General features: G+C 39.1%; 1 protein-coding gene across 1 annotated transcript; it reads right to left on the bottom strand.

The window, feature by feature from the left end:
- Positions 1-15,475: 15,475 nt before the first annotated feature.
- LOC128743036 (trissin receptor) lies at positions 15,476-64,135 on the bottom strand. Its single transcript, XM_053839542.1, has 8 exons — positions 63,679-64,135; positions 62,227-62,371; positions 53,552-53,711; positions 34,758-34,955; positions 34,519-34,680; positions 33,955-34,169; positions 30,093-30,294; positions 15,476-15,523 (listed from the first exon to the last, which is right to left on the bottom strand). Exons 1-8 carry the CDS (start codon positions 64,133-64,135, stop codon positions 15,476-15,478), a joined length of 1,587 nt encoding a protein of 528 aa, XP_053695517.1.
- Between the last annotated feature and the right edge of the window lie 7,954 nt (positions 64,136-72,089).

The raw sequence follows: 72,089 nt of genomic DNA, 5'->3' as shown, positions 1-72,089 counted from the left end.
GATGGTTGATCGATTAGCTCCGCCAACCCGCTCGCCTGGGGACTTTTACCGATCAGGTGATTTTTTGGTCCACCACGGGTGCTATCCCCCGGGGATTGTCTCATACGCTTGGCGGACGCCTTACCGCTGTTGGTAGCGCTCTCCGTAGCTTTCTAAGCTGCATTGCGACACCCTGTCAACGGACAGGCATCCGTCTGTACTGACTTGGATGCCTTCACGGTACCCTTCTTCACCACTCCAGCACGCGCCACGAGGTCGTTGTGCGTTTTGGTCGCTGCACACAAGGTTCTCCGAAGCATGAGCAAACTCTGTTTCAGGTCCTTGGAGAAATTGCCGCGACCTGACGTGAACTCGATGATTATATCGAGCTGCTGTGACGCTGTTACCACCTTAGGTAGTGCGTCCCTATTGTTTCCTATCGCCCTGATTGAGCGTTTGACTATACATTGGGATATTGTTGCCAGCTAGGGTAACACGGTCCGCGCTCAAGTGAAAACACTTGCAAATTTCTTGGAAAATAAATAGCATATATGCTGAGCAACGGCAGCAACTTCCCCGTTGTATTCCATTGATGACAGAAGGCCAGATTCCTTACGTTGCGCTCGTTTACGTAGTTCCAGAAAGACTTCGGGTGATGCTTCAATCTTCGTTGAATACTGCTTTGATACCGGGAGAAGCGCTGGCGATTGACTCGCCTGTACAAATTGTTTATCCTCGCATAGTAAAGTAAAGTGAAAGGATGCGAAACTTCGTGAATCGTCTTAAACCTGCTTTTTTGTATGACTTAAGCCTGCGTAGCTCATTCGTGTGCCAAGAGGGATGAGAAGTACTGCGGAGACTTCTTTTCGGTACGTGTCGATCGTAGCATATATAATGGGTGAAGGTCTGCGCAGCAGTTTCAACGGGATCAAGTGTGTTTACCCAGTCAATATGAGACAACAAATCAATGGTGCTTTGTTGATCAGCTTTACGGAAGTTATATGAGATAGCAGCTGGGCATTCATTGAAATCCCGAAGGAGAACATCTTCAGTGCGGACGATTAGAGGAGGATGGTGTGGAACTCTATTGATTAACGAACATGGAGCCACTGAGACGGATTGGGACCACTATGGTCGGGTTTCCACGACTTATCTGGCAGATTGGAGTCACCCAATATGGCTTGTTAGACCAGCATTGTACCTCGAAGCTAATTGGGCGAACTGAGACATCACTCAAAATTGGACTTAAAAATGGAAATGATAAATCCGATGAAGCTACGAACAAATTTTACGACTGGCTCGAGTTAATCTACGGAAAGTGCCTAAAGCATAACGTGAAAATCATCATCGGAGATACAAGTACGCAGATCGGAGGGAGGAATTCTTCTATCCTGCGCAGATCTATAAGACATAACTCTCACCTATCGACACTGGCGTGCCCAGAAGTGAGGCACCAAATCCACAAAATATGTTAGGAATTAGAAAACTTCAAATATTTCAATGCAAATATACGAGTTTTTTTTCTAAGAAAAAACATACTGAACATATTACTACCAAAAATACTTATTTTCCAGAAATGATTTTAAATGGTAGTGTCCCATCTCTGGTCGCGCCAGTGCCGCCAGAGGAATGACCATCTGTCGCACCTTCATTCCACGTCAGAATATTCGAAAACACACCCGCAGGCATCCAAATGGAGACTCTATCTCTCAGATCGATCATGTCCTGATTAACGGTAAAACGGTAAACGGTAACGGTAAAAATCAGCAGATCAGCAGAGGAGATCAGCAGAAACAGGACAATAATTGTGGGCGATGAACAAACTGTGGAGCCACCAACACAGGAGAACGTTAAAAAGGCAATCAGTGAACTGAAAAACGGTAAGGCTGCTGGAAAAGATGATATCTTCGCTGAATTCCCAAAAGTGTGGAGCAAGCGGTTGTAAGAAGCAATCCGCCGGATCATTTTCAACATCTGGGAGGAAGAATGAATATCGGAGGAGTGGTTGGATGACCTGATGTGCCCTTTTTTTAAAAAATGGACATTGATTCGAGTGTAAAAGCTATCGACGTATTACATTGCTCAATTTCGTCTAAATGGTGCTCTCCCGTATCGCGTTATGGGGACTGAGATCGTTAGCGGAATCCTTCGTCGGTGAGTAACAAGCTAGTTTTCGTGAGGATCGCTCCACGACGGATCAGATGTTTACCCCGCAACAGCTACTAGCCGAGTTCTGGGAGTACAACTTGCAAAATCATCATCTGTTTGTGGACTTTAAAGCGGCGTACGATTAAGTCAAATGAAATAAGCTGTGGGAGATAATGTTATAGCAAGGTTTTCCGACGAAACTGGTTACGCTGATTCGGGTAACGCTGAATGGTTCTAAATTCTAAATCATGCGGGCGAGACTTCAGCTACTTTCGTGACGTTGGATGAACTGAAGTAAGGCGATGGAAGAGACGTTTGGGTCTTTTAAATGAGATGAGCAGCACCTACCATTACGACCGGAGCACATAAAATGGAGCACATGGTTGCTGGCAGGGAACGTGGGAGTCCAAATGGTGTTGGTGTCGAGGGGGAGCTGGATGGTACGCTCGTGACATGTGATAACGATGTAATCCGCGAAATAAAATGACGAATTGCAGCGAATTGGGTATTCAACGGATTGCGTAACCAGCAGAAGTCCCGTAGTTAGTAAAGGCATTCTACAGAATACTAATCCTTCCGATGTCCCTCTACAGATATAAATCATTTGGATGCTAAAGGAAACTGAGCTTTTGAGCTTAAAATTCTGCTATCAATAATTGGGAAAATGGAGTGTGGTGCAGACGCATGAACCACGAGCTGTCGAAAGTATACAAATATGCCGTTATAGTGAAGATAGTACAATGTGGCTGGCTGCGGTAGGCTGTGCTCGTGGCCGGAATGCCCGATGAAAAAGTAGCCAACACTATTGTCAGTAGAGAACCAGGAAGAGGTCTTAGACTTAGGGGCAGACCCCGCATCCGATGTATGTGTGTTGTCGAGGATGATGCACGTTCACACAATAGTTTAAATACACGGAATTGTGATATCATACATTTTTGGATACTTTAAAATTAATGAAAGTTCATCTTTCTTTACCAATGAGCATAAAAAAGGGGTCAGTTCCGGCGTAGTGGTTAGCATTCACGCTTCTCACGCCGAGGACCCGGGTTCAAACCCCAACCCCGCAGAAGTAACGAATGACCCTGGCTGTTAAAGGTACTATAATCTACCAAAAAGAAAGAAATTAGCATAAAGCCATGGTGTTTCTTATTTATTTATATATTTATTTATTCACTCTTTATCACTATAATTCTTGATTAGACAATCATTTGTAAAACTATAAGTTTTCTTAATCTTTATGCAAAGCCAATTATTTATCATCAACAAAAGAACAAGTTTCTGCAGGCTTAAGTTTTCTAATAGTGCACCTTGAATGCGTCATCTTTCATTTACGGCTGCTGCCATAAGTTACCAAGAGCAAGAAAGCGCTCACTTCTTGCCAACTACTTACCACCCTTTGCAGATTCGAAAAAAAACGTCGAATCGCGCTAGCTTAGACTTTGAAATCCTTGATCGTGCTGAACTTATGGCCCTTTGTTTAACTTCCTCGACCAGTCGGTCCGGCTAACATCGCAGTTTCGCGAACTTTGAAAACTTTAAGGCTCGCCAAAGCGCGGAATTTACGACAATTGTTTACTGCGCTGACCGTGGCAGACAGGAGGCAGAAGGTCTGGCGAATGATAAATGGTTGAAAGTTGCGGCAAATAAATTACAACTACAATTGGACGTACAATGGGACTGCCTGGCGCGCGGAACTGGATAGATGATGGCCCCAGCTGCGGTATAGTTTTGCACTATAATTAATGTATTTATCATTATTGGATAGCTAGTACAACTAGTAAATGAGTTCGGATATTCAGAATCAAAATAAATCGTTCTACTACTGCAATAATCTCTTGAGTAAAACTTTTTATTGGTCATGCAACAAATAAACCTTTTTACATGTACATAAAAATGGCATTTAAAATTTTTACCACGTTTTAAACTTGGGTAGATAAATTGATTATTTGCAATCGGATTTACACATGAAGCACTGGACAATGATTTAATTTACAACGCTTGGGCTTTTATAAATATCCAAGTTTTTACTACATTTTTGGCACCTTCAAACATAAATAATAACTTTTCCAATTTCTTTCACTTCTGTTTTAAGTACATTGCTATTATCTCGATTACCACGTGGGACACATCTAAAAATCTGGGTCATTTTTTTTTCGTTTGGAGCAATTACTGTTTCGGTTAATAAACAATTCTCTACTTCTCTATTAAAATCTGTGACATCTCAACTGTTTCGGCAATTATAAAGAACGACAATTTCATGTTTGCACCTTTACATCTCACCGCTTTATGCTCTCTTCTATCTAAAACTGATTATCTTATCATTGTTTCGTATCACAGTACGTTTTCCAAAGCGATGCGACTTTTTTCTTCTTCTATTGGTGTGAGTGTTTCGTTGAACGACACCATAAATTGCTGTGCTCCACATTTTATGCCGCAAATGTGTCAGAGTCAATAAGAGGAGCGATAAACGCCCACCATTTCGGCCCCATTAGGATAGCATGACGCGAAGCGCAGAACGATTTATATTGCCATTGTCATGTTTCTTTTGTCTTATATAATTATGCAGGACTTTCTCTTCCTGTGTTTTCGGTAGCTAGATACCTAACGTGGGAGGCAGTATTTAGGATTTTATGCGACATTTCATCAGTATGTTTGCAGCTTAACTGTAAGCACTTTTCAAGCCTATTAATTGACAATCACTGCTCCAACAGTAGAGTCTTACAGCTTTGTACTGATTATTTCTTGCTTTAAACTTTCTCGGGAGAGCAGAGTAATTCAAATGAAAATAGTTTAGGAGATTCATTTTACACCTGTTCATTATGGTCTGCTTAGCGGAAAACGATTTTATGACATAATATAGTATTAAAGGAAAACAAACATTCAGCAGGGATTTTTCGCGTTGCAATTGTCTAAGGAAAACAAGAACAGAGATGATAAGTTCTATTTTTGATACCCGTGCTCGTGTTAATCTATCACACCAAATAACTTAGAGTGTTATTTTCTTTTACCATCAATATTTTTTTGTAATTACACCGATAACAGGTAGAAAAGGAAAGAGACGTATTTGAAGTGTTTTGCTTGGAATAATTGTAAAAAAAATCCAGAGTATCTCAATCAAATTACCAAATTTCAGAAGAAATTACTTCCAAAAAAAATGAATCATATTCTTCATTTCCTTTAAGTGGAATAGTTGAAATTAATTTCCTAGTTTCCCCGGTTTCTTAGAAAATTTCCGCCTAACTCTCGTTGCAACTCTGACCTCTAATGGTTTCGAGGTTTGCACTTCTTTTTTACGGATACACTTTAGAGTGTAATGGATGGGCGCACACGAAGAGCAAACAGAACGGCCAACTAATTTTCAGCATAGTATGTGCTAACTACATGTTAATGCTGAGTAATAAATCAGTCAGCAGGGAGTTGGTTTAAGATGGTGGCTTGGATGATCGATGGTGTTACTTTTAAAAGTAAGCTTTAATTAGACAACTGAAACTTTCATGCTGATTAATTTGCAAGGTTGCTGGCTAATAATCGTGGTACGATGCTTTTTTATGGCCAACTAGAAAGAACAGTTTGTTAAAATTATTCTAGTTTTTGTGAAATAATATGGTTTGTTATTCTTGGCAGTTTCGTATAAAAGTTATACCAAACAATATAATGTATATAACATTTAGCAATCGGGGCGACGTAAAACTGAATATAAATTTTTTGCACGGAAATTCTCTGAATAGGCGGCAACAAGTGATTTCCACCCATAGCAGTTTCTTCAATTTCAATGCGTAATGGTGCTAATATTTTGTATGTGACAGGAACATACCATAGGTTCATTGCCTAACAATAACAATTTAAGTTGGTTGTAAGAAAATCGGTTGGTGAATAGCACCACGCAGCGTTTTATTCCGTAGATTGACGTTTCAGCGAAAATTGCCAATAAAAGCTATTGCCAAAGCAGTCATTTGCCTAGGAAAAAATTACTTGGTTTATGGCATTCAGTTGAGAAATGACATCGAAGTAGAATTTTGGGTTGTGACATAACTTACCAACAAAACAGTATCAATAAAATGCGCGATCTGTCAATAGGGATTTGTCGTGGCAAGAAGCGGTGGAAAATTATGGTGAAAATGTTACGCAATATTAGTCATAGTAATCGAAAAATCGTACTGGATGAAGCTCTGCCTTCCTCTATGGGGCTAGATGCTTCGAAAACTCGATGGAGTAGGATAGGCTCGGCCGTCAACGAGGCCGCAACCGCGGTGCTAGGTGTGGAAACCTCGAGTGCACGAAATGATTGGTTTGACGGGGAATGCCAACAAGCGATAGAGAGAAAAAAAAAGACCTTGGGAAAATTATCTGAGCATATCCACGAGAGAGAATTGGGCCAAGTATCGACGAGCGAGGAAAGAGTTGACCATGATCCTGAGAAGGAAAAAGCGCCAGAAGGAGGACAGAGATCGTGAGGAACTAGAACAACTATTCCGGGCTAATGACACGTGCAAGTTTTACGAGAAGGTGAACCAAACTCGCAAAGCCCACACACCAAATCCTGACATGTGTAGGGACGAGGGAGGGGATCGAATCACAAACGAGCGCGAGGTGGTCGACAGGTGGAAGCAGTTCTTTGATGAGCACCTCAACGGCGATATAGCAGCAGGATACGTAATGGAAGTTAACCTCGGGGTACCTACAAACAACAACAGCGTACCGGCTCCCGATCTCGAAGAGATCCGGCGAGAAATCGGTCTGCTGAAGAATAATAGAGCCGCTGGAAAGGACCGACTCCCGGCTGAACTCTATAAAAATGGCCAAAAACCGCTAGCAACGGCACTCCACTGGCTGATTTCAAGGATTTGGGAAAAAGAGAAACTACCGGAGGAGTGAATGGAAGGCGTAGTCTGTCCCATTTACAAAAAGGGCGACCGGCTAGACTGCTGTAACTACCGCGGTATTACGCTGGTCAACGCCGCCTACAAGGTGATCCCCCAGATTTTGTTGCGTCGTCTATCCCCAATAGCAAGAGATTTCGTAGGGCAGTATCAGGCGGGCTTTATGGGGCCCGTGCTACTACGAATCAAATTTTTACTCTCCGACAAATCCTTCAGAAATGTCGAGAGTACAACGTGCTCACGCTACATATTTTCGTGGATTTCAGAGCAGCATACGATACCGTTGAACGCGAACAGCTATGGCAGATAATGCACGAGTACGGTTTTCCGGACAACCAGACGCGGCTGATCAAAGCAACTCTGGAACGAGTGATGTGTTACGAGCGCGTTTCGGGGACACTCTCAAGTCCTTTCGAATCGCGCAGAGGGTTACGGCAAGGGGATGGACTGTCCTGTATGTTATTCAATATCGCTATTGAAGGTGTGATCCGGCGAGCGGGAATCGAAACGAGAGGAACAGCAGGAGTAGCCAACTCCTAGCCTTTGCAGACGACCTCGACATCATTACTAGAAACCGTGGGACGGCGGAGGCAATCTACGCCAGACTAAAAACGGAGGCTAGGAGGATAGGCTTACAAATTAATGCGTCGAAAACCAAATATATGGTAGGAAGAGGCTCCCAATAAAGTAACGTTTGCCTCCCACGGACAGTGACTATTGACGGCGATGAACTGGAAGTGGTTGATGAGTTCGTATATTTGGGATCTCTGGTCACCGTCGACAATGATACGAGTAAGGAGATCCAACGACGCTTTCAAGCTGGAAATCGAGCCTACTTTTCTGTCCGCAAGACGTTTCGATCCGTTTCATACGACGTTTCATACGCCGCCGCACAAAGCTGACGATGTACAAAACGCTAATAAGACCGGTAGTCCTCTACGGACTTGAAACGGTAACTTTGCTTACGGAAGACATACGTGCACTTGCCGTTTTTGAACGAAAGGTGTTGCGGACTATTTTTGGCGGAGTGCAAAAGGAAAGCGGAGAGTGACCGAGACGTATGAATCACAAGCTACAGGCACTGCTTGGAGAGATTCCTATCGTAGCTTGGCGAAAGTTGGAAGACTACGGTGGGCCGGCCACGTCGCAAGAATGCCGGACGACTGTGTAGTGAAATCCGTTCTCTTCAAGAACCCCACCGGCATCAGGAATAGAGGGGCTCAACGTGCACGATGGCTGGACCAGGATGAAGCCGACTTGCGTGTGTCGAGAAGCGCAACGAATTGACGACGAGTAGCCCAGGACCGAGTACAATGGAGAGGAATTCTTGATACGGCAAGAGCCACCCCGGCTCTCGGCTGAATAAGTAAGTAAGGGACATAACGCTGGTAAAGCCGCCTATAAAGTACTCTCCTATATCTTGTTACACCGTATGTCACTGATAGCACATGGTTTCGTAGGTTACCAGGCAGGCTTCATGGGTGTTCGGGTAACTACGGACCATATTTTTCGATCCGACATATCTTACAGAAATGCCGGGAGTACAATATGCCCACGAACCATATCTTTATTGTTTTTAAAGCCACATATGATACAGTCGATCGAGGCCACCTATATGGCAGATAATGCAAGAACACGGTTCTTCGCATAAATTGACGGGACTGACCAGAATTACATTGGATCGAGTTTGTGTTTCGTGCGTATCTCGGAGACACTCTCGAGTCCCTTCGAGATGCAGCGACTGTTCAGACAAGGTGACGGGTTATCGTGCATGCTGTTCAACATCGCTCTTGACGGGGTGATCCGACGAGTGGTATCGAAGCGAGAGGCACAATTTTTATCAAGGGTAGCTAACTCTTAGCTAGCAACTTTGCGACGAAGCTATGCTATGATCGCCACTGTACGTAACTGACAATGTACAAAACCCTTATAATAGTTATAATGGTTATAATCGGTAGTTCTTCACGGAGTTGAAGCCGGGATGCTGCTCACGGGGGACATATACGGGCCATTGCCGTGTTGGAGCTCGAGAAAGAGTTGCAGACAATATTTGGCGGAGTACAAACTGAAAGCGGAGAGTAGTGGAGGCGTATGAATCACGACTACAGGCACTGTATGGAGAGATTCCCATCGTTCATCTGACGAAAGTCGGTAGGCTACGATGTTTCAGACACGTCGTAAGGATGCCGGCCGACAATGCGATGAAAATAGTTCTCTTCAATAACTCCACCGGCACCAGGAACAAGGGTGCTCCACGTGCAGGATTGCGTTGATCAAGTTGAAAGTGATTAGCAAATTCTGAGACGACTGGGAAATTGGCGACGAGTGGTCCAAGATCGAGTTGAATGGAGACGCAATGCTTTTGTATTAAACTTATATCGAGGGCCCTCTAGGCCCCTCAAAGAGAAATTTCCTAGCTACGCTAATGCGTACTACAGGAAAAATAAATGAAGCATGTCATTGGATGGAGGCCCGCTTATGGCTGTGTATGCGTGTTGAGGATTAGGGCCAAATTCTTCAGCTACAGCCTGATCAATATGTACGCTCCGACGAACGACAAACCCGATTACATGACCGAGTTCTATGAGCTCATGAAAAGAAATATCTAGAAAACCCAGGACAGGACATAAAGATAGTTATAGGTTATAGGTTATAGGTTATAGGTTATAGTTATAGGGGATACAGATGCACAAGTTTGACGCTAAGAGTTATTTGGCTCTGTTGCTGGTAGAGAAAGCATCGATTCTATGACAAACGATAATGACCTAAGGCTAGCCAACTACGCTGTAGCCAGAGGAATGGCTATCTGTAGTCATAGATGCCATTTTTACAGATTTTTTCACACGCATAAATTTGGGACCCTATCATTTTCTCCGCAATATTTATTTTTTTAGTGTATTTTTTTCTGTAATATACATAGTTTATGAAGTACATACTTTAATTATCAGACACATAAGTAGAACCAGAACTCACAGGAACTGACATAATTGATGTGTCCCACATTTATGCGTGTGAAAAAATCTGTGATTCTGGCATCTATGTCTGTAGTATCTACCTATCTTGAACGGCGAAATATTCGGAAGCATATCTGAAAACATCTTAATGGAGTGCTCTCAGATCGACCACGTTCTGGTTTATGATCGGGGACCAAACGTCGATTCGGACCACTATACCAATGTATCCAAATCGACTCGAACGAGTTAGGATACGACTACGAAAATACGACCGAATGCGATCAACACTATAGTGCGAGAAGTGTTGAGTATTACTGCTGCTGTCACTTTATGTGAGTGCTTTAAGGCTAAATGCCAGCGAATGACAGACGAGAAGAATCGATCCAGTGCGCACATATTGACTCCCGGTAAGAATTATCGGACGGACGTCGTCCGACACAAGCGTAACTCTTGCTTGCGTCTGTCCGACGTCGCACGACAAATTCTTACTGAGCTGTGCCGCGCCAGAGCAGTGAGAGAGATAACAGGATTCACGGAAAGAAATTTGATACCGATGCCATGAATGAAATCATGAAATCATGAAATCATGAAATCATGAAATGTGCATTCCTGTCAAATCATGATTGAACTGCCATACCAGGCAGCACAAAATCATGAATAATTGTTCATGATTTTGCGTTGTGTTGTACTGCGAGAAGCTCGTGATATCATGATTATTATTCATGGTGTATTTTCATAAATCATAAGGTAGAAGCCTGGAATCATGAGTCATTTTGCTCGTTTTGGAGATCAAATTTCTATCCGTGTTCTACAGTATCTATAGTGCTGCCTAAAAGAGACTTCGTACGTCGTCTTGGTACTATCGTACGAAACACTAGAATCCCGTTCTTGTGGAGCCGAAGAACTGCTTAGAAAGGCACGATAAGAGAAATCTTAGAACCTGACAGAGACAAAGCCCGTACCTGTTGGGCAATCCAAAACCGACAAGTGAGAAAGGGGATCCTAAAATCGACACGAATCGATGGTTTGATAATCCGATTGTCGTCAAAAAAGTAAAGTAAGTAAGTAACTCTGGGCATCGACAAAAAAAGTACGATATTCTCCGATGTAGGTACATGAATTTTCACGATATACATGAAGGCAAGAAATTCCAAAGTAGACAACATCATTATCACATCAAGGCTGATCGTAGACGGCGACAAGCTCGAATTATTGAGGTCACTGGTAACTGTCAATATACAACAGTGAAGAGATCCAGAGACGTATTCCGTTTGAAATTGCTGTCGACGCTGTACAAAGCAATAATTGGATACACTGTCCTCTATAGCCAGAGCCTAACAGTTTTGGAGGGAAAGGTATTGTAGGCTATCCATGCTAAAGTACAGATGAATGATGGAGAATGGTGAAGACGCTGAAACCATTGAAGAAATTACCTATGGGCGCTATTTGTAGAGAAGCCTATTGTACATCTAACTAAACTCAGTAGACTGCAGGAGGTCGGACACTTCGCGAAGATGTATGGTTAAAAAGCTTCTTTTCAGTAACCCCTCTTTCACCAGAGATAGAGGAGTGTGCACAATGGTTTGACCATCTTGTAGCTTGCTGGCGAGTGATGAAATGACTGAAATGCTGATGACAAACAAACATAAACTAGATTATAGACGCTCCGAAAGTATTTAAAAGCACCAGACCTTATGACAATGTTAATTTCAATATTTTTTTGAAACGATGATTCTACAATTGATGAAGGGACGGTAAGGGAAAATAATGAAGAAGGATTTTTTTCCGGGAATGAAGGGGAAGGGTGGAAAGGAAGGGGAGGGAGTAATAGGTAGCTATGCTTAACAAGTTGTCGTTGTGACTCCTATCTTTTGTCCAATGCTGGAAGATGCATGGGTCGAACCAAGCTGTAATCAGAGATTATAACCGGATTTGAACCCACAACACCTGCCAGGGCGTGTCGCTCACTGGTACCCGTGTACCTTTGAACCACAGAGGCGCTGGACAAAAGAAGTCTGCACAACCCCCCTTATTAACCATAGCGACATGGGTTGGTCTATTTTTAGACACAAATTGTGCCTCTTCCTCCACCTACTGTAGAAACCATCGACCGAGAAGTTTTAATCTAACGTGTTTTTACTTTCAGGACGACGACACTATGCAGGCCCTTACGACTTGCAAGGTACTGCGTGTGACGCTGTTCGTCCGAAAACGTGTTAGTCCGCGTTTCTCAGCGCGGTTCTTCGGAGTAAGGCTCCGTTCCTATGACAATTGACCAAACTCGTGACTTTAGTCATGACCTTGAAATGCGGTCAGGCATATTTTAATATTTTTTTGAAACGATGATTCTACAATTGATGAAGGGACGGCAAGGGAAAGTAATGAAGAAGGATTTTTTCCGGGAATGAAGGGGAAGGGTGGAAAGGAAGAGGGGGGGTAATAGGTAGCTATGCTTAACAAGTAGGAGTCACAACGACAACTTGTTAAGCATAGCTACCTATTACCCCCCCCCCTTCCTTTCCACCCTTCCCCTTCATTCCCGGAAAAAATCCTTCTTCATTACTTTCCCTTACCGTCCCTTCATCAATTGTAGAATCATCGTTTCAAAAAAATATTAAAATATGCCTGACCGCATTTCAAGGTCATGACTAAAGTCACGAGTTTGGTCAATGTTAATTTCATTGTTTCGCATCATATATTGATCGATTTCAAAGCAGCCTAAAATACAGTTTTTCGAAATCAGCCGTGGTACCGGAAGCACACTGAATGGAGTGATGAGCTTCGTGTGCACTCCGGGGACACTCCCGGTGTTTTCAAGTCGTGCAGAGAGTTGAGCTTATTTTCAGCATGTTGTACAACATCGCTATTTAGGATATGATGTAATAGGATGGCATCGAAGTAAGAGGCACGATATTGAACAAAATCAATTTCACAAACTACTTCGACATTAAAGACCAAAGTAGTTAAAGTCGGCGGGGAGTTAATCTATACTAAAGTGCTGGTTCTTTGACGATGGGACTAAAATAAATGCCTCAAATATTAAGTAGAGTAAGGAAGGGTAAAAGTGCGATGCGGGTAAAAGTGCGATTCAATGATTTATCGGTGCAGATTCCGAGTAAATTTTCTACATTGGCATGGATGGGTGACTACTTTGACAGCTTGAATCTAACGTAAACTTTGGTTGCTTACGAAGCATAGTTGCTGAGTTCTGTGCAAATGTTATTTTAGGGCGGTTTTGATGTAATTTTTCGTTATACGGCAAATATGATATCAACAAGATGATATTACTTGTTGAAAATTTGTAGCAGCGTTTTACATCACTCACATATCTGTTTTGAAAATACGGTGAAGAGAATTTTACAAAACATATTTCGCTTTTCCGTAATTTAATCTAATCCCGTCAAGCGCCAAGCGGGATAAAAGTTCGAATCACGGACGGGGCAAAAGTGCGATTCACGGACGAGGCAAAAATGTATAACTAATTATATATAGCTTTAGGCACTATATTACAGATACTAGAACTGGAAGATCTGCAGAAAACTGTGTGTTCTATACATGTTGGTCGAAGAAAAACAATGTTTTTCCGTTGATGAAACAAAAAACAAACGCTTGGAAAAGTTTCGATCTAACGGAGGCTGCAATACACCAGCGCAAAATAGAAAAGGTGCAAATCGAGAATATTCCTTACCGAAATATAACGCAGATTGAAGATAATATGGTTTTGTTAGCTACTGTTGTGCTAATTTCATGGATTCGAGCTTCGCACGTTTGCCCCGCGGTATTCGCACTTTTGCTTCGCTAGTGGGGTAAAAGTGCGAATCTGCACTCGATCAGAAGAAAGAAGAATTTATTTTGCAAAACACTGTTACCGTAGATGATTTATAGTTGAATGTGAAGACATTGAGTTACTGTATCACTATAAAATATATTATGTTGTTGTCCTTCTTTATATCTCACGAAAATTGATGACAACTTCAAACATCGCACTTATGCCCCGCCCTACTCTATAGATAAGAGTAGATGAGCTTCGGCATTCGGAATCGCTGATAACAACAAGATGCTGCTTACGAAGAACAAATACGCACTGGTCATTTTTGAACAGATGTTGTTGAGGGTAATTTTACTTGAAGTGTCCATCCTATAATCGGAAGGTGGCGTAGAACTTTCGTTGCAGGCATTGGAAGATTTGGGATAGTTTTGGTTTGGTAGTTTGTGCTATGGCGCTGGTTTTCAAATCCATTTAGAAATAATGATACGAGTTGTCTCATCTTAAGTACAAAAACTAATATAAAATTATAGATCGATAATAAATAGTTGGAAAAAGAATACTTAATTCCGTGAGCCGTGAACCTTTTCATAGTTCATCCAGAATCATAGTCATGATGAAATATAACTTTCGGTAAGGTTAGTAGATGACTCTAGTCTCGAAAATGCTTGACCTTTTGATCAACTGAAACTAACTGAAAATTACACTAACTGAAAATAACCCTTCCAAGTGATTTTAGTCACCAAACAATGAGAATAGTCTTTCCTCATAAATCACGGTGAATAACCACGGAGGGGTTTTCGATTTTCGCTTTCGTAGATTCATAAATTGAACACAAAATACGCGAAGCGATCTAGTCGATACTATTGAAATCGTTAATACTGAATTCCGCAGGAAGAAATTTTTCACCCACCGACTAAAACGTTTGTCCTAAATACTACCTTCCCCATTCGTCCAATCGCCAGTCATAGTCGCAATATACTAGTGCGGGAAAATATTTTCAGTTTCATTGTACTCACTCTTGCTCCGTAAAATACTGGTCAACGGTCCGTCCGCTAACAACAATCTCAACGATTCGATGATTGAATGTTAATTCTAACTCATAGAGGAAACCTCCCTCCAGCAACGGGATGAATGCTACACGAAACTATGCGCATATTTGCGGTATTTCTATATGTACAATATTCGGTGACCGAGGGTCGGAATTCGGTTACGTATGGCGTTCATAATCCACGAAATACACCGTCGATAGGGCGAACGTTACGGTTGCGGTTGATACGTACTCATTGTCGTTGTAGGTGGTTGTGTCCTCCTCCTCCTCCAACTCGTCGTCGTTGTCGTTGTTCAGATTGTTGTTGTTGTTGCTCTGCTGCTGCTGGTGCTGGTGCTGCTGTTGTAGTTGCTGTCGATGTTGACGGAATTTGCTGCCGGCCATCATCATCATCATCGTTATCTTCGCTGAGCCCGTCGCAGCCGCCGCCGCCGCCGTCGCCGTGGACGTCGACGGATTCGAACATTTTGACTTGTTGCTGTTGCTGCTGTTGTTGTGGCTGGTGCTGGCCGTTGTGGGCAGTCCGGTGGTGTCGGGCGTGCTGCTGCTGTTGTTGTTGTTGTTGTTGTTGTTGAGTGCAGTGGTGAGGATGCCGCTGGTGGAAGACCCGTTGCCTGCCCGTTTGTTGATCCGTCCACCAAACCAACGGGTTCCAACGGCCGGAACAGCACCGGCGGCACACGATCAGGTCGTAGCATCATTGGGGAAATCCTACATGGGTTGAATCGGTTGGTAAGGAATGGTTCTAAACAGGTTGGATGTGAGTGTGTGGTATTGTTTAGTTCGCGGTCGACGGTATTTTTCATCATCAGCAAGCGAACGACGCCGACAGGCATGTGGCATGGCAAAAAAAGTAAACAAGAACACAGAAATCAAATTGAATGAGCTACCCAGCGATGATTGTTCGTTGACTGGCAATATGATTATTATATGGCACTGCTCTAGTGTGCTTACACCTACAAGCATTACTAGTGATGGAGTATAAAGCACAACTACAACAAGTACTCAATACATACAGGTATAACTACTTAAAGAGGGATTTTATCGGTATAATGCATGCAACAATAAATTAACAGTAGGGGATTATGTTTGGCATTTGAACGTTCAATTACCTACGACAGCTTCGTCCTTCTAATTGATTTATGAGTGGAGTAGTTTATCAATCTATTATTAGGTTAAGTCTAGCTATCGGCGAACAAAACAAAGCTGATTAACAAAAGCTGTTATCCAAATATATTACATGTGTCATGGTACGTTATCCACATTAGAGATGATAAAAATCTTGCTTTAAACAGCAAACTATAAGTCTAAGTATCTGAATTATTGATATATATTCTCCTGTAATCATAAACAATAACATATAACGTAGCGTTTATACACAAACCCTTATGACCTTATTAAAATAATCTGTGTTGTAATAATTAAGTTTCGTAAACCAGTATCCAGTAATCTTTAATTCCCATGAAACAGACAAAGAAATCGCAGCAAATTTACCTTTAATAGCAATCGAAGTTTTGTAGCACGTATAGTTTTTAGTCTAAAAAACTTAAAAAAAGTTTTTTAGTTTCTGCTACCATGCGTTTCCATTGTTGCCAACCATATGAAGCCATAGTAGGTTGATCGATAAACTTTATAAATTGATATCCATTGGTAAGTAAGTAATTGAAAGAAGACGCGAGTTGGAAAATGGCGAAACATGCGTAATCTAAGACAAAGAAACGATAACTACTTTTTGTAGCAAAGTAGGATACCATCTACTTTAATGAATTGTCAAGAATGTCTACCCAAAATTTCCATACTTTAAGAGCTTTTCGCCATCATGACATACATACTACATATGAACCAAAGGTCGAAATAAATTCTGGCTGGCTTCTACCAGTAGAAACAAATCTAAACGGCAATTGAAAATAATTTCACCACTCACAATAGTAGTAAGAATTCCGCTTACAGTAACGAACCGAATCACTTTCTGTCGACAGCTCCTGTCCGTTTGGCAAAATAAATCGAAAAGCAATTGTAAACTCTGCGTAACCGTTCAATCGGTGCACACAGAAAGCGTGGGCCCCGCGGGTTTGGGACATGGAAAATAGTCGGATTGGCGGGCACCGATCACCCGCGCTGCACGGCCGGGGCGGATGGATGATGGTTGGAATGATGATTGAATGGCTTGCTCGCGTAGTGTAACGGCAAATTGCGCCAGGCGTAATTGAAACTGCATCAATTCAATCTGAAATCATTGAATCGTTTCTTTTAGGTCAAAATCATAAATCAGCGGCACGGATTGCAGGCCGGGCGGGGCGTGGGACAAATTCCGTCAAGTCTGGGCCACGTGCTGTATTGTAAACCGTGTTACTGAGGGGAAATCGTGCTTGATTGATGTTTTGGTGGGATTTGGAAACAATACTATTAAATGTTACACGTGAAAACTTTTCACTTGTCCAACAAAGAGACTGATCTATTTCTGCAGAATCAATTTGAAAATTCCTGAATTTAATGGCTGTACGTACAATAAGTTGCAAATAAAAAATTGATCCCTCTGGAAATGTTGACAAATTATTGGCTACAGAAAATTCTCCAACAAACTAAACATATTCAGGAAAACAGTTATGCACAAGGCTTGCATAATGCTGCATAGAGTTATCTTTATTGCTTTGTTAGACTGAGAAATTTTGTTTCTCTTCGCTTCCCAACAGTAGCTTGTAAAAAATAATGAACCAGCACATTTCAATTGAAAAACGAACCCGACTTCTGTCTTGTTAAACGTGAGAACAGGTTTGTAAAGGGTGTCCCACATCAAATTGCACCACAGAAGAAACGCTGTGGAAAATTACCCATTGGGTATTTTATATTGCAAATATGAGTAGAAGTAGTTTATAGTGTTTTGTTTACACTCTATTTTTATCGCGATCAGTTTTTCGAAAATTGAAAAAATGGCGTCACCCGAAAAGCAACGTCATGAATTTATTTTGCGCAAGCTCCTGGAAGATGCTCAATTCGCTCATTATGAATGATGAGACTTATGTCAAGGCGGACTTCCGGCAGCTTCCGGGGGCTACTGTACTTCACCGACCAGCATAAGTTTGATGTTCCGGAGGAAGAAGGATGCAGAAACTTACATAGTTTGCCAAGAAATACATGATTTGGCCAAGAAATGCATCATGTGGCAAACGGAGTCTGCCGTTCGTGACTACCGAGACTGTAAACGGGCAGATCTACCTCAAGGAGCGTTTACAGAAGAATCTGTCTTCTCTGTCGAAGTAACACGAGGGCCCTATAATCTTCTGGCCGGATCTATCTTCGTGCCAATAATCAAAGGATGTATTGAAGTGGTACAAAGCCAACGGAGTCACTTTCGTACCTAAGGAGATGAACGCCTCCAACGCACCGGAACTAAGGCCCATCGAAAAATACTAGGCTATTATGAAGCATGCACTACGGAAGCATCCCAAGGAGGTCAAGTCCGAGGAAAACATGAAGAAAAAGTGGATTTCCGTACAGATGAAGCTGCAGCTAGGTTGTACAAAACTTTTTGAGTGGAGTTAAGCATAAGGGGCGAGCATACGGTTATGGTATTGAAGTTGAATGTAAAAAATATGCCAAAAGCTTTCTAATGGGTTATATTTTGTTGTCTGAAAGTTTGAAAAGGATCGGTCAATTAGGTAATTTTCTACAGCGTTTCTTCCGTGGTGCAATTTGATGTGGGACACCCTTTATAAGTCTTGAGTATCTGGTAATTGTATGGTGTTTTGTATAGAGTATTTTTCGTTAACCGTTTATTCGATACCGCGTTGCAATCTGTTTAATAGTAAGGTAAGGGCACTATAATTCGACCTATGAAGCCAACGCATGGCTAACAAAATGCAATATATCGTCAAAATAGCGCTATTTTTTCGAAAATATGATAGAATAGTACGAAAGGATGTATATTTAATTAACATTTAAAAGGAAATATGTGTACGATTTATATTTTTCACTCATTTTCTCGTTTTAATTCAATATCCCATTGGGCTAATTTTCGCCCCTTTGTTTTAGTTTTCGACCCTTGCGTGTTCTACTATTCGACCCAAGTACAAAGTAATGTATTTTCAAAGTCGAGGGTTGTTTAAATTGATGAATTTAATGCAAAAAAATAACTGCAGCATTTCTGTAATATCACATTGGTATTATTTTTTTACTAAACCGTAAACCTTTTTTTGTAGACTATTTCAATTACCCTTCTCCTTTGAATGAATAGATGTAACATGTTTGAAATGCAATCCCGGAAAACGCCTGAAATCATACAATTGCTTTCGGGTCTGAATACTTTCCACTTCCATGGCTTTTGAACGATGGGTCGAAAAATGAAACAAGCGTCTTTGAAAGCATACAACAGGCTGTTTCGACCGGTCGAAATCTAGAACACAAACAGTTTCGCGTTTCAATTTTCGTACTTTTTTAAACGTCTTTAATTACATCATAAAAAAACAAATATGCACTGCAACAAAAGAAAATTGGACAGAAATATTGCCTTTTCTTTGTATAATAACATATTGCATGAATTCAGTGTCCTAATATACACAATTTATGGAAATTTTGATTCCGTATCTGTTTCCACTAGACGAAAAGAAATCACTCGAACTCCAGTCCCAGTTTCATAAACTTGATTATTTGGACGTGCAGACGCAAATTTTGATGGGGTATTGCAAAATTTCTTGCAAAATAACAACCTTGACAATATCCTAAGTAATAGCTTTTCTCTACCTTTTTCTCAGTAATCTGTTTGATGAATGTTTCAGCAGTGGTGCGAAAACTAGCACAGGGTCGAAAACTAGATCCCTTACCCTAATAGAAACCGTATTTCTCAATTTTGCCATGAGTTGAAGTAAAGCACGAAACAATTTGGTAGTATATTTTATTGCTGCTGTGTTGGCATTATTATAAAGAAAATCTATCTATAAACTCATGAATGTTAATAACTTTTCACGATAGAACGAATATATGTGCTGATAGACACCACTATTGGGCTATTCGTTCCACAGGGAGATTCAATTCTTAAAAGAGGCAGTTAAAGTTTATGGTCGAAGCTATAAGAATCTCCGGTATATTCGAAAACCGTCGATACCTCGCACAGTCTTAACCTTGAGTATTGATAGTATACAGTTAGTATGCGATTTTTGATTTAACGAAGGTCAAAGACGACCAGACGACAACCGCCTTAAAGTAATATTAGCCACAAAATAATAGCAAAAAGCTGAACCGGAAAATGTAATATTGGTTGATTTCTTTTTGCATCTGATTTTTATGAGGGAAATCTTTTGTAGATGCACCTTTTTTCGATTTTATTTCTTTTGCACGGTCAAGGGAATAAAACAGTTCATAAAAGTTGAAGTGAATAATTCGACCTTTTATACATTGTGCGCTTGAAAAAATATTCGAAGCGTGGGAAGATGATTTGATTGCTACTGCTATATGATTGGAATATAAATTTTATTTGTTCCTATATACCTGCTGCTTCCAATAGATGGTAAAATCTCTAGAGAGACTTATGACTAGAGCTTTACTTTTATGTTTCGTATTGTTCTATTGACAATGTTTCAGTTTAAAATGCTTTTCGCAATTTGTTTTGCATATTTAATGAGTTATAAATTATTTTATCAAAAAGTAACCCATTTTTCAATTTTTTCCGAGGATGCTTCGGAGTTCTTTTAGTGATTGCAATATCTTTGTATAGAACAGTTGAAAACAATGAAAAAATTGTGTGCAAAGTTGTTGAGCAGATTTGTTTTTTGAGTGCTTTTTTCAGCAAACCATTTTATTTTGCAACCAATAAGAGATAGATAGTTACTATATTCAGTAAATTTGATTATTTTAAAAAGTTATCAAATTTTTTTAGACATATTAAAAAAAAACTTGTATCTCCCTAATACGTGAATTCATGGTCACCTTAATAGTGTAAAAAGATGTGAGTAATTCTCGCTGAAACGGGGTCACTTTGCTATGAAACAAACTACAAACGACACGGTTTTGTAAAGAGGAGAGATAGGGTGTATAAACGAAGTGAAAACAAAACCGACGACCATCTTGGATTTGGCAGCCATGTTGAATTTTATCAAAAAACCATCGCTTTCGCCATGATCCCCCCAGCCGCGATTTTAGTTTCAAGACCACCATCGGAAAGATGAGAAAAAATGCTATAATAAACATTCATCAAGTTAGGTGTGCTACGGCATTAACTGAATAAATGAAAATCGGTCGGGGGGCTCATGGTGAAAACGGCGATTTTTTGATAAAATCCAAATCCAAATCTAAGATGGCCGCCAAAAATTATTTTACTCCATTTGCAAGCCCTGTTTTTCTTCTTTACAGAACCGGGCCATTTGTCAGTTGTTTAATGGCAAATTTATGAAATATCACATAATATAGATCTCAAGGTTTGCTCAAAATTCCACTTTTTTTGTAATTATTAGGGCCCTTGGCGAACGAGGGGTCCACTATTTCGAGGTAACGAAAGTGTAATTCTTATTTTTTTAACCATTTTCAACCAATTAAGCGTAAAAGCTCCAATATTTGAAGACCTCGTGTCAGTAGTGGCCCCGTTTCAGCGAGAATTACTCATGTGCTATATTTTATTAATAAACTTCTCCAAGGATGCCACCCTTGAAAAATTATGCATTTTTTTATGGAATAGCAAATGATCGCATTTTTGTGATTTGGCCCCATTGCGAACGGGTATAGAAGCGTCGTTGCCTTAGAGCTTCCAAGGCCAAGGTAGAATTGCAGACTCTGTAACCTTGCAGCTCACTTAGCAATTGGTTTGATCAAGGTGGTTGGATGATTGACGCTTAGTTCAACAAGCTCCCCGTATGTGATATTGCGTAGTATCTTGCGACGATGATACACTGGCCAGGAGCCATCGTGAGCTGCTACTAGGCCCGTTCATATTCGGTATTATTCTGTTTATGCATTGATAGTCCTTGGGCTAAGGCTGCAACCTTGCGGAACTTTTGCCGTGATGTTCATCATCTTCTACTCATTGGCGAACTCGTAAATAAGCACCCTGTTTTAAAAGTCACTCCTCAGGATTCTCTACAGATATTCAGGGACCATTCTGTGCAGTGATTCGGCAATGGTCTCCCAACTGACTCTGGTAAAGGCGTTTTTTAACATCGATCGTTACAACGGCGCAAATATGATCTTCTCTATGCTTCTGTTTAGACGACATCACAGCTCACTCGACTGCTATCTGAATCCGGAATCCGAACTGTACATTTGACAGACCGTGTGGTCTTCCACGATACGTCGTCAGCCTGTTCAGGCCTATATGATACTGGATCCCCACAGATTTTCCTGGCTTATGCAACAGCACTAGCTTTTGGATCGTCCACCTGTCCGGGAACATATTCGACTTTGCTTCAGCAGTCAGCATTTTCCGCCTCTTCTAAACCATACGGCGTAGTTGGCCACATCGTAGGATTGTGCGTCGGGAGAAGTCCCTCCACGATCGCCTTCAGCTTATCCGCTCACAGCTCCCTAGTTGTCACAGGACATTTAACCTTTGCCATTACACCAAGGATTGGCATCAGTTTCTGGCACAGGTTCTTGTAGCATCTATTTTTGCTCAGCTTTATCTTCCGTACAGCCCTGACTAATCTGAATACTACGCCACGCTTTTCTCGATCTACTGCGTTTCTGACTCTCTGGATACATTTTCTGGCTGTTAAAAAACAAGCGTGGAGGTTGCTAAATGTATCGGTAGATGGTATCCACCAGTAAGCTGGGTGGTGGTGGTTTCATCGCATCATCGCATGCCCTCGCTAAGTTTTCCATCAAGTGGTCCGCAGTCAGGATCGCTATTTCCCTGTCCACTCAGAGTGACTGGGCAAAGAGAACTTTGTCGAAAGCCATCGTGTTCCACTACCGCTCGTAGGCGCTAGTACTTTGTATTACCACCGAATTTTGCCGGCCGACGCCATACCCTAACCCTCACAAACTAGCCAGTTCATGTTCCGCATTAGCAACGGGCTGCCGAAGGCTACGTCGATGATGGATTCGCGCCCGTCTTTACGAAAAGTGTTCACGTTACCTTCGTTCAACAGCAACACATCTAGTTTAGCTAACGCTGGCTGTATCCTCTGGAGTTAGTACATCTGCTGCTCCACTCCACAGCCCAAGCATTAAACTTTCCTCCGATGATGATTGGCGTTCGCTCGATGAGCACCTTGGTGAGCGCTGCGCGCATTTAACATCTGGTGGAACAGCTCCATGGTCCATCTTGGTGGTGCGTAGCAGCTGCACATAAAGATCCCGTTGATTTAGACTATCACAAAACCTTTATATCCCATATAGCCATTGGCGTAGCTAGGAAATTTCCCTGGAGGGGGCCTAGGGGGTGCCTTACAAATAAATTCATTATAATCCTGTTATGCCGGTTGTCACCGATAGCACAGGGTTTTGTAAGGAATTACCAGGCAGGCTCTCGACAGATCTTACAGAAATGTCGGGAGGACATCGTGCCCATGCATCACATCTTTATTGATTTCAAAGCAGCATAAGATACAGTCGATCGAGACCAGCTATGGCAGATCATGTACAGACACGATTTTCCGGATAAACTGACGCAATTGATCGGAGCTACATTAGATCGAGTGATGTGTTTCGTGCGTATCTCGGAGACTTTCGAGTCCTTTTGAGTCGCGGTGAAGGTTGAGACAAGGAGACGGCTTATCTTGCATGTTATTCAACATCGCTCTTGAGGGGGTTATCCGACGAAAATGGAGTCTAGGAGGATTGAGCTAAAAATAAATGTGTCGAAGACCAAATATATGAAATAAAGAGGCTCAAAGGAAACAAACGCATGACTCCCACGACGGTAACTGTTGATGAAAGATCCAGTGGCATATTTAAGCGCGAAATCGGATTTACCTTGACCTTCGCAGAACGCTACGATAAAGAAGCATACGCCGCCGTACGAAGGATAGTGGTTTTTTATGAACTTGAAGCCGTGTCACTGCTCACGGAGGACATACGCGCCCTTGTCGTGTTCGAGCGGAAGGTGCTACGGATGATATTTGGTGGAGTACAAACTGAAAGCAGAGAGTGGTGCACAGGTGAATCACGAGCTACAGGTACTGCTTGGAGAGATTTCTATCGTGCATTAAGCGAAAGTCAGTACGCTACGGTAGGCCGGCCACATCGTAAGGATGCCGGATGACAAAGCGACGAAAGGAACAAATACAGGAACAGGGGGGCTCAACATGCAAGATGCCTTGACCAGGTCGAAAGTGATACGCGACTTCTGAGACGACTGGGAAATTGGCGACGAGAGGCCTAATTTTAATGGAGACGAGTGCTTCCAATGAGGAAAATTTCTGGAGGGGGCCTACAGAATTCTGGAGGGGGCCTGGTCCCCCAGGCACCCCCTCTAACTACGCCAATGCATATAGCCCTAGCTGTGCTGGCGGCCGGCCAAATGGAATTAAAAAAAAACTTTATATGAGCTCGATATCCTTAATGGGAAATTTATCCATTATGAGTATTGCAGCCATCGCTGATCTGTCGGTTGTCGAGTTACCGTTGCCGGGTGGAACTCGGTACGGCTCTGCAATTATTGTACCGTGTCGCAATGATTGACATTTATCTGGGTTACCTCCACCACTACTAGCTCGCCTTCACCTTTTTAATACGCTGAGCATTGGAAGCCTTCCATCGTATGGTCATTTCTCTCTTATTTGGGCAGTCGCTTGCAAAGCGGCCTTTTTCGCCGTTCTTTTCGACACGATCTGGATCTTTCCGGACGTTGGCAGTTTCGCATCTGGTGTCCGAATTCCCAATATTTGAAGCTTCGCTTCATTTCTTGTATCACGCGGAGATGGGTTTTAACACGGACACTGACATTTCGACTTTAATCTTGCCTTCTTTTCGTAGCTTGGACGCTGCTACCACCGAAAGGTGAATCGCCGCCGACTGCGTTCCAACATAGGCCTTTTTTATTTGGATCACCAAAGGAACGTTGCCTAAGTCGCACTTCTTAGCTCCTGTTCCCTTGTAATTTCGTCCAGGTTCCTGCACTCAATCACGGTTTCTTAAGCGTGCGGTTTAATATTTGATGGATTCCCCAGCGTCCTGATGGATCTTTCCGCAGCTTAAAAAGCATCTCTCCCTTTTGAGTCCACCTGGTCGCCGAGCTCTTTCAGTTCTGGAGCCTCGCTTAGTTTTCAGAGGATCGCTGCATACGAACCATTGGCGTTCGCTTCGACAACTAGCGCATCGCCCTTAGTCCCCTCCGGCTGAGGCTTCCAGTATATTTCTGTTTCATCCTTCTGGCTTACGACGGTACACCATTTCACTTCATTCGCCTTTTCTGGATAAAGGGTGTCCTGCATAAAATTGCACCACGGAAGAAACGCTGTAGAAAATTACCCATTGGGTATTTTTTCTTGAAAATTTGAGTAGAAGTAGATTAGAGTGTATTGTTTACACTGTATTTTAATCGCTGTCAGTTTTCGAAAATTGGAAAAATGGCGTCACACGAAAACGAACGTCGCCCTACAATCTTTTGGCCGGATCTAGCTTCGTGCCACTACTCAAAGGATGTCCTAAAATGGTACGAAATTAATGAGGTCACTTTCGTACCTAAGGACATGAACCTCCCAACGTACTGGCACTAAGGTCCATCGAAAAATACTGTCGTAATCCGGTTACTTCAACTAACTGGATCTGAAGTGTGCTATGGCTGGCAAGATATAGCCAAAAATTTCTCCATGTAACTCTGTTGAGGGCTACTGCTCTCCAATTTCTCGGACACCGAGTACTCTCCGCTAGATCTCACTCCACCTGGTGTAACCATCTCGCTCGCTGCGCTCCTGGTCGTCTTGTTCCTACTGGATTTGAGGCGAACACCATCTTTGCAGGGTAATTGTCCGGTATTCTTGCCACATGCCCTGCCCATCGTATCCGTCCAGCTTTAGCCATCTTCTGGATACTGGATCTGGATACTTCGCCATAGAGCTGTGCGAGTTCATGGTTCATCATCAGCTTCCACACTCCGTTCTCCTGTACGCCGCCAAAGATCGTTCTTAGCACTCGTCGTTCGAAAACTCCGAGCACTCGCAGGTCCTCCTCGAGCATTGTCCATATTTCATGTCCGTAGAGAACCTCAACTGAAACCTCAACTAGCCTTCTGGTCATATACTACTATTGCACGGCCTAGGATAACCTATGCTGCAGTCGTATGGTGGCCAAAGGTGAATGAGGTGACAGCCCAAGCCAAACTAAACAAAGTTCAGCGCCTGGCCTGTCTTACAGTTACCAGTGCCATGCGTACAACACCTACTGCAGCCATGGAGGCAATGCTATGCTTACTGCCTTTGCATCTTCATGTGAAGAAGGAAGCAGAGCTCGGCGCACTACGGTTGCAAAGGAGTAAAACCATACTCGAAGGTGACCAAATCGGTCATCTTCGCATACTTCGGGAATTCAATCTGACACCCTTAGTAACTTCAGTCTCTGACTGCATGGAAGCCAGGCCCAATATGGACGTTCCATATGAGGTGATTGAAACAGATCGCTCAATGTGGAATAATGGAGGGCCAGATCTTCCATCTGGAACTATCTGTTTTTTTACAGATGGTTCAAAAATGGGGGCCTGCACAGGCTCCGGAGTCTACGGACCCGGCATCAGGGAAACTATCTCATTAGGAAAGTGGCCCACCGTTTTTCAAGCAGAAGTATATGCCATATACATCTGTGCGACAATATGCCTGAAACGAAAGTACAGGCATGCGAAAATCGGTATCTTCACGGACAGCCAAGCAGCACTACTGGCTCTCAAGTCCGCCAAATGCGTGTCCAAATTAGTTTGGGAGTGCAGCGCAGCATTGAGGGAACTCTCCCGCCAAAACAAAGTTTTATTACTTTGGGTGCCCGGTCACTGCGGAATCGAGGGCAATGAATTTGCTGACAACCTAGCAAGACAAGGATCAGCTCAGCAATTTATTGGTCCTGAACCGTTTCTGGGCACCTCCACATCCGCCGTGAAAGGCGAACTGATGACATGGGAAAAGCTAGAAATAGCATCCCGTTGGAATCAAACACAGGGTTGTAGACAAGCTAAACAGTTTATCTACCCAAACCCTGCAGTAGCTAAAAAACTACTCCATTTAACTCGTAGTGAACTACGCACGATCACGGGACTCCTAACAGGACACAGCCCCGCTCTTTATCATTTAAAGAATATCGGCAAGGTATCATCTGACACCTGCCGCTTTTGTAACTCTGAACCTGAAAGTTCAGCGCATCTGCTCTGCTATTGCGGAGCTCTTGCATTATCAAGGCACAACTTCTTAGGAAGTTTCCTTCTTACTCCATATCAGGTATGGAGCCTAAATCCCAAAACGGTCATTGGCTTTATAAACCATGTAGTACCGAATTGGGGCACAGGATTACAACTATTCCGCTCAACTCCATCAATGGGTATGAGCGATCCGTAAACTGTGTACAGCAATCGGGGCCTGCCACAAAAGACGATCATTAAGACTGTCGCAGTGGCCTTTTAACCCAATGCCCTTCTGGCATACAAAAAAAAAAAAAAAAAAAAAGAGAACAACCAGTCTAATAAGCGTCTTGTACAGGGTGCACTTTGTACGGGGACTTAGTCTGCTCGACCGCAATTGCTTGTGGAGCCCATAGTAAGCACGACTTCCGCTGATAATACGCCTCCGAATCTCACGGCTGGTATCATTGTCCGCCGTTACCAGTGAGCCAAGGTAGACAAATTCATCGACTACCTCAAACTCATCGCCGTCGATCAATATACTACTGCCCAAGCGGTGTCGTTCGGCCTCGGTTCCGCTGGCCAGCATGTACTTTGTTTTAGACGTATTTACCTTTAACCCAATCTTTTCTGCTTCACGCTTTAGTCTGGTGTACTGTTCAGCCACCGCCACAGATGTTCCTGTCAGCATACGACCTTGGCTTCCACAGGGGTTGGTTACCCGATCTCCACCAAAGTTGCTCGTATCCCGGCTGGTACAACGAGGTGGTAGGAAAAGGAGTTGCTGAATAAGAGGCTATGAACCACTGTAGGGTCTATTTTATGACTACACGTGCACAAGGCACCAACGGTACGCATTATTCAGCCGTTTACCAGCCGTTATATAACTAATGTGAGTCATTAATAAATTGATATAACTAAAAGTATCGTAAGTGTGCTACTTGGGTACGCACATAAAGTTGAATAAGTATCATGTATCTCTAGGTGAGTGAATCCAGATGTATATTGCCTTTAAAATATGTGCATATTCAGTTTGTCAACATTGTCGATGATTCACAAACTCTGTTTTGGAAAAATCGCCAAGAGTGTCGCAAACTCGCAGATATTTTGGTGTTCTTTACCAGACCAGATAAGCCATTTTATCGTCTATTCGACATAAGCAGAGATATCGCAAAAAGAAACATGATTTTACCAATTGTGATATCCAACGGGACAGTTCCGAATTTAACCGATCATTTTCAAATTCGTCTTGTCTAGACACACAACTTTGTCAAAAACCGTAACCTTCTATCGTATCATAGTCATGAGATATCATCATAAGATTATAATTCGACCACGTGCGCCACCTAGTGACACAGTTTCGAACTTTGTTATGCATTACCAAATGCGTCTTGTTCGAAGAAATAACTTTGTAGAACACAGTAACATTCTATCTCGTCACGGCTCTGAGATATTCCAAAAAAATCAATATGCTCGTTATAAGCGCCATCTATTGTATCAGTTCCGATTTTTTTGTCCGCAGTCAGATTGACCTCGTCCAGATAAACAACTTTGCCAAAGACAGGAACCTTCTATCTTTTCTCAGTCCCGAGATATTAGAGATTCTAGTATCGAGGTTCTAGAATCATTTAATTTAGTCGCCTTTTGCACCATCTAGCGAATTAGTTTTCAAACGTTATTGTTCGTTTCCAGATGCGTCTTAACTAGATAAACAACTTTGTCGAAAACCGCAATCTTCTATCTCATGCCAGTCCTGAGGTATAGGCAGTATTATTCGTCGTGTACTTAGTACACGACGCGACCGCTTAGGTAACTTTTTTTTAGCGCGACCGCTCTAGCGTTAACGAAAGAAGGGGATTTCCCCATAAAAAATACTTGTTCGAGGGATACTCCTGTTGCTATTTGATATTTGGGAATGTCGTTCGTAGATGGTATTAGTGTTTAGGTAAAATGTGTGGTACAATATTTTTTGTTGATATTTCTTCCAAGTATTATGTCTGTTTGTCTGTGTTTAAGTCATCCGCAATTGCGAGACGTGGACATTCTAGTGAATGGATTATATAGTTAAAATACAAATACAATTACCTTCTTCGTTATTTTCAGCAAAACTGGCATCAATTTGGACCATTGGCGGAACTAGTGGCAAGATAGGGGGGTTAATCATCCCCCTCCCCCCAAGAGAGATTTAGCCTCACTCCTCCTAGAAAAACTTACATGGTTTTTAAAATTTAGGAAAAAATTGTCGTTCGATAACTCTAGATAACAAATACTAAAATAATTACAAAACGTAATTTTTCATTACATCACTGGTGCAAGATCCCATGCAGCAGTTTTAATATGCCGACGAAATAAAATAGTCGAAAAAATGCCGGGGGCTATAATCGCCCCTAGACGTTACCGCTAGTTCCGCCAATGATTTTAGCCCACGCGTTAATATGTCGCAATCTAATCAATGTGTCTCACTTTGTTTGAGTACAGTCTTTGATACAAATAAGTTAGTTTTGTGCGGTTGGTAATGTTTACCGGCATTGAAGAAAAATTAAAAATAAACACCATTATACCGAAACAGTATCATTTGTATATAAACGGATTAATTATTCATTTATTCATCATTTAACATTGAAACGGGATATACAGCAAACATTTTTCCAGTTTCTATTTTTAACGACATCCGATTTTCGAGAATTAATGTAATCCACTCGTTTAAGTTGTTTATGTTTTCCCCGCATTGTTCCGTTCATCAATTATTGAAAATCGTTTCTGGGAATTCCATTTTCGGCTAGCGATCGATAGCCAACGCATTTGAATGAAGCAACAGGAAGCTGAACCGGCATCTAACTAAAGGTGTGAATGAATAATGCACAATGAACCAATGAATTCAACCGACTGTCGGGTGTCACAACAATGTTCACAGAAGCTAAATCATGCAACAATGTGGAAAAGAATGTGACAGGTTTTTCCAGCAACGCGTGGGTTAACTTTAAGTGTGTTAGGAGCAAGGAATGAGTGATTGCTAAAAAGCGGGATACTACCGAGTCCGAGGATGAAAAATTGTGTTACTCACGTGCATTGGAATCCGCTGGTTGAGCGAATGATTTTTGTTCTTCTTCAGTGAGCACATCAGCAGCTCTCGCATACCCTTGCGGAAGTTCCGGCTGAGAAAGGCGTACAGCAGCGGATTGACGCCCGAGTTGAAATATGTCACCAGAAAAGTGAGCGGCGTAAACAATGCGTTGAAGTTCGAGTCGCCTTTGTAGTCGGTTGACCTGTTGGAAAAGCGAGAAGGAAGTTCCTGTTTGAGTTGGGTTTTTGTTTGGTTGCAACTATGACGGAGGGCTGTTTTCGGGATGGTTCCGGTTATATTCCGCGTTAGACGAGATTGATTCGCGCGCCCGGAGTGACGGGAACCAATTTAATTAAAAGAGTGATTTACTGTTCCAGACCTTTGGTACATAAATTTATTTTGTCGTATTAATTGATTTTGAAATTTCGAATTAATGGTTTTAACATTAATTTGTGTTACGCTTGTCAAAAATATTTAGGGTAACGACCCCAGAATTCGCCCCTTTTATCAGGTTTTTATGCTGTAAAATGAATAAATCGCCATATTATTATAAAATCAGCCCTGAACTCAGACAAGTAGGACTATATATTAATATTCTATCTATTTTGGCTATATGGAATCGCGAAAATTGAAATTTGATAGCAAAAAAGCCAATTTTGTGCAGGAACCTCTAGTACCACATTTCGCCCATAGCGATCCAAAATTCGTCCCCCATGTGACCCAGATTTCGCCCACTTGTTATTTGTTGCAAATTTCCCAAATAACCTCAATTATTTTGTTAGAATTGTTGTTACTATTATTTAACTTTAAGATTATGTCTATCCAGTGCTTAATATGGCAATCAATTTGTATGAGGAATTCGTTAAATGTTAATCTAAATTGAAATAAACTGATCATCATCACCTCCTGATACCTGATTCAGTAAAACTAAAAAACACAGAGAAGGTGGGTTTTTACTAAATGTTTATTTTCATTGCAGTAAAATAAGGCTTTTGACACTCGTCAAAGATATTTAAAATGAATAGTGCTTTTTCTGGTCCTTTATTGAATTCATTTTCACTATTGATATGTGGGCGAATAAATACAATTCAGTGCCTACAGAATGGTACAATGTTTATTTTAATAGTTTAAATAAACTTAATGATTACTTATATCATTGTTTAGTAATTTTTTGGGAAAGAGTAAATGTTTACTGTGAACAATAAAAAATTAGTTGAACTGGAAAATCTTGATATTCGGCTATATATATTGACTAATCGAAGGTGAGACTCGAGTCCACAACCTAACCTCTTCCCCAAGAAATAACTAAGCTTAACTGCTTAATATAGTCAATAAAAAGATGAAGAAAAAAAATTGTTTAGTAAATCACTGTCTGTAAATGGGTATGTCGGTTTACAGTATTAAATATTCCTGGTAACTGGTAAGCATACCCATCTTACCTACTCAACTAGGATATTTGTTGACATAACTTGGAACTCTTAACTAGCATTTTTGGTTAGACCGGGTTTGTAATGCTAAGCTATTAGAATTTTCATGATATTATCGAAATATTCTTGTTTATCAACACGATTATTTCTTTGTTGTCTGCATTGCACATTAAATACTTTTCAAAGTTTTATTCATGACAACAATTTTATTGCGCTTAGATGCTTTAAAATAGTAGACGGATTTTTCGTGTGATTTTCCAATAGTCAGATTTATTCTCATGACAAGAAAAATTGTGATTTTTGAGAATATTATGCGCGTCTTATTAATTCGTGCGGTTTTAATCTTATTATCAATTTCGATGTCGATTATTGCTAATTCAACAGTTCGTTTGGTAGAAACCCCATTAGCCCATGTTTAGCAGGTAATTCTTTTGTTAGATGAATTCAAATGAAGATATGATGTGCTTTCTGCATCAAAATATTATTTATTCTATACTTTTACTCACCATTTTGATAAACATAAATCAGCGAACAAACTAATCGATTGTGACTTGCATTTGCTTATGTGTGGCATATTTGCATATATTTGATAGATGAGGGCGAAAACTGGTTCACGCAGTAAGTTCGGCTAAGTATATACAGATTCGACCCGGGCGAATTTTGGAACTCATATGATTTACAATACCCAGTTTTCGCCCAGTGCATTTATGTTCTATTTTCAGCAGAATTGCGATAAAATATCAAAATAAAAGCACAATTATGAAATTTGAAACAGATATAACCAAATTGATGCGAAAAAAGTGCAAAGAGATACGATTTTCCATTACTTTTCCTCAATTTTATTTTTCGTGCTCGTTCTTGAAAATGGAAAAATCGCGTCTTAAATACATTACCTATTTTTCAAACCACATTAAATCATTAAAATACATAAAACAACACAACGAATTCTATTCAAATAACTGAAAACTGAGTTAAAATGAATATAAATTAAACTAACAACTTATATTTCAACTATATATTGAGTTAAATCACGGGAATGCCAATGGGAGGGCGAATTCTGGGGTGGGGGCGAATTGTGGGGTTCTTACCCTACATTATTACGGATGTGGCGCAATAAATTTCATTTCATTGAAAACAAGTTTGAAGAAAACAAATCGCATAGCTCTAAACCCTGTAAATTTTTGTTTTGCATCTCACCATAACTCGGAATGCATGCAATGGAAACCGAGCTGATTCTGCTGAAGCCTCAATTATAACCGCTTTTTGTGAAACAAGACGCTCCCGGCGGAGGACAACATGTGGTAGGTATTTGCATTCGTCTGCGGCCCTGCTTGGGATACGAGGACACACAAGTAGGTACGGGGGAACAGTTTGCCAATCTGATTACCACATGGCGCCTTGTTCATCAATCAATTCGACTGAATTAGAGTTCAGTACAATGCACAAATCTGCTGCAGCCAGCGTAATAATGAAACATGATTGTACGGCATGCAGTTGTATGGCCTTTGGGTCGGTCGGTCGGTTGGTCGTTTGCCGGCTAGGCTAGGAACTGTTGCGTTACGTTGGCGAAGCGAGAAAACCGTTTCTATATTCAATTGCCAGAGACGAACGTCACACGACGCGACGTCGAAGATTGATTTCAGCATGTGCAGGCGCGCGGTTGCAATTGTACCGCCGAGTGTATGGATGGATTCAATTATGCACTTTGTATCCGTTCTTGGTTTGGTTTGTGGTTTGATTGTTATGGCTTTTGCCGCTACTTGAACAACAATTTGTAATAGAAACGAGCCAGTTAGTAGACGTTAGCTCGAGCAGTTTGTTGATTTGTTGTTTGTTGAAGTACTGAGCGGCACATCACTGCCGGTGATTTGTATGTTTTTGCTTGCTGCTTGAATAGCCAGCAATTGACGCGTTTTGAAAGCGATTAAATAATTAACTTTCTTTGGGTTTTACTTTGGTGAGCTGTTTGACATGCAACACAAATGCACGATAGTCTACGGTACAACTACGAGACACAGATCGTTTTATGTTTACTATATGATAGTTTCAGGGAAATGTGTTGAGTTTTGTTTAACACATAGGTTTAGACATGTTTTCATGTATTAGTACCTCCAAGTGCTTATTAGTTTTGTGTAAATTTGAAGACATTCAATAAAGTTACTGTAATAAAATTTAGTTGAACGCAAATGCATATTTTTAGGTCAGCAATTGTTTGGGTTAATAAATTACCCGAAATTACTCAAAAATTGCAACACCTTCAAATTCGAATTACATACATGCATAGCTCTGACATGGAGATAATATTTTTCAACTAGTAGTTTGTTTATCATTAAGTTAAACATCACTATACCTTCATTAGACCATAGACTACATCTAATAAACTGAGTAACCACATCCCACATGCAGCATATGTTCATGATTCCTTCCAGACTTACCAATATTGCCACATCTTGCGCGCATGAAAGGGCAAATTGCACAGAGCAAACGTCAGCACCACAACCATCAGCATTCGGATGACCCCGCGTCTCGCCCTCAGTACATTGTTGGACGAATGGGACATCTGCGTTAGCTGCGTTCCGTGGTGGCGCTGGTGGAAGCTATTTTGTGATCGCCAGGTTGTCACAACCACTTTGTCCGATTCAACCGAAACCTGCGTGAAGCAAAAAAAAAAAAACCAAAACGATGAGGCGATTAAACGATAATAAATATTAATAGCCGCTTGATTTTATTTTTATACGAGCTACTCAATAGCAATTTAATATAGAAACCCAGCCAGTGTGGAGACGTTCCACGAATCAATAACGGGAAAAATATTTTCCCATGGAACGTCTCCCCACGCCGCTTACTGTGAGGTCTACCCCACAAACCACTCTGCAATGTTGGCCCATTTATTGCACCACCGGCACCGTCTGCGTCAGCAAAGAGTGACACAATCAGTGGCCAGATATTCGTGTCATTACTCATAAACGGTCGAGCATATGTTACTCGGGTAAACTGACCTGACTTTCGGTAACTCCGACGGTTCGTTTCTCGTATTTGCTGCTGGGCTTCCGGTTGAAGTTGGCCGAGTAGCTGGATGAGGTGGTGTTCTGCAGGGCAATATGCCGCTCCAGTCCCCGGGAGCTCTTCCACAGTGCTATCGCTATCCGGCTGTACAGGATCTGCGGTACGAAGAAACATAAAGTTAGCCGGACCGATGTCAAATGCAGGACAGTATTTCTCCGCATTCCTAACTTACCATCATGACTAGCAGCGGCAGAAGATATAGTAAGGCAAAATTAATGATATCGAAGAGCTCCGAGTTGAACGCTTTTCTATTGACAATACAGATTGTTTCCAGCTGGTCGTCGCCCAGGTTATTGGTAATCGTCCGGACAAAGATGAACTTTGGCACGGAATAGACGGCCGACGTAATCCACACAGCAACGATGACCAACTGTGAAATGTAGATGAATGGAGAAGAACAGAGGGATACCCGTAATGAAAGGGCTTGTGTAAAAGGATACCCGTAAGATTGTTGCGATAATGGAGCTATTCATGATTCATGTCAATTATGCGTTCAAGCTGTTGGCAGGAAACACGCTGGTGGTCGTCATGACGTTGGGAATTACCGGTCGTTGATGATGGTCTTATTGGATGATTGATGTGATTGATAATAGGACTGCGTTTCCGTGGTCAGCGCAAAACTGGCGTATGCTGATTAAAACATTGTCCAATTAGCTGCTGTTAAAGGAAACTTGAATGATGCACTCCATTTTAATTATTTGTTGATTAGTTGCACGTGGCAGCTCTTACGGAATACCCATTGATAATAGTTTTCAGGTATAGCAAAATGATCGAAATAAACGATATTGAATTTTAAAGAATCGAAAAATAAAAATTTCATTATATTTTCTCAGTTGAAATAAACAATCGATATAAGTTTTATGTTTATTCCGTCAGCATAGTTATCGCTGTACATGTAATTGAGAAAATTTGATCAAAACGATGTAACTAACATGCTTAAGAGGCGAACCAGCCGCAGGCTGAAAACCTCTCTAATATAGAATTAAAAAAAAACATGCTTAATGTGCTTTTTCTACGTAATTGTAGTTGAAAAATTGTAGCTAATCGTTTTAACATACGAGTGCAACGGCTCTTATCAAAAATTCTTAACGACTTTTTGACTAATGAAAGCATTAGTCTATTGATGAGAATTCATATATGAGAATTTTATAGATTTGCTACATTTCGCTTGTCTGCTTTCCATGTGGTCTTTGAAAGTAAGCTACTTATTGTACGACACTTTCAGTTTTATTGCATGATTTTTATCAGAAATTTTTAACAATTTAAAATAGGTGAACCAGTTTTTGAAATACAGTATCTAATTTACTCTATAAATCAACAATCTATAAAAACAGTTGTAGGTGAGCAATAAAATCTAACCTTAAATGAAAGGGAATTAGGCATCGCAGAGTCAACTCCTCTTTTGCCAGCACAATGCAGAATTCAGAACATAATTTTCGCAGCTTTCAGTAGTAGCGTCGAGAAAAATCAGCAGCGGTGTCCACAGGGTGCATAGCAACGATAAATGAAAGTAATTGGAATACTAGGCTAGTAGGGTAAAGAACCGGTTTTAAGCAGTTTAAGCGGGTCACTGATTGTTTTACCTTATTACAATCAGCATCAGATATCAGCATACCAATCTTCTTGCTATCTTTAGTTCTTCAAGCTGTTACCATTGGAAGACACTATTGTTGTGCTAAACTTTTGATTTTCCGCTTTAAAAGTTGGAGCGGTGGAACTAATTTTGATCAGACCGAACATATTTTCATCCTCAAGGTGGTTTTTTAAGCAGTCCTGAAATCTAAATTTTTTTACGTCCCCGTAAAAAATCCCTCTAACTTTTCCCCCTATTCAGTAAGTTCGCGTTCCTATCCGCGACTCACTAATCGGCATCTGATGCGTAATCGGCATAGCGTATCGGCATAGATGCGTAAAATGCCATCTGTCTAAATTGTTTATCGGGGCATACACTCACCGCACCGTTCGGCAAACGGTATTCGTCGTCTCTTTTATTCTCTAGTGTTCTTATGGGAAACTGCGAGCTTGACGTCTCACTCGCTGTTCATAAGGATGGTGGGAGAACAAAATAGGTAAACATAGCAGTACGCACGGCCCGACTCAGAACAGTGTTGTCAAAGCAAATAACATTGAAACACATCGTTGCTTCATTAAATCACTGAGAAAATTTTCGAAAATTATTGAAAAAGCTGTCTTTTGTGTTGTTTTTAATAAAGAAAAATTAATTATGAACATACATTTCTCTTGAAAGTATTGAACCACGTTTTCACCATAGGAGGTTTCAGGTAATTTCAAACTTAAAATTCTTATTTCCAGAACCGAAACAGTGTTTTGGCAACACGATAGTTCATCAGTTGTGCTGCAGCTGCTGATAGTGGTGAACAGGTTCCATCAATTCAGAATTTGTTTTCAGTTTTGTTAGAAAATAATAAAACTTTTGGCTAGTGACAAAGCCCTAGATAATAGAAAAAACCCGAATTAATCCACCTAGCGGCGTGACCTAGCCTTTCTACTGTCACAATAATCATCATTTAATTTCTCAGGAACATCTATGTATAATTAACTTGACTATATTTTTAAATATCCGTTCCGTATTCCTCAAAATCCTTATTTGCCAGTAAAATTCACAACGTATTGCGTAGAATAATTAAATTTTCTTTCCTTGTGTGCGTAAATACTTGTAACACCTTATTTAGTTTTATAATCGGTCGGCCTAAACTTTCGGGCTTCAGAACCACATAGGAAACTTGTTTTGAATTGACAATATGAAATATGTGTTCAGAACAGATTTTTTGATAATTAATTAATACCATGTGTTCAAAAGTTAGCATCTTTGAAAAACAAGAGTTCAGAAAAATTATTATTATACTTCGCCTTTGAAGACAAAGAATATCAACAACAAAATGATTAATGAAAAAATAACTGAATAGAGCATTAGATATGAAAAAGAGAAATTGAACTTTTTCTTAGCTGGCGCTCCTTCAGATAATTATTTTTGCATGAAAATCCAAACTTATGCTTTTTTTGAATGTACTTTCATGATAGTCATTAGCTTGATCGCATCGTTTTTACAATGTTGGAGGGTTAGGAAAACAAGAGGTTTGCAAAAGCTGCGCCTTAAACATGCTTGAGAATGGGAAATATGATCGATATGATTTTCAGTGCTTGTCATTTTTGATTTATTTGTTGAAACATGATACATGACATAAGACATCTGTCCTTTAAAATGTCATTAACGAAAACAAATCTTACAAAATTACTACCGTGCAACGTTTACTTCCTATTTTTCATATAACATTTCTAAGCTCTAGTATCTATTGATTGAAAAGAGCATCTATTGATGCGCAAAATTTGTTTGAAATTTGTATAAATTTATTTGAAAAAATCAACTCATTTTTAATCCTATACACCACTATACCTTCATGCTTAAATTAACTGCTTTTCTTCGCTGTTTGCTTTTCGTGTACAATTGTGAGTAACAGCAAGTGAACAAAATGACAATTGAAATCTGAAATCAAAGAAAAGAAAAAGCTTTTCGATTGAATCCCATTATTTAATATTTATTTGCAACAGATACGTAGTTCGCCTACGACGTGCAGGCTTCAACAGCGTCTTATTTCAAAGCGTATACGTATCTGTTGCGAATAAATATTAAATAGTGGGATTTAGTCGGTAAAAGTTTTTTCTTTTCTTTAATTTCAAATTTCGTATTCCACTAAGAGGCTTCAAAAATTTCAGACAATTGATTCAGAAAAGTGAGAAACATCTTTTCTTGAATTTCAATGCAAATTTAAAAATTGCAAATTGTCATCCCAAGTAACAATTTGAGTTTTATTACACTCTTATGATGACATTCAAGACCAAAATTGGTCATGAAAACCACCAGAAGAGTACAATCAAACTCACATTGTTGCTTGGGATCACATACACACACATACATACATACATACATACATACATACATATATACATACATATATACATACATACATACATGCATATATACATACATACATACATACATACACACATACATCACACACATTGAATACAATCAACATTTCTTTGAATTCACACGTTTTAACGGTTTAATATACGGTGCTTAAGTGTTAAAGTTTAAATAACTTTTGAATGAACTGTCCGATTTTAAATAACTCGGTTTCGTTTGATAGATCTCAGTAGTAATTTTCAAATAATAATAAAATGTATGATGTTTTTCATTGAATTAATGCTTATATGTTACAAAAATATGTTTTAAATACTATTTTTTCACATTTCTTTATGTAACTTTCAAACTACAAGCCCAATCGTCATGCAATTTGGAAGTTAAGGGTTTGCAAGGCTCCTCTTTCATATGCAATCAATTTTGTTCAAATCGGTTAAGGGACCTATGAGATAATGAAGTCCCATATTTTTCATATTTTTATACATAACTTTTGAACTAAAAGTCCGATCAGTATGAAATTCAATAGCGACCAATGGGACACCTAGACCTTTCATTTGACACTAAGAACACACACACACTAAGAACACACACACACACTAAGAACACACACACACACAAAGAACACACACACACACAAAGAACACACACACACACAAAGAACACACACACACACAAAGAACACACACACACACACACACACACACACACACACACACACACACACACACACACACACACACACACACACACACACACACACACACACACACACACACACACACACACACACACACACACACACACACACACACACACACACACACACACACACACACACACACACACACACACACACACACACACACACACACACACACACACACACACATACATACACACACACAGAAAATGCTCAGTTTTCGAAACTGAGTCGAATGGTATATGACATTCGGCCCGCAGGACCTTCTTTCCATTTCCGGTTTCCAAGTGATTTCTATACCTTTATACTATATATTTATATAGTAGAAAGGCAAAAAAGATAGTGAATAACATGGTATATGACAATTGAGTGCATGACTTTTATAGCGAATTCATAAATTAACCTGGCTCAGGTCGATTAGCACTCAGTTTTAATCGAAGTGCTGTCAAAGCGTTCATAAATTAACCGAGATTGCATCTCGGTTAAACTGACAGCATTCAGTTTGAAGCGCAGGTTAAAACTGTCTTGCATTACGGTTTACGGGTCGATCTGTCAAACTGCCCGTATCGTTCATAAATTTCGGGTTGGAGTTAGCACGAACCCAGGTTAATTTATGAATTCGCTATTAGAGTGGTTGTAATCAGTGCTGAAAAATGTGATGGATTCGTTAGTAGCGAGGGGGCTATTGCCTTCAGCAGCTGAAAAATGTACGTTTTTGGACAACAATTTTTAATTCATCATATTTCTTGTCGGAAACCCAGTAAATTGTGTTTGTGTGAATCAAATGTATGGTTAAGTGATTTGTAAAGATGATCCTATTAAAAGATTTTGAAAATATGAATTCAAAAGTGCATTTTCGGCTCATTTATTTTCAACTGATTAAAATAGGTGACACTGCTTAACTCGTTCCTTAGCCTATTACTAGCTGAGCGCCCGATCTTACTGGTGGCCCCTCTGTCACTTGTTAATTGTTACATCCGTAATCGTAACAGAAATTCCTATAATAAAAGCAACAAAACCATTTTTCTTCCTTTGGACCCCCCTTTCGGTTTCCAACCTGCCCTTTTTTGTTTCCCTTTTTGTTCTCCTACCACTTGTACATCTGTTTTTTTTTCAGAAATATGCATAATTTAAAATAAACAACGCCGTTTTTCCTTGTATGGACGTATCTCCTCATTCCATCGTACTGGAGACCACCTTCTACTTATCAATGCCTTATGTCAAGGAACATGTAGGGGAGATAAGTGCAGGTTGTGACCAATTTTATTTTCGGTCTATAAAACTTAATCAAATTGTTCTAATATGAGTGTTATACATCATTGGAAAGGTATTTCTATTGTCTATACAAAAAAAATGGCGAAATATTTGATTTCCGAAAAATAAAAAAAATTATGGTCATTGCCGTGAAGGTCACAAAAATTAACAGAAAAAATTGTTGTTGCAGGTTGAGAAATTTGTCGTTTTTACAGTAATAAAAACAAAATCCATTTTATTTGAACATATGGTATTTTATGAACGTCAAGCATTAAATTTAGACCATTTTCTTTCAAAAATAATGGGCTAGACAAGACAATAGCAACCGGTAGGGATACCAATGTTTATTCGACCTTCGACACGGTATAAGGCATATAAATGCACAGAACGTATTGCAAACAAGTTAAACTTGCTTATATAGTAGTTTACAAATGCAGAAAAAAAATTTCGAGTTTCAAAAATTTGAATTTCTCAACCTGCAGCACAGCCAAGCCATTTTAACATAGCCATTTTTATACCATCACAAGACATATATATGTAAATAGTCTTTGATGTTGAAGAGCACTTCAAAACTTATCAAATACATAAAAAAGGTCTAATTCTTCAAGGTAAACACAAAAATGTAGTCTCGAAAAACTTTCCAATAATTTTTTTTCCTTTTTTTATGACGCACTCGGCTTACATAGAAAATAGTTTCTATTTATAGTTTCTTCTAAACCAACTTGAATATAAGAAAAGTCGTGAAATCGTGAATCTCGGATGACCTTTGTCACAATCTCGAGTTTTGCAGCTCAACCTTAGATGATTCATTTTGGCAGTCACGTAACTACGAAAGCAAGGGTAGTTTAATATACAAATTTAAAATTTTTTCTCACAGTAAAGTAGCAAACAATCCCCCCGTTGCTTAGCCAGGTAAAATAAAGCGGTTAGCACTTCAATATTCGCCGTGGTTGTATAACATTTCACCGAATACCATTTCGCAGGGGCGATCCTCTCCTTACTCGCTGTCGCTCGTTCGGACCCAACTAAAGGAAAGTAATAGAGGCCTAGGAAAACAAATAAACAACCCACTACCACTGGGGTCAGGGGTTTCATTTGTATGGGAGCACCCCCTCTTAAAGAAAGAGGAGTCATAATTCACCATAGAAAAAATTCTTGCCTCCAAAAACCCCCACATGACAAATTTGGTTCCATTTGCTTGCTTAGTTCTCGAGTTATGAGAAAATTTGTATTTCATTTGTATGGGAGCCCCCCACTTAAAAGTGGAAGAGGTCATAATTCCCCTCCTAAAGAGGGGAGGGTTCTCAATTCACCATAGAAAAAATTCTTGCCTCCAAAAACCCCCGCATGTCAAATTAGGTTGATTAGTTCCCGAGATAACAGGAAATTTTTATTTCATTTGTATGGGAGCCCCACCCCCTCTTAAAGCGGGGAGGGGTCATAATTCCTCTCCTAAAGAGAGGAGGGCTCTCAATTCACCATAGAAAAAATTCTTGCCTTCAAAACATCCACATTAGTTCTAAGGTTATGTAGAAATTAGTGCTTCATTTGCATGGGAGCCCCCCCCCCATTTTTGGGGGTGGAGGAGTTTCTAACTATCTTACGAATCTTCCCTGGCCCCAAAAACCCCTGCATGAAAATTTTCACATTTTTTGAAACGATGGTTCTACAATTGATGAAGGGACGGTAAGGGAAAGTAATGAGGAAGGATTTTTTGAGAATGGAGGGGAAAGAGTGGAAAGGAAGGGGGGAGGGTAATAGGTAGCTACGCTTAACAAGTTGTCGTTGTGACTCCTACCCTTTGTCCAATGCCCTTCCAGTATGGGTCGAACCAAGCTACAATCTGAGATTATAAACGGATTTGAACCCACAACACCCACCAGGGCATGTGGCTCGTTGGTACCCGTGTACCTATGAACCACAGAGGCGCTGGACAAAAGGAGTCTGCACAACCCCCCTTATTAACGTAGCGACATGGGTTAGGCTGTTTTTAGACACAAATTGTGCCTCTTCCTCCAACCTACTGTAGAGATCACCGACCGAGAAGTTTTATCTAACTTTGTGTCTACTGGCGGGACGACGACACTATGCAGGCCCTTGCGACTTACAAGGTGCTGCATGTGAACGCTGTTCGTCTGCCAGCGTGCTAGCCGCGGTTCTCAGCGCGGGGTTTCGGGGGAAGTGCCCGTTCCTTGGTTCGACCCATGCACCTTCCAGCATTGGACAAAAGGTAGGAGTCACAACGACAACTTGTTAATTGTAGATACCTATTACCCCCCGCCCCCCCCTTCTTTTCCACTATTTCCCCTCCATTCCCAAAAAATCCTTCCTCATTACTTTCCCTTACCGTCCCTTCATCAATTGTAGAACCATCGTTTCAAAAAATATTAATATACGCCTGATCGCATTTCAAAGTCATGACTAAAATCACGAGGTTTGGTCAATCAAATTCTCAGGCCGATCGGTTCAGTAGTTTCCGAGTCTATAAGGAACATACCGACAGATAGACAGATTAGAATGACACTGACAGATAATTGTCATTCCAATTTTGACATTGCCGTCACTCTGTATATAGTCATTCTATGTTAAACTAATGTAAACATGATGAATATTATAGATTATCACGACAAACTTTTAGTGGTATTAATAACTGCGAAACTGAATTGTTATTAGAACTATTTTGCAGAAGTCTAAAAATTTGAGCAGTCATCAATAATAACATTTAGGAAGAATGGAGTTGGCATTTATTAAAGAGTCGAAGTTCAATTCCAATTTGAAGTCCAAGTTCAAGTTTAAGTTCAAGTCTCCAAGTCTCTAAGTCTCCAAGTTTCCAAGTCTTCAAGTCTCTAAGTCTCCAAGTCTCCACGTTTTTAAGTCTCCAAGTTTTCAAGCCTGCAATTATCCATGTCGCCTAGTCGGAAAGTCTCCAAATATTCAATTCCCCAAGCCTGCGAGTCTCCAAATCTCCAAGTCTTTAAGTGTCAAAGTCCTCAAGTTCCGAAATCTCCAAGTCTCTAAGTCTGAAGTCCCAAGTCTCGAGATCTCCAGGTTAGAGTCCAATTTGAAGTCCAAATTGAAGTTCAAGTTCAAGTCCAAGTCTCCGAGTCTAAATTTTCAAGTCCAATTCTCCAAGTTCAAGTTTCAAATCCAAGTTCAATTCCAAGTTTTATTCCAAGTCCAAGTTAAAACTTAAGATCCAGTCCAAGTCTCCAACTTTCAAGTCGAAAAACCATTAAGACTCTTTAAGTGTCGTCTTTAAGCCTTTATGTCTTCAAGTCTCCAAATCTCCTATTATCGAAGTCACCAAGTTTCTGAGTCTTCAAGTTGAATTACAAGTCAAATTCCAAGTACATTTATAAGTTTACGTCTAAATTCAAGTTCAAATCTCCAAGTGCAAGTCCATGCCTCCAAGTTAAAGTATTTAACTCGAAATCTTCAAATACAATTTCAAGTCTCCAAATTGAAGTTTCCATGTCTTTATGTCTACAGATTTCCAAAAGTACAAGTCTACAAGTTCATAAGTCTGCACCTCACCATGTCAGCAAGTCTGTAGGTCCGCAAGTCTGAAAGTACCTAAGTCTTCTAGGCTCCAAGTTTCCAAGTCTACAAAGGTTTAGGCCTTCAAGTCTCCAAGTCTCGAAATCTGCTATTCCAATTCACAGTCCAAATTTAAGTCCAAGTCTCCAAGTTTAAGTTTCCAAACCTTCAAGTCTTCCAGTTTTCAAATTTCCAAGTCATTAAGTCTTCAAGCCTTAGAGACTTGGAGTCTGCAAGTGTTCTAATCTCCACATCTCTACAGTCTACAAGTCTAATTTTATGTCCAATTCCAAATTTAAGTTTAAGTTCAATTTTAGGTTAAAGTTTAATTCTTCAAGTTTAGCTCTAAATCTTCAATCTCTAAGTCTCCTAGATTTCAAGTCCCAAGTCTCCGGGTGTCCTAATCTCTAAGTGTTCAAATCCAAGTCCTAGTTTTAATCCACGTGAAAGTCTCCAGGTCTCTAAATCTCCAAGTCTCCAAGCCTCCAATCTTCAAGTCTCCAAGTCTTCATGTCTCCGCGCTTTCAAGTCACCAAATCTTTTAGTCTCCATTTCAACTCGAAGTCAAAATAGTCAAAAAGTCTAAGATCATATCCAAGTTCAAGTCTCTGAGTCACCTCTAAGTTTTCATGTCTTCAAGTCTCCAAGTCTCTCAGTATGCAAGTCTCCAATTCCAAATTTCTAAGTCTCCAAGTCTTTAAATTTCGATGTCTCTAAGTCTCGAAATTTTGAAATCTCCAAGTCCAATGCGAAGTCCAAATTTAAGTCCAAGTTCATGTCTCCAAATTCAAGTTTCCAAGTCCAAGCCTTTATGTTCAAGTCTCCAAGACCTGTGAAACGTAATCCTACGTCAGCCAGTTTTAACCTGAGAGAGAGAGGAGCCAGCAGGGATTGTTTTTGTGCTTCGAACTGTCGGATAAAACCGGGTAAGAACTGTCACTGTGAACTGGGCTAACTTGATTGAATAAAACAGGGGAAGTATTTATTTGCAGTGAAATTTCAAACTCCTCGCAAGCCCGAGCATTCTGACTTCATTTAGATGGTGTTACTTGAATTTTTTGCATCAAATATAACAAGAAGAAGAAAACGAAAACAATCGATCTGTCATTGCGCTGGCTCCTCTCTCTCAGGTTTTTACTATTCACTGTAAAAAAATATTTTTCGTGAAATAAATAAAAAACAAACATTTTCAAAAAAATATGTTTTTCTTTTGTCCATGACAAGTCCAAACAGTAATTTGAATTGTATTACATTCCTCCAGTGATTTTCATGACCAATTTCTTGAAACCGCTAATAAAACTATATGGTCCTCTAGAACTTTATGATGATCGCTATAAAATTGCTTTCCGACCAAGTGATAGCCACCGTCATTATTTATTTAAGCTTTTCGCTTTGTTCTACAAAGTTCTAATTAATTCTAAACACTTGCTCTGGTAAAACGCTATCAATCCGCCAGCTTTGCTGACTTGAAAATATACATCCGTGAGTAGAAAAGTTAAAGTTTTACTGTCGGCTGATCCCGTTCGATATGATTTATGGCGACCATAAAAAAATATCCGACAGAATCTATACCTATAAAAATGGATTTCTGTCTGTCTGTCTGTCTGTGCGTATGTTCCTTATAGAACCGAAAACTACTGAACCGATCGGCGTGAAAATTTGCATATAGGGGTTTATGGGACCAGGGATAATTTTTATGATGGTTAGAGACCCCTCACCCACTAAGAGGGGGACTGCCATACAAATGAAACATAAACTTCTGCATAACTAGAGAACTAATTGAGAAACTGAAAACAAATTTGGCATGTGGGTGTTTTTGGAGGTAAATTTTTTTTATGGTCAGTTGAGACCCCTCCCCTCTTTTCTGCATAACTCGAGAACTAATCAAGCAAATGGAACCAAGTTTGGCTTGTGGGGGATTTTAAAGACATGCATTTATTTTATGATAGTTTGAGACTTCTCACCCCTATGGTAGTGGGGGGCGGACTCTCATACAAATGAAACAGAAATTTATGCGTAACTCGAATTCAAGAAATTTTAGACTCTTCCATAAAACATTAGTCAATAACAAGACCACCAGAAACTACCTATAGTAACACTAGATGATTCAGGGCGAGACGGCCGCAGGCCACAAGTGTTGTCAGAGACCTGCCGTCGGAAGCGCTGGTCACTGCGGGGGGTAGCACCCAGGATTTATGTACAGCACAGTTTCATTTTTGGCAATACGAAGTTTGTCCGGTCAGCTAGTAAATAATATATTTTCAGCTGTTTCCGTAGTCGTGCAACATATGCGCATTAAATTTTTATCGTGCATATTGGTATGATAGAAGGATAAAATAAACGCGTCATCGAAATTTTAAAAGCACTATGAAACAAACCAGGATTGGCTTGCTGTTTTCGCTTCAGTTTTGCTGCTTTGATTACTGCACCTCAGCCAAGCAGAATTTGAAAAAGTGATGTATGGGTCTGTATATAATATTGTCAAAGTAAGCGTTGTTATATCTTTTGTAACCGCAATAAGATTATATATGTGTTAGTATGCCATATTGTGTTGTGTATAACAAGTAAGTATAGTAAGTTTTATCATGGTAATATAAGCAATCATAATAAATTTGATTTTTGGCCGTTTTATTATGGTTTTATAGCTAGTATACGAGTGTTTTGACTGGCATCATCTTGGTATTGCGTAGTACCATAATAAAAGTAGAGGTAATAATTGAGTGGGTCAGAAGGAAAGGGGTGTAAGTGACAAAAAGTAAATTTCGAGAAAATCAGATCCAAAGTTAACTTCGTCTAGAAAATTCGTCAGATTATATAATAGAAAACTAATGACGCACTATGGTTGTGTTGGCTTTACTTTATTAAATTATATTGAAATCTTGGAAAACCACTTTGATTTTCGGGATTTATAAGATAGTTTTGAAAATGTTGTTTGCACTTACACCCCTTTCCTTCTCAGTTATGCACTTGCACCCCTTTCATTCCAAGCGATTATAGGGAATTACTGCTTGGAGTGAAAAGGGTGCAAGTGCAAATCTTGGAATCATATTATAATCGTCTTCATTGAAAGGTAGGTTAGCGGGCAGGCAGCAGTAGTTCAGAATTTTCTCGCTACGTGGCGCTAGTGCAGATGTAATATTCTTGTATAGGCTGTATCTTACGCTACTGACTATTTAGAAAGTTGCAGTCTTCTTGAAGGTTGTTCAAATGACTGTCATCTCGGAAATGACATTGAAAATAGTTCAGAATATTCTCAACGTGCAGCGCTAGTGTATATGCGAACTCGTTTTATTTGCTATAGCTTATAATTCATGTAACCTAAGGTATTACTTTCTTAGGCCAAGTTGTTTGAGTAATAGCGTCCTTGCAGATGGTATGGAAAATAGTGCAGAATTGCCTCACTACCTGGCGCTACCGTATATGTAATATTATAGTATACGCTGTAACTTACGGTACTGATTACCTAGAAAGTAGTGGTCTTCGAGAAGTTTATACAAGTGATTGTTACCTTCAAGATGGTATGAAAAATAGTTCAGAATTTTGTCATCTGCGGGGCTAGCGTATATGCGTATACGTTATATTTCACGGTATGAGTAACTAAAAATATTACTTTCTTCGGGGAAACGGTTTTAGTAATAGCAGCCTTGCTGATAGTAGGGAAAATAGTACAGAAGTGTCTCACTGCGTGGCGACAGCGTACATGTAATGTACTTGTGTGGGCTGTATCCTGCGCTACTCATAGCTCATGATCTTTATAATCTAAAAAATCGCTTTTTTCGGAAATAGAAACATCGTTAGACATCGATTTTCCTCTAGAATTCTAATTGTATGTAATCCCTGATTTGCCTGATTAAAAAAATCTCATTGTTTGTTTCTCGCGACCCCCCATTCCTTCGGTGGCCTGACATCTTAGAATCAAAATCTGCATAAAATATTTGTAATAGCCTAACTTCAGAACGGCTGAACCTAAGAAATAAGTTTATATGACATAATTTGTTCAATTCTTCTCGACTATAGTGGTAGCCTGCTTAGAGCACTCTAATTTGTTTAATTTGTTATGCGAAGAATTTAATCTTTTTTTTTAATTTTACACAAATAAGTAATATATGGAAATTTTTGAAAAATTGTCAGAATAAAACAAAAAATCCGATTGAGTGCCCATTAGTAGCTCTTCGCCAGATTGTAGAACATGTTTTACCTTATCATTAATAAAGATGAGACGAATCTGAGGGGACATGTTTTGAGATAATTCACGTTTTATGCTTTTTATTTTGATTTTACAAAGTTTTTTCTTTCAGAGTATTTTTTTTTCGAAAATACACTTAATTTCCTTCAACTTTTCCGTTGACGTCATTTTTAACAAATAAAGTAGTTTTCAAGATATATTTTGAAAAAAAAAAATTATTTGTAAATACGCCTTTTTGAAAAGTTACTCCAGACGAAAATAATTATGCTTCATGGAAAATGAATCCTTGCGTAACGTCCAATACATCAGCAAAATTTCATCCCAAAATATTCGAGACAAACCGTTTTGTTAGGTGAGCTAGCATTGCTCATATAGTGCACTTACACCCCTTTCCTTCCAAGTGAAAACCAACTTTTATTTTGCTGTTTTTTTCATGATTCTAAAAAAAGTCATTAAACGGTAAAATTTTGACGTGAATTTTCTAGCATGCATAAAACCATGCTCAAAGTATCGTTTCCTACCATTATCTCGATTTTTTCAATTTTGTCACTTACACCCCTTTCCTTCTCACCCCCTCAATTAATACCCCAATAAAACCATTATAAAAGCAAATAAAAGCAAGCGACTTTTGAACCGTTACTTGGGAAGACTTTCATGAACAGTAGTAAATTGAAGACACTGCAGAAGACACCATTTCGTTCAAACAAACCTTTTTTCCAATATAATATATTCAATTCATTAGTACCGTTTTTGGTTAACCCCTTTTGAAAATGCAGTCCAATTTTCGAAAAAATAATTGATATCATAAAATTACATCTTTTCTAAAAGAGAACATCTATGCAAAGTTTTAGATGTATCGGAAATGGACAATTAAAATCAATTTGCGAAACTCCGTAGAATGCCTCTATTATAAAAAGCATTAAGAGCATTGCAGTCCAAAAATTTGACATAATTTATTTGCAAGCATTGGCTAGGAAGATGGCTCTTCAAAAAAGGTATTAAAACTTCTATTTTTATTACTTTGCGTACTTGTTATTCAATGATGAGCTATACTATGTGCTATGAGATAGTTGGAAATTTTAAAAATTATCGTTACAAATGATTCAAAAGTCTTAGAATTTGATGGAATTTTGTACATGAGCATATTTAATGGATTGAATTTTTTTAATCCCAGGTTTCATCTTGGAGAAAATATTTTCTGAGAAATACAAAACCTCGAATTTATAAAATATTGTTGCCAGTCATAAGACCATCAGCAATGCACATGCAAAGGTTTTCATAAATTTCTGAGAACCTTCAGCCCAATCCTGTGCGATAATTTTTAAACATGTCCATTTCATCGCAGTTTAAATCTATATCATCCCAGAAAACGATCAATGCTTTCACATATTGTTTGCTGTTTGCTGTTTGCCAACTGATTACCTACTATACTATACAAAAAATATTGAAATAGCACATCAAAAGTTTGTTAATTGAACAAAAATTGCAATCCCGCCGGAGTATTCAGCTATGTTTTATCATCAAACTTTGCTGTGAGTTGACCTAGTGAGCTGACTGAACCGAGGATCTTATTCGCCATATGCACAAGCTTAGAACGTAATATGTAGTAAAAGTTTCATATGGTTTCCAAGCTTAAAACGTATAAAGACTACATCCATCTGACGAGTGCAACAGCTCGAAAGCAACAACTCTTGCTGTGTATTGTTGACAACTAACCACTGCACGCCATCAACCGTGCACGTTTCCTCGTAAGCAGCTTTAGAATCACTATTTGTCTGGAAAAGCTGGAACAATTCGTGTATGGTTTTGAGAATTCCCGATGTCAAAGCATGAACCAAAAACATTTTTTCATCATTCAGTACTAAGAGCAGTGTGAAGCAAATTGGAGTGATTCTATCTAAGACCTTCATCGTTTATTTGAAATAAATGTTACATGTTACAACATTTATATTTATCTCGTTGTAATCTTTAGATAGACTACGCATTTGAATCAGTACTAGCAAATCATTATTCTTTTCAAACCATCTCACATCTGATAGACTCTTTTCACAATGCTGCTTATTGAATTAAGTGGGATATCTTAAATAAACAACAAAGTAAACTCAATTGAAACCATATTGATTACATACGCAAAAAAACTTACACATCAGGCAACTGCCACTTAGCTTCACTCTGCTACAGTGTCAGAAAGTAAACAGAATTGCGTGACAATCAACCTAGATGACATCTACCACAACGACACGAAATGTAATTAGGTAGGTACACAGAAATGAAACATTAATTTTTACTATCACTTATCGACAATACTTATTCTGTTGATTGTTACCAAATATGAAAATAAAAACCTACATCACATAACTATCAAATGTCACGTACTGAATCGTCCGGCTGGATGGTTAGGTAGCAACATGAACTGCCCTTAATTCTGATGACAGGCTTGGAAAGTCAAAATAAGAAAAGTAGTCTTACTTTTCTTTATCCTTTATCCTTTATACCCACCCTGTGGTGCTTAAGTTTGGAGCAGTTGTGGAAAACTGGAAGTACTATTTGTATAGTGGATTTAAAACTTCGAACACTCGTCAAATTTCATTATTCGATTTCCAAACTCAAACGTTGCTGCCAACATTGTATTCAAATAGTCGTTCCAATGTATCAAAAACGTAAAAATTATGTTCATCATAAACGGACACATGTTCGTCCAAACTTTCAGACCTGTCGTTCCGGGCGATTTTCTGTTTAAAGTTCATTGATTATCGAGAAAGTTTGACCGACCACAATGTCCCCAGACTGTGAAGAAAAGTTTTGCTCCAGCACTGACTGCTTTACTGCACCGCTGGAAAGTTTCCTTCCCCTCGAACAGCTTGGCAGTAAATTGTATTTATTACTGTAGATTCGCTTCGTACAAATATTTAAACCATCGAGCAAGCATGAACTTGAACACGACAACCGACCGGGCAAGTCGCAATTCTAAACTAGCTCATTTTATTCCCCTGTCGGTAAAATGGTATGCAAATATCTGCACCGTAAGAGCAACTCTGCTGAAAAACTTTCCCGTAGATGACGAACCGATACAAACTGGAACGTTATGCCTGTCGTCCTGTCAACTGCGAAGCAAATACGGAGCAACTAATTTACATTTGACCCCACCAGCTGGTACGGCTAATCTCACCGCAATCCACAAATTTATTGTGATAAAACAGACAACGGCAACGATGATGGTGACGACGAGAACGACGTTGGTAGGTAGTAGAAGTGGATAATAGTTTCCCGAAACAGAAGTTACCACCGGCTCGTGGGGAACGATGCCGGCAGCTTTGTACGAATTGAATGAAAGTTTCAAACAAAACTTTTTCAAGGAATTAAATCTTGACAAAGATTTGTGGTTTGTGATGCTCTTCGAAAGCAGTTATAATTAGTTTCTTGCAATGGAAGACAGCACATTTGTAGCTGCTGGCTGGGTGACGGGCAGGTTGTGTAATGGAACAGAACGAACGCGGTAACCCCGATCGTACCAACTGAAGTTTTATTTGATTGTCACTTACGGAATGATTTATTCCTGCAGGTCTATAAAAACGCTCATTATTGCTGTCTCATTTCCATTTTCATTACAGTTTAAGTTGTTACAATATTGTTGTTTGGTGGCAATATGGTCCAAAACGCATATTTTTGATTCGCCTTTGCCAAAAATATTTAATTCAGTGCAAGTGAATACCGAAAACCACGCGCCTCCACTGCATTCTTGACACTTTCTGTCAATTTGATATCAAAATCAATTAAATCGATTCACTGTTTGGATGAATTTTTAAAGAAAGAAACCGCTTTAACTCACTTTAAGCAGGGTATGTTGTTGCTTCGTCGTAATCACCTATTCCCGTCCTATCCAACACAAATTATCAAAAATATCAGCATTTTTATGACACACAATGCAAAACTAGTTATTCCCTAATGTTTTAGTGTGTTGTCTATCATTCGCGATCAATCAAAGTGAGCTGAGATCCATTTAAATGCTTTTTATCATTAAAGAAGTCCTATCAGCCAAATTTCCTACGTTTTTTCGTGCGACGAAGAAGACAATGTCGACTAATCGTTTTAATTTCCGTCATTCATAAATGAAAATAACTCACGCAAGGCATTGTCGTTATTCTATAGCCAGGAAAACTTGCCTGATCTGCAGAAATTTTGCAGAATAACATTTGTCATGCCGTCCTACACAAATACATGCGCGTTAGCTTCGTAAACATTGTTGCGAGTTTTAGTTCGGACAATGAAAAATTTTGATGGACGGATTTTAAAACGGTACGACGAATTTAAGAAATAAAGTCAGTTGCGTAATTTCAATAATATGCTTTAATAATCGCTTCAGTGATTTCAAAGTTCACGGATCGGAAAGTAAGTGTGTTTTAGTCAAATCAGCACAAGAACTTTTGGAGTATTCATTAAATCCATCTAAAAAATGATGAAAATTAGAATGGCTTTACTTTCTACGACGGGAATTAGAAATAAACCCCGCCAAGTAAAAAAACGCGGGTCTAAAATTTTACAGAAAGGAACAAGTCTATAAAATTTGAATGAAATCGAAGCAATTTCCAAGTTATAACGTGTCTTTTTTTCACGGAATTGCTGAATGTTTCCCATAGTTCTCGAATAAATTATTATATGATAATTTTGAACATCAGGACTTTTCCATCATAATTGACAGGAAGTTAAGCTGAGAGCAATGAAGGTTTTACATAATTGCAATTTGATGATACCGATTTCCTCTGCTTGCTCACTTTCTATCGCCCGGTGAATGCAATGGGAGGAGTATTCTATTCTGATTCAGGAGCCCGCTAGCCGGAAGCTTGAAAAGTCAATCTCAAACTCATCAGTTTACCGTGAGTGTCCGTCCGGCTCAACGGAAGCGGGTCAACGGACAACGAAACGGCGAGCGCTGCTGGTGCTGGCTGCTATTCCGGATAGTGGTTCGGTACGGTGAATACTTAATGGATGAGAAGGTCGAGTTGTCAGGTTAAATATGGATTACGGAGCTGACACGCGTAACTTGGGTCGAATTAGATTAGGCAAATTGTGATGGTCCGCGACAGGTGATAACAGTTGAGGAATGGCTGCTGCCTTTGATGGGCAGTGAGATGGGTTTGTGCAGATAGAGGAAAGCGGTACTACATGTAATCGAGGAAATCTGTTGTAGGTCACTGTAATGCTGTTTATTTTTAGATAACCGTCGAATTTTGTATTTCGGCGCTTGTTACGGGATTATGTGAGGTGTACGATTGCTTGTAGCTAAATTGAATTGGGGTTCGTGAGATTGACGATACAGGTTAAAAGAATTAACGCGAGGAAACTTACCCTTAACCTTCGGGATGTCAGTATTTGTTTGCACGTGATGGGATGGATGATGGCAAAGTAGCGCTCCATGCAGATCACCACCAGGATAAATATCGAAGCCGTGTAGCTCAGCGAGTGCACAAACTGATACATCTTGCATAGGAAATCGCCGAAGACCCAGCTGTGCGGAAAGTGTGCAAGAGAAAACGAAATTAATTAAATACCGTTCTGATTCAAACTTCGAACACTTAAGCTATGCTGAAACTTTCTTCAAAGAAAAATGTTCGAAAACATCTTTATTCTACTCCCATAAATGGTTTAATAGCATGACAATTTAATTATTTTCGTGTTAAAATTTTAAAAATGAGGATAAAATGCTAGTTTACATTGAAAAACACCAAAAAACTGCTGTTCGGTTTTGATTCAAACTTCGAACACTTTCATGGTCGACATTCAAAGCTCGAATATTTCAGTCTCAGACATCGAACACTTGTATTTCTTTGAAAAGTATTAATGTTTTTAGTGTCATTCAACTTAAATAAGTGAAATTTCATCCTTTTTCTAAAAACTGCCTTTTTAAATCCACCTAACAGTATGATTCAAAATTTTCACACAATAATTAGTTTCAATCCGTATTTCTGTAGTCAATTGCTTATATTTTCAAACTCTATGTACCACATCTAAAGCAAGTTAACTTTGTAGAGCTTTACAATGCAGATAATTCATTTTCCCGAAGGAAAATCCGGAAAAACCGAATATTATTCGTGGGTGTTCGAAGTTTGAATCACACCTCAAAACGTGATTCAAACTTCGAACACTTTTTATTTATCTCATATCTTTAAAATAATGCATGAAATATTGTATTTAACTATGCTTTAGTACATATATATCTTGCACTTACCTAATAATCGCGAAGTATGAAGGTAAATGTTCTAAACTTAGTAAAATAATGCAAACGAAAAAACAGCTACTTTTGCACGAAACGCTAAGAGTATGCGAACGAAATTAAAATCTGAGTTCTCACTTTTGCCAGCGCCTGCTGATTTCTTACAAGGAGTCCTATAGTTCAATGTCATACCTCACTGGATAGAGGACATTCTAACGAACACGGTGGTGTACAATAAGCGTAATATTTTATCAAATTAGCGATACTAACGAGCATTTTATTCTGAAGTGTTCGAAGTTTGAGACTGTTCTAAGTTTGAATCAGAACGGTACATAAAATGAAACAAAAGAAAAACATGGCATGTTGGAGCACAAAATGTTGGAAGTGTGTCTGTAGGGTTAATAGAATTATCCGGTGAATGGAATCATCAACAAGTAAATTGGATACTTCCATTCTGCACCGTTTGCTGCTATCTCAAAACTTTGTGTTGCTCTTATTTTGGTTTAATCGTTTCGCAAATTACATAAAAAAGAAAGAATTTTAAAAGAGAGAAAGCTACTTTGTCAGCTTTTGACACAAATCTTTCTATATAAAATTAACTATAATTCTAGTTTAAGGGGACATAGTACTTTTTACACCATATTTTTTGCCTTATTTCAAATATTTTTTTCTCGATAACGCGAAAAGCGAATCGATTCGGGTTTATTGCTTGCTAAACATTGCACTTTATACTAACATTTGCAGTTTTGTTTGCATATGTGAACCTCTTCCCCTCTCCCCTACGGCTCCTTGAACATGATCATTCGAAAAAAACATGATTTGCGGTACCATGGATTGGCGCTGGGGGGCTTATCCGAATTGAAAAATTCCAAAACTACATGAAAGAATATTAAATTATCTCGTGTTTGACCCATCCTTTTTTTAAAATTCGAACGCATAACAAAATGGCGGACATTCAAACATAAAAGTAAGGTTTTTAGCCGAAAAAATTGACTTTAAACATTTCTAAAAAATACAAAATTTGTAATATCGAAAAAAGGATGGGTCAAACACTAGATAATTTTGTTAGCTTTGAAACAAAAAAAGAATCATGAGAATTGCTTCAGCCGTTCTTGAGATATTTATGGTACCGACTTTCAAAACCTGGTTTCGAGTAAAACGACGTTGAAGTTTTTATTCGCTGTGTAATCGCTCCAGACATGCGCGGTAGAAATAGCTGTAACTTTGTCAATTTTTGGAATTCATCGAAATGACTTGAAACACATATGGTCAAAATGTTAATCTTTCGAAATAATCAATAAAAAAAATTTCGATTTTTTTAAATTGAAAAAGTACTATGCCCCCTTAATGGCTTGACTTATTCCTGAACTATCCTTATCCTAAACTTATTCCTGCATTAGTAGTACCAATCAATCAATAATTTAGAGCTCAGCTATATGTATGGCTTCCGTCATTTCTATTTAATTTAAAAATAAAGTGAAAAATCATCTTCCAAAATATTCCATAAATACAAATTAAGCAGCTCTAATTTATTAACAAATCCTACGATGCTGCATTGAAGTGAATAGCACTAACTTAAAAGAAAAACTTTCACTGAAAATTACGTTCGAGATTTTGCTACTGCTAGTATGGGTATAATAATATCTAATTATGCAATCATCAGGCTAGACCGCGTGATCCGTATCTACTGGAAGTAAATAGTGAAACGTGATTACGGCTGACAATTTGCATAAATTTCAATTAATTATTTTAGAAAGTTTCTTATTCCTATCATTTTCTTATGCGTATCGATCGCGATGTGAGAAAATGATTAGAATAGCTTTCAATTATGATGAAATGGCGGTCAAAACTGATGTGTTGTGTTAATGTGGAATCACTTGCACAGTCAATTGATTTGCATTGTATAAATACGTCAACTTCTCCTATAAAAAAACTACTTGACATATATAGTTTATAAAAAAAAAGAAAAAGTTATAAATTTTAGCTTGCTGACAAATTTTTTGTCTTTTTATGAAATCTAGACAGTTTAGTCGAGTAGGAAGTAGGTAATATTGTTTTTGATTTTGTCACTAAATACGTAGCGCACATTGGAATCCGAGCTATTTCTAGGTTGCTATTCTGTTTGTTCGATTTAATCGACGTTTTTCGGCGAAATAAGTATGAAGATTTTTAAATACCAGTTAGTCCGGACGTTTCGAGCTACTGCTGGTCTGCGCTCATCATCTGCGGACAACTTTTTCGTCCATTAGGTTCTACTTGGTACTACCTAATGGACGAAAAAGTCGTCCGCAGATGATGAGCGAAGACCAGCAGTAGCTCGAAACGTCCGGACTAACTGGTATTTAAAAATCTTCATACTTATTTCGCCGAAAAACGTCGATTAAATCGAACAAACATTGCGGTGGCGGCGATTATCTGAAATCAACAGGTTGCTATTCTTTATTAACGGAGACTTCAATAAAATTTGATCCGCAGGGCGTACTCTCTTGTACATTGGTCACTCAGAATATTTCCAATATATGCGGAAAAATTTCCATGACGTACGTGAAAAAGGAAAGCTTTTCTTTTGTGTTGACAATGCTAAGGTATTTCTTGGATTTTATTTCATTGATCCACAAATACAACGTAAATTCAATTTGCCTTGCCGGCACATACACCCTACAGAGAATTACAATAACATAGTACTTGATTGAGTGTTGCTTATTGATCCAACGATATCCCAGCCAGCAACAACCATATTAAAAATATCTCACGATTATATTGCACAAATTACAGGGTAAAATAACATCCTAACGCTACGGTTTCACTAAATTACGGTTAGTTTTCCAATTTAAACTTCTGCAGTTTATTGCCTCGTTCGGTTGAAATGGTGGTGGTATTTTTGTTGGAAATGCAGCTTACACGTGCCGAATCAGCAGCGTGGTGTAGAATTAAAATTCAAAAATGTTTATTACATGCTCGTGCGTATCGGTAAATGAGAAAACTGATTCAATAAGGCATACCTAATACTGTTATGAAAGTAATTTTCTCCAACGCGGCGGGTATCACTGGAGAACGCTAGATAAACGACTCGTGAAAAAGTTCATTTCACCACTTTCCTAGCCATGCAACGGAATTCGTGCTTACCGGGAAATGGGTTAGAGTAGGGACACGCGAGCTAAACGTTGATAGAAAAAAAAACTCGTTCAGTTGCTCACTGAATGAGAATTTATTTATTGTTGTTTTTACGTATTTGTTATGAATGTTAAATTAAAGAGGAGCTGGTGTTAAGACGACTTTTAGAAAACCGATTTTTCCGATTCATTTTCTGATAGTAGAAATTCGCAGAAATATTTTAATTCAAAGAAAATTTCCATAGATGTGGAGATTAACCTATTCACTTCTATACAGGCCTGGCACACTCTTTTGGTTTCGATTTTGTTCTTTCGATCACAACAACTTGGCCAAGCAGAATTTGAAAAAGTGGCGTATTATTACTTCTGGAGTTAGCTATAATCTACAATATTGTTGAAGTAAGCTTTGTTATGTCTTTTGTATTAATGGCGGTATGGAGTTGCTACTTAGCTATTTTTGCTACCAAAGGTATTGCAGTCCTACAACACCCCAAACACAACTAAAACTATACTTTTTTCAACAATATTGTAAGTTATAACTAGAATTGCTGGCTGAAAATTGTAAACTCTAAACACCAAACTCTAAAATCAAAACTTTAAAACTTTGAACGCTATGCTCTAAACTTAAAACTCCAAACTCTAAACTCTAAACTCTAACTCAAAAGTCAAAAGTCAAAAGTCAAAAGTCAAAAGTCAAAAGTCAAAAGTCAAAAGTCAAAAGTCAAAAGTCAAAAGTCAAAAGTCAAAAGTCAAAAGTCAAAAGTCAAAAGTCAAAAGTCAAAAGTCAAAAGTCAAAAGTCAAAAGTCAAAAGTCAAAAGTCAAAAGTCAAAAGTCAAAAGTCAAAAGTCAAAAGTCAAAAGTCAAAAGTCAAAAGTCAAAAGTCAAAAGTCAAAAGTCAAAAGTCAAAAGTCAAAAGTCAAAAGTCAAAAGTCAAAAGTCAAAAGTCAAAAGTCAAAAGTCTACAATTTAAAGTTTTAAGTGTGAAGTTTAAAGTTTTAAGTCTAAAGTGTAAATATGATTTGAAATTAAATTTGAAAAATCGAAAATCAAAATTTAGAGGTCAAAAATCAAGATTCACTTTAAAATTTAAGGCTCAAAACTAAAGAATTGCAAGACAAAACGGAGAAATCAGATATAATGAAATGAAAATGAAAAATTAGAAATAGAATATGAGAAATGAGAAATGAAGAGTGGGAAATAAAGGAGAAATGAAAAATGAAAAATGAAAAATGAAAAATGAAAAATGAAAAATGAAAAATGAAAAATGAAAAATGAAAAATGAAAAATGAAAAATGAAAAATGAAAAATGAAAAATGAAAAATGAAAAATGAAAAATGAAATATGAAAAATGAAAAATGAAAAATGAAAAATGAAAAATGAAAAATGAAAATTGAAAAATGAAAAATGAAAAATGAAAAATGAAAAATGAAAAATGAAAAATGAAAAATGAAAAATGAAAAATGAAAAATGAAAAATGAAAAATGAAAAATGAAAAATGAAAAATGAAAAATGAAAAATGAAAAATGAAAAATGAAAAATGAAAAATGAAAAATGAAAAATGAAAAATGAAAAATGAAAAATGAAAAATGAAAAATGAAAAATGAAAAATGAAAAATGAAAAATGAAAAATGAAAAATGAAAAATGAAAAATGAAAAATGAGTTATTAAAAGTTAGGAGAAGGCGGAGAGAAATGAAAAATTAGATATCATAAATCAAGAATCCCCCGCTTAAATGACAATTGTGAAAACGGTCATAATCTTCCCTAATAACAATTCCAAGGTTTATTACGATATTCCAAGATTTATATCTAACAATTATTACGTTCGTATAGTGGTTTTCATGACCTATTCCATAAAACCGCTGATTGAACTATGAGCTCATCAGAACTTTCTGATGACCGTTATAAAACTGCTTTCTGACCGAGTGGCCCACTCCTCAGACTGTTTTCATAACCTCTATAAGAATCAGGTTATTAGCTTAAGTAGTCGTATCACGTTCTGCTGAAAGCAGCAGTAAAACCGATTAAGCTTTTGCTGCTGGACAGCCACCGCCATAATTTAATAAAGCTTTTCGCTCTGCTAAAAGCTAAATCAATTCGCCAGATTTGTCAACTTAAAAATAGATCCGTGAGCAGAAAAACTTTAACTTTACTGTTAGATCATTCTAAACGATTTGGTTTATAGCGACCATAATAGAATATCCCGTACAATAAATAATGAATTTTGAGCAGTCTTAGTTTGTTTGCAGCATGTGCGCATTAAATTTTATCGTGCATATTGATATGATAGGTGGATAAAATCAACACACCACTGAAATTTTGTAAATTTCGAATACTGGTTTTTTAAACCAAATAAATATATTCAGTTAGTCAATCTCAATTTCTAACTAAATCATTTTAGTTGTTTCCTGTGACAGGAAACCCGACAATTTTATTTTTGCAAATTTATAAGAGAGGTGGTGCAACCAACAAGTTTTAACGTGGTAATATAAGGAACCACGATGAATTTGCTTTATGAACAGTTTTATTATGTCAGAAATTAAATAAAAAGAAAACTTATCCAATTGAATTCTACTATGTATATTTCTTCCGGACAGATACGTATTTCGCCTACGAGTTGCAGGCTTCATCAGTGTCTGTTTTCCAACCGTTTTAGTTCTTTTTATTTAATTTCAGGTTTCGTATTCTACTAAGACGCTCCAAAAACTTCAGTCAAGTTTTATTACGGTTTTCTAGTTAGCTGTAAGCGTGTTTGGACTCGTTTTCTCTTGGTGTTGCGCAATACCACAATAAAACGAGAGGTAATGTTTAATAGCGCAATAAAACCTTCATAGAATTTAAGTAAAACCAAGTGGCTTTAGAATTGTTACTTGGGTTATCACTATTATGATTATGATTTATAATTACCATAAAATCAAAGGCATTTATATGATGGTTTAACCATTATCATTATGTTCATCATATCGTACACTTCAAAAATATGTATGGAAAATCGCTCGATTTCGTATGGTGAACATTATTAACGACCCATTGTTTTTATGATTACTTGATAAATAACCATAACTAATGTACTTGATATTATACCAGGCAATAGTTTGGATACGGTACGCAACCATTTTACAAATGGTTCTAGATTGGAAAATAGCTGATAATATTTATGGTTAGAGTATCGTTCCAATTAATGCGGGCAGAACTCAGTAATCAGAAATCAAAATCAGAAATCATAAATTTGAAATCAGAAATTAGAAATCAGAAATCAGAACTCAGAGCTCAGAAATCGAGAAATCAGAAATATAACAGACCGTTATCCGTTTGGCATGGGCTGTCCATTTGATTTGGTTTGTTCGATTGGTCTGTTCTGTCCATTTGGTTTGGTCTGGCCAGTCCGTCTGGTCCAGCCTATCCGTTTGGTCTGGTCTGACTGTTTGGATGGATGTGATCTGATCGTTTGGTTTAGTCTGTTTGTCCATTAGGTCTGGTCTAGTGTCTCTCTGGTCAGGCCTGTCCGTTAAGTCTAGTCTAGAATGTTTGTCCATTTGGTCTGATTTCACTGTTCATTTGGTCCGGCCTGGTTGTCGATTTAGTCTGGTCTGCTCTGTTCATTAATTTTGGTCTGGTTTAATCATATCTATCCGTTTGGTCTAGTCTAGTCTGCTTGATCATGTGCTCTGGTCTCTATGTCCATTTGATCTGGTCTGTCAGCCCATTTGGTCTGGTCTAATGTGTTTCTGGTCTGGTCTGTGCGTTTAGTCTAGTGGTCTGTTTGACTATTTGGTCTGGGTTATCTGTCCATTTGCTCCAGTCTGTCTGTCCATTTGGTCTATTCTGTTTGTGTATTTGGTCTGGTCTGATCTGTTAATTTTGTTTGGTCTGGTTTGCCTGTCTGACCATTTAGTCTGGTCTAATCTAGTCTTTTCATTTAGCCTAGTCTAGTCTGGTCTAGTAAATGGAAAAAACTTTGTTCTCTCTGTCCATTTGGTCTAGTCTGTCTGTCCATTTACTTTGGCCTGGTCTATCTGTCCTTTTATTCTGATCCAATGTGGTTAGAAAGACAGAACAATTTAAAAATACATGAAGATAAAAAGGTCAGAAAGACAGAAAGACGGAAAGGCAGGAAGACAGATACAAAGAGAGACATAAAGACAAAATGGTGGTAAGATAGAAAGACTGAAAAACAGAGAGACGGAAAGTCAAAATAATCAGATAGATTGATGAAAATATGGAAAAACAGAAAGACGACAAGAGAAAAAAGGCATAATGAGAAGATGGAAGACAGAAAATCACATATAAAGAAACAGTCAAGAGACTAATAGAATACTCTGAAGTCGCTTTTTACGCGACCATTTTTACGCGAATTTCGGAATTTACGAGGTTTTTTTTTACGCGAATTTCGGAATTTACGCGGTTTTTTTACGCGAATTTCGGAATTTACGTGTTTTTTTTCACGCGGTTTTGATTTACGCGGGACGTATCCTTCGCGTAAATAGCGGCTTGAGTGTATTCCAAATGGAATATTTCGGAACTCTAGTTTTAGAATGCTTCTGTTCTATTTCATACAGTTTATACGAGCTTTGCTTAGCTTTTTGAGAAAATAATGTGTTCACTGTTATAGTTACAGTTACAGCTATAAAAAAATCTTACACTACATTGCACTTTATAAAAGGTATTAATACACATAATTTAGTACTGAAATTTACCTTTCAATCAGGTAGATGGTGAGATTTTGCATCACACAAAAGACTCCGACGCAGAGATCAGCTACAGCTAGGTTTGCCAGGAAAAAATTCGTAATTGAGCGCAACCGCCGCGACATCGTCACCACCAGAATAACGAGTAAATTTCCTGTGAAAAAAAATATGGAGAAAGAAAAAGAAATAGAGCAATGGCTGCCTCAGAACTGAAGCTATTCGAGTGTGATGACGTAATGGTTCGGTAATACGTGACAAATATCTTAAAAAGGAGGGTTTTCATCATAAACCTTATCGTCGGTACAACTATGTGAAAAGAAAAGTTCCATAATCGGCCGCAATTTAAACTATATCAACTACTTTATAAAGCAATTAGTGTTTCTATATAGTCACCGATAATGGTAGCTTCGAATCTAAGACTTTGGTTTTGGAATAGTCTTATAATCATTTAACAAAAGTACTTTTTGCGTTTCTATTTCCGGCAAATTGGGATTGCGAATAAATCACAAGCGTATGCAAACGAACTTCTCTCCTTGGTGTCGAAGAACCATCACTTCTGATTTGATAGACAATACAATTTAAAGAAAAACAACAAGGAAAACTACAAACAATTACAAAACCCTTCCGCAAACAGAAATGAGCCAACAGAAAATTACACTATTCCATCCATTGCTGTTGGTTTTTCAATTTCTTGAGTTCGCTCTATTTCCGTTTCTTGTCAGTCGATAACTTGCTTGACGGAACGTTTGCACAGCAGCGCGTTCAAAGTTGTTTGGTTTGTGTGCTGTGGGAATGCTTGCTCAAGTTCACCCATTCCTGCTGCGTATGGCGGTATGACGCCAGTCTAGATGATGATATAATTTACTAACGGGGAAAGATAAAGTTCTGTGTGTACAACTCTGGGGAAACCGTTTCACTTGTTCCCGGTGAGTCGTTTACGACGAAACAGTTGACAGAAGTATCATGGATTTTCGTGGCTTTTTGCATGCATGTATTCGTCTTAGTGTGTAACTGAGCTGAACTGAGCACCAGCAGTGATGAGCTAATGATAATGCGTTTGTTGAGAAGAAATGCGATTTTAATCGCTAGAATTTTAGGGAATTTTAATGAAAGTTTTGTTTTTCATATTTTGCATACGTAGCACTGGAGATAGGCTACCAGTACTTAGTAGAAGTTCATGGAAGAAGATTTTGATTACTGAAGAATTGGAGTTCATTTATTTGCATAATTTGATGCTTGGTGGCGCACGATTTTGAAAATTTGTCAACAATAACCATGCGCCTCCATTAATTCCATTTAGATGGAGGCGCACTTTTTATAAACATGATTTAAGTAACAAAGCGACTCAGACGAACAAATAATAGAGTTGAACTTATATTTTTGGTCTATAGAGTACAGAAAATATAAAATAAATCCAGATATGGTTACAAAAAAATAATTTTTCTCACGCAGTCTACTTACCGAAAAAGCAGCAACAAAATACCAACGAGTACAGCGTTATAAAAATCACTCTCACATCGGTCCGATCAAAAATAAATTCTTTCTGCACGTAGGTATTGAAAGGTAAACTAAAATTATCCGTCACTCCGAAACTAGTCGCACTTCCTGCCAAGCTGACGTCCAGCGGGCTGGATCCGTTTAAGCTGAACAGCGTACTCGCAGGCGAAGAAGAATTTAAAAGCACACTATCGGCTATTAAGCTACTGCTGATGGAGCTGCCGTTAACGCGATAACTTGGCGTCTGCACCGTGGCTCCTGCGCCGATAAGCGGCACAAACGCAGGGGACAACCCACTTCCTTTACTCACTCTTATATTTCCGCTATTGCTAGCGTTTACATAACTTAGGCTATCATTAAAAACGCCCATCATATTCAACGAGCTGATGTTCATATACTCGATGAATTTATGCGTCGACATTGTCTGTATCGCTGCCCGCTAGTGTCCGGGTACAACGGACCTAATTAGAATCGCCCGGAACTAGGTTGGACGAGGAACTTGCCAGTCAGTTATTTTTTATTGCCATGGCCATACCAAAGCACAGAGCACCTCCGGCGTATGTTCTGCCTTGATTAGCAATTTCCGTTCACTATACAGAGCCTCGCAATCGCTCACTGCCACCGGTTGATCGCTGCCATCGGCCCCGCTGTGGACGACGGAAAAATTGTGGCAGATTGCGTGCGGCACACATAACACATGAGACGGAAAATTGCTTTCCGGCTGGGATAATCACTATCAGCGATGCGGACTGTGGCGGCGTAAAGCGAAGAAAATTTATTGCGTGCCGGTTACTGTCGCTTTATTCCGACGAAAGCATATCCCTCCGGCATTGGACTCGGGTTGGCCAGTTCGGCTTCGGTCAAGTGTGTTGACTGCAATGGAAAAAGATGTGCGAAAAATGATTACTATAAGAAATTGTGAAATTGTCTATTGAATTTATTAAATAAGAATATTATAGAAAAAAGTACAGAACAAGTATATGTAAGCTAAACTTTTGGTGAAGGTCAACCAAACCATTCTATCGAGAGACAACACACAAAATATGCTCTTTACACGAACAGACTCGTTGACTGTATAATTGGAAAAGTTTCTGCAGCAGCATAATTAAATGTTTGCTGAGGCTGTGTTTCGTATGGTTCGTCTCAGAAAATCTCGGTAAATCCCAGATTAATCGCATCATTTGACACAAGAACGAGTATTGTGTGCAATTGTCTGGAACCAATGTTGATTTCGACCCTTTGATTATTTCTTTATAAGCTGAATACTCCAGTCGGAATATGGAGCATGTTTGTTGGGCATGAGGGTTATTTGACGCTAGAGTAGAGAAAACATTTATGATCTTGGACTGCTCATGTGTAAGTTTGCTGTTTGTAAGCAGATTGTAAGAAAAACATAAATGACCATTGTCACTAGTATTGTTACGAAGATCTATTGTTTAAAACCGTTACAAAACGCAACCATAGAAATTATTTTTTAGTTGAAAAGTGGGAACAAATAAAAATGACCAAATGGCAACACCGTTACTGTCTGTTGATCAAATGATTAAAGGCATTTTGTACCAAACTAATACGTTTTGATTGAATTGAACAGAAACTGAAAGTCCGAAATAGCTCTCTTGATATAAAATTGTACAACTCATTTTGCACCTCATTTACTTTCAAACACAACTTATCGCATTATTTGCTTCAAATCCTGGAATTCATCAAGTGTACCGACAATCCTGAATGCGCTGAATTTAGATCCTCCTAGCAATGATGAACATCAAAGTCCAAGCGTGACTTTTCAAAGCATCATCACAGCTTGGCTTATAAATCAAACTTGGCCGTTTGTTGTTTACGGCACTTTTTTTAAAGTGAAAACTTTGGAAATGAAAATTACGGAAAAAAAATCCCGTCAAAACCAGACAGCAATAAACCCGGGTGTAAACAGTGAATGGAATGGTCTCTCAGATTCTTTCGGTTGCGGATAGGCAATATTTATTAAACAGAAACCATTCTGGTTGAACGCCGTACTGGATAAAACCAACAAACCATCTTCGCTAAGGGTGGGATAATGGGAAGTTGAATTGTAAAAGTTGAAGGAGGAAAAATTCCAATAAAGAGAGAGCGTAATAAACAGTTTTGTTTTGACACCTACGAGGTTTTCGGTTGTGAGTTTATGAAGCATTGCGTCCACCTTTCCACTTGTGGTTGGTTATTGGCAACAAAAAAAATCGTACCTACCGCAAAGAGCTTAATCTTGTTTTGCTTTTTTGGACATCATCCAACTGCAAACGGCCGGTGAATGGGAAATTTCAGCCTGCGTAGAAAGTCATGAAACAAACCACTGCTTTGACTGAAACATTGGCGTAAAAAAATATTACTGCTATATTCACTTTGTTGCATGACATGAGCTTCTCGCTTTCAGCGAATTGGACATTTGGCAGATGTTTCTTTTTGTATGCTTTTAGTGGTAGGTAATAAAATTAGTCGTAAAATGCTTTATTACTGAGTTTCAATGCTAATATGTTCGATGTCCATACGTAATGCATTGTTTCAATCTGCCTCCGTACTTGCTAATCATTAGAAATAGCACTTTTATTACAATTTAGACATAATTATTAGTATATTTTGCTTGCAACGTATCCGAAACGCTTCTTGACATTTCCGCGTATTTTCCGCAACGCTTATTTTTGCAGTATAACGTCGGAGTGGTTCTTGCAATATCAAGAATTTCTCTCCACTGTACTCAGTCCTGGGCTACTCATCGCCAATTCGTTGAGCGTCTAGACACACGCAAGTCAGCTTAAATTTGGTCGAGCTATTTAGCACGTTGGTCCCCTCTTTGTCTGATCGGTAGGGTTCTTGAAGAGATCGGATTTCACTGCACAATACAGTCCTCCGGCATTCTAGCGACGTGGTTGACCCACCGTAGTCTCTCAACTTTCGTCAGGTAATGTATGAATCACTCCAACAAGTGCCTGCAACTCATGGTTCGTAAAATAAAAAAGTTAACTACTCGATTCGACTCGACGCTTCTATTCGACCCGACTGCTCGAGTTAACTGCACGATTGAACTGCTCGACTTGAACATTCCAGTCGATGATGATTTATCTGCTCGACTAGACTGCTCGACTCAACTGTTCGATTCGACGCTCTACTCAACTGCTCGATTCAACTGCTTGATTCCACTACTCGACTGGACTACTCAACTCAACTGCTCGACTCGACTGGAATGAAGAATGAACTGCTTGACTCAGGTACTCGATTGGACTATTCGAATCTGCTGCTCGACTCAGCTGCTCAACCCGATTGCTCGACTAGACTACTCGATTTGATTGCTCGACTCAACTGACAGCTAGATTCAATAGCTCGACTTAACTGCTCGACTTAGCCACTCAACCCGACTGCTCGACTCAACTGCTTGACTTAACTGTTTGGTTCGACAGCTCGACTAAACTGCTCGACTCAACTGTTCGACTCAACTGCTACACTGAACCGCTTGACCCGACTGTTCGACTAGACTGCTTGACTCAACTGCTCGACTAGACTACTCGATTCAACTGCGTGACTAGACTACTCGATTCAACTGCTCGACTGGACTACTCGACTTAACTGCTCGATAAAACTGCTCGACTCGACTGCTCGGTTCAACTGCCAAACTCGACTGCTCTACTAAACTACTCATCTGGACTGCTCGACTGAACAGTTTGATTTAACTGCTCGACTAGACTGCTCGACTCAACTGGTTGACTTCTGTTTGATTCGACAGCTCGACTTAGCTGCTCGTTTTAACTGCTCGACTGGACTACTCGACTCGTCTCAACTACTCGAATAAACCGTTCGACTGGACTACTCGACTCAACTGCTTGACTCAACCGCTCGACTCAACTGCTCGACTCGACTGCACGAATGAACTTCTAGATTCAATTGCACGAATAAACTCTTCGACTCAGCTGTTCGACTTAACCGCTTGACCCGACTACTTGACTAAACCATTCGATTCGACTGCTCGACTCAAGTGCTCGACTAGACTGCTTGATTCAACTGTTCGACTGGAATAATCGGATTAACTGCTCGAATAAACTGCTCGACTGGACTGCTCGATTTAACTGCTCGACTAGACTGCTCGATTTGACTGCTCGACTTGACCGTTCGACTCGACTGCTCGACCCAACTGCTTGACTCGATTGCTTAATTCGACTGCTCGACTAGCCTGCTCAACTCGATTGCTTGTTGCGATATCATATGGTCAGTGTTAAATTAGACCGGACCAAGTCGCAAAATTAAAAAAAATGAGTTAATGATAGCAAACAGTCAAGAATTTTCTAAGCAACATTTTACTCTAATCAGACTACATAAATGTTGCAAACAGCCAGAAGTTTTTATTCAGTTAAATAAAATCCAATACGACCATAAAAACTGCTTGTTTCAGTTTCCGGCGATGACTCCTTTATGTACAATATCTTAGAGCTATATGATGCAATATAAGAACTCAAAGAACTAATACAAAGATTAAACATCTTCACAAACACTGACCAATGGAATGTATGCGCAGGTATCTGAATTCTGAACAGATATTTATATTTTCCGGATCGTAAGATTCGGGCTCAACTAGTGTCTATATATGTGTCGATATACTAACACAAAAAAGTTGACGTGTATCAAGGCTCGTGAAGCTTTGGAAATGTAAAGCTTTAATATGCGATAACTTAGTAAGCAATGCTCCAAGAGATTTGCGGTCTTCTGCAGAAACGTGTGTTTTGAGTGATAATTTTTTTTTGAGTGATTTTAACCCAAAGGGTCATTCACCATGAGTAATAATTTCTTAGAACAATATATTCATGTAAAATGCAATTAACGAAAGCTAAGTATGAAAAACTAATTTTTAAAGAAGTTTCAAAGAAGATGCTTTATAGTTCAGCACTCGATAAAGAAAGAAATTTTGTTTCTTCAGCAAAGTTACTTGTTTTTATATTATTATTTTTTTTGTGTGGATATTATCACTACGACTAGCATTTTGATCTATTGTGATTTTATCCAGGTGTTGTTCCGCACTTCGTTGTTATTGCAGTATCGCTATAGAGTGAGCGAACTGCTTATTATCCGTGCTTTTCGGTGTGTTTTTCACCCCTTTTTCCCTCTGCGCTTCTTACTACTTTTCAACCAATCTAGCTCTAGAGCCGGGAAGTGCGGAGACTAGTTATAATTTGTCCTTGGACAAGAGGCTTCATTCGCACCTCGAGCAAGTATTATTCTTATAACCAGCCCCGGCTAAAGGCTTCATGGTCGGTAAAGCAGAGTTCAGCACAGAGTGAGAGTGTGTTTTGTGTGTATGTATGTGTTCCTTACTACTATTTATTATGCATTACCAATCTCTTTCCTAGAACCAGGAAGTGGAACAAGCTATAATTTGCCCTTGAACAAGAGGCTTCATTCGCACCTCAAGCAAGTACCACTCTTATAACTTGCCCTGGCAAGAGGCTTTCATTGTTAGCTAATGCAGAATGCAGTAGGAAGATGTGGAGGGGCCTGAGAATAAACCCATGCTAAAGTCACTTGACAGCGAATGGCCTGATTCTACTAAGATTCGAACCCACGACCACTCGCTTGTCAAGGCAGACTCGGTAACCTTGCGGCTACAGGGCCCCCTTTTTATATTATTTACAACTTTGCCGAATAAACTACGTCTATATTACCTAACACAAAAATGTTAAATGATAGCATAAAAGCAAAAGCCAGTAGTAGTAGTAAAGTGGAAAAAAGTTCCACTTTACTACACCATCCTCTTTGCAAACATCGTCGATCGACCACAGCTGGCTGCACAAGTGCGATTCTTCTTGGAACTCCTCTGCTACGACTCCCGAAGCCTGTCCTGCGCCAACTTGTTCTGTTTCTTTGATCCACCGTGAAACTGTCTACTCCAAATCTTCATCATCCAGCTCAGGCACCCTATCGCTGTCAAGTTCTTCTAAAATTTTAAACTTCTCTTCCAGGAACTTTTGCTACAACAGTACGCTTCCTTTGCAATGTGGGGTCTACCTTCGTGTGGACAGTACCAGTCTATGATGGTGTAGTTGAAGGTAAGGTTTTTTATCCTCAACATACACGCCACGTTCACGTTGATTGTCTTCCGATCCGTCACATGATTCTACCCATCACTACAAAGCCCGTTTTCAGACAGTTGATCGCTCCACTGCTTTGGTAGAATTAGACCATAACACTATGGATCTTCTCGCCCTTGTGACAGATCTCCTGCTTAGTGCTACGATGCCGAACTTTCGGGGTTTCAGGTGTTCGAGTTCTTACTACTCATAACATACAGTGAACAGCAATAGGGCTACGCTACTGAGTTTCTGAGTTGATGGGCTGGGGCCAGCTTAGTTTTAGTTCAAACTTTGGGTCAAACGCTGTTGTGAGCCGCCCCTGGCCTGGAGCTCAGGCGCTTACTAGGTTAAGGATTCCAACAATGAGAAAGCATCAAACCATCAAGAGGCATTCCTGACATGGAAACAGGCGCTTAGGGCTGATAAGGTTATTCCTGGTAGCATCATTCTGCATTCGTATAAGTGCTCCCCTCCTTGTCAGCCTTCGACTTTAGATTTCATCGTGATTGGTTATACGATCCCCACTGAGGTTTCTCGTATCCCGGTGGGTTCCACGAGGAGGTAGGAATAAGAGTTACTCGATAAAAGGCTGAGAACCATTGTGGGGTCTATACTTATGCGTATGTGAGGCACCGACGGTACGCAATTTACTTCCGTTTAACAGCCATTGGATCACGGATTTATTATGAGATAAAATTCATTTTTCATTAGGTAATATATCAGGGAAGGTGTGCTAACTGGCTTGCAAAATAAACAACTAAATGCTTAAAACTTTGTCAAAGTTTTATCATTACAGTTGATAAAAGGATAACTAATAAATCACTAGGAAGTAAACAAGAAACCGTTTTATACGTGTAACTTTTACGATGCAACTGTTCAATTTGCAACATTACTAAGTTGGTACCAATTGGAGAGTGATTATATCACACAACTATGCTGATACGTTCTCGTTCAGTATTCATGCAAACGTTGCAACTGCATAAACTTCAAGACTGATCTAAACAAATTGTGCAACAAATTCGCCTCGGTCGACATACATACGAGCGAGGAATTGATTACTATTTTCAACAATTTCCCAACGACTTTTCTTTGTTCCTCTCCAATCTCATTGAGATATCGCTTCGTTTCGTCCAGTTGGAAGTAAATTTATTGCTCGCACAGAGGAAAAGTTTCCGCTTCGAAGCTGACCTCCGAATGGTCCGGTTGCATGTTGCATCGTCAGGACAAGATAAATAGAAATGGATGATTTCATTTCAGTTTCTGGTGCCCAGTTTGCCTCTTGGGTTTTTTTTCTATTTGCAAGATGCAGTATATAGCGCAGTGCATCTTAAATTTTGTATGGATTGATAGGGAATAGGAAAGTTTGTTTTCAAACTATGACAAATGGTTAAAGTAATTGAACTGGTTTTGTGCGCAGCGCAATAGAAAGGAAGAGTATGACTTACTCTAAAACTGCATACCAACCAAGTCACAATTCAAACAATATATGATTGAAATTTTGAAAAAGAAAGTATCATCGTATAAAAGCTAGAACGATACCTAATGCGACTGGAAGCAATTTCCTGTCTGAAAAGTTTTTTGGTACTCGATGTCCTAAAATCGAGCTATGAAATGCAAAAATCATACAGCGGCGTCAAACAACCATCCCAAAGCGCTATCTAGCACCTCTGCTAAACTCAATCATACGATGACAGAGTGGCCTTACCCAGATCTACTAAATTTTTTTCATTGACCTGTAGTGCTAGAGCAGACGCAGCGAGGAAGTATGCTATAAATCAGCCTTTTACCGCGTGAGCATAAAAGAAGATGGTTTATTCCGTTCCCCAACCAATTTTATGACGAAAAGAAGCCGTTTTTTGATTGGCCGCCTAACGATTTGCGACCGTACATATTGGAGCTGAAATCATAATCGAGACTATGTTATTTGTCAGTTGCAAATATATTACCACTGTGACTAAGACATTCTTAGTATTATTTTTTGCCATCGCTTGGAAAATAATAAAGTATCGAAAGGGTAGCGTAAAAGCAAAAGATTTTGGTGAATCGTTTACGAATTTTCCTCAAGATTGGAAATTTAGCTGGTAGATTCAATCTAAAAATAAATTGAACATATTATTGCAATCAGGTATATATCGCTATAAATTTTGCATAATCAAACTAACTAATGGCCTGATATTTAAAACAAAAACATACCAACATTTGTCTTCGTTCTGCGAATGTTTCATTTTCATTCTCACACCAATTACTTAAATTGCGCATCTGCGTATCGTATCGAAAAAAGTACTTTTG

Source organism: Sabethes cyaneus, chromosome 3 (genome assembly GCF_943734655.1).
Source record: "Sabethes cyaneus chromosome 3, idSabCyanKW18_F2, whole genome shotgun sequence".
NCBI lineage: Eukaryota > Metazoa > Arthropoda > Insecta > Diptera > Culicidae > Sabethes > Sabethes cyaneus.
This window is presented reverse-complemented; position numbering and strand designations above follow the sequence as displayed.

What these genes read in the sequence shown, in the direction of transcription:
- LOC128743036 (XM_053839542.1), bottom strand. Translation starts at nt 64,135, where the DNA reads ATGTCGACGCATAAATTCATCGAGTATATGAACATCAGCTCGTTGAAT. An exon ending in TGACATCCCGAAGGTTAAGG is followed by an intron (nt 34,956 to 53,551) that starts GTAAGTTTCCTC and finishes TACATTTCACAG; the next exon opens with TTGGTCATCGTTGCTGTGTG. An exon ending in ACCAGCGGATTCCAATGCAC is followed by an intron (nt 15,524 to 30,092) that starts GTGAGTAACACA and finishes CAACCTGTTTAG; the next exon opens with AACCATTCCTTACCAACCGA.